Source organism: Helianthus annuus, chromosome 6 (assembly GCF_002127325.2).
Source record: "Helianthus annuus cultivar XRQ/B chromosome 6, HanXRQr2.0-SUNRISE, whole genome shotgun sequence".
Classification (NCBI taxonomy): domain Eukaryota; kingdom Viridiplantae; phylum Streptophyta; class Magnoliopsida; order Asterales; family Asteraceae; genus Helianthus; species Helianthus annuus.
In genome coordinates this window covers 59639257-59711345 of record NC_035438.2, presented here as the reverse complement: position 1 = coordinate 59711345, position 72089 = coordinate 59639257, and the positions used below count along the sequence as shown (strand labels likewise).

General features: G+C 38.9%; 2 protein-coding genes and 1 long non-coding RNA gene across 4 annotated transcripts; all 3 read left to right on the top strand.

Moving 5' to 3' along the window:
* Positions 1–41251: 41251 nt before the first annotated feature.
* LOC110894566 lies at positions 41252–44718 on the top strand. Of its 2 annotated transcripts, none has more exons than XR_004861405.1 (11): positions 41252–41421; positions 41503–41571; positions 41939–41988; positions 42088–42165; positions 42307–42404; positions 42517–42587; positions 42963–43072; positions 43296–43393; positions 43713–43978; positions 44147–44268; positions 44328–44718. It is a non-coding gene; the product is annotated as an uncharacterized LOC110894566 (long non-coding RNA). The 2 variants fall into 2 exon arrangements; XR_004861404.1 differs by having other exon boundaries at positions 41253–41421; positions 42310–42404.
* A 1029-nt stretch (positions 44719–45747) lies between these two features.
* LOC110896558 (beta-1,3-galactosyltransferase pvg3) lies at positions 45748–46837 on the top strand. Its single transcript, XM_022143831.2, has one exon. The coding sequence runs from the start codon at positions 45788–45790 to the stop codon at positions 46730–46732; it is 945 nt and encodes a 314-aa protein (XP_021999523.1). The 5' UTR covers positions 45748–45787; the 3' UTR covers positions 46733–46837.
* Positions 46838–57194: 10357 nt separating this feature from the next.
* LOC110896559 (protein YIPF6 homolog) lies at positions 57195–59586 on the top strand. The gene is made up of 3 exons (XM_022143832.2): positions 57195–57772; positions 59039–59113; positions 59206–59586. The coding sequence occupies exons 1-3, from the start codon at positions 57269–57271 to the stop codon at positions 59464–59466; spliced, it is 840 nt and encodes a 279-aa protein (XP_021999524.1). The 5' UTR covers positions 57195–57268; the 3' UTR covers positions 59467–59586.
* Positions 59587–72089: the final 12503 nt, after the last annotated feature.

Sequence of the window (72089 nt, the reverse complement as noted above, 5' to 3'; positions counted from 1 at the left end):
CTTATTTTTCACCCCATAATAATAATAAAGCTCTGCTCCGTTTTAAGTGTTGTAACCCCTGATCACTGAGTCAAAACCCTGTCCGATTGATTTAGGACCCACCAACGCATGTCAAGGCTCTGCCCGACTAAGTTCGTTGGGGTTCTGTCTCGTGACGTAGGGATAAAGTTAAATTGAGTTACTATACGTAATACAAATACACTATATATTTTATTAAATAGTCCAGGAATTTTACCCAAGATATAACAACTCTCCTAAAATATTTCTGACACACCTAAATTATTTAGAATGTCCCTATACGCCTCAAAATACACCCCGTATACGAAAAATAGGCCCTAAATACTTTATTTTTACAAAAATAAAATAAAAACAAATTTCAAGAGGCGCTCGCAGGCCGCGTAGCCTTCTTCCCATTTTGTCGCGGGCCGCGACAGCTCAAGATCAAGGCACACCCGGTGCCGCCACGTGTCAGGCCACGTGTCAAACCTATCGGTGACTCACCCACCCTATTGCCGCCTTTCTGGACCTCGCGGGGCGCGAAAGCCCCTTTGTTCTCTTTCGCGGGGCGCGACAAAAGGTCGATCAGACCCTATAAATGGATGCCATCGGCATTCAGTCCAAACCGCTCACAATTCTGTTTTCTCTCTCAAATTCTGAAGAAGTGAAAGTAATTCTCGGGCATTATACCCCCTTAATTAGCGAAGCTCTGCCTCGTTGTAAGTATTTTAACCCCCGGTTACGTATTAGATATGCTGCCCGATTGATCTAGTGCTCCGTAACAGCTGTCGAGGTTCTGCCCGACGTAGTCGTTGGAGTTCTGTCTCGGGGAGGGTACAACTAATGTAAATTGGGTTATTATACTAACACGTGTGCATTGTTTAATTAATAGATTATAACCAGGAAGTCACAAAGAAAAACCTAAAATAGTAATGTGAGTAATCTCCTTTTTGCAAATTGTTTTTACAAAACCTCACTTAATTAAGGATATATTAAACAGTTATTCAGTATTTGTATTCTACAATTATCGTCGGTATGTTGGGGTTTTATATACAAAATTTGTTACTACCTTGCGAGGAGTAACATGATCACAAGTCGGGTTGACAGTACCGTGGGTGGTAATTGAATAGATGGAAACAAATGTAATTGCGCGATCGCCCTCAATACTGTACAATATTTTTTACTAAACTTGATTAAACTGGGATTCGCTCACCAGTATTTCTTGCTGATAAAATGTTTTAAACACGTGTTTCAGGTAACTTAGTGTAAGCCAATAAAAGTCAGCTGGAAAGCACTGAAGGCTTAGAAAAGTGGCAATAAAAGTTACCTAATTAAAAAGGAGAATTGTTTTCAATAATTGGGGTTATTCCCTATAACTGTATCAAAATGAAAAATCGGGTTTGTCCCACTTATAAATGTATTATCAGAGAAACTTGGGTTTTATCCCATTTCTTTATTTTAAATATTTTTGGTGTTTAACTCTGATAAAATATTTTCTAACTACGGTCCTGATAAAACTTTCTGCTGCCAAATTGATAAACACCGATACCACTGAAACTGACCGCGGCCGCCCGTTCCTGGGTTGTTAGGGGACGGGGGTCGTGACAGTTCAACCTACCAAAAACAAACCCTCAAACCGGCTGAACCAGGCCATAAACACCCCTCGGTTTGAGATGTTCTTCTTTAAGCTAAATACCTTGATATGACTCACTTAAGATAAAAACACAACCCAAGTCCAACCATTCACACTTTATTTGATATGACTCACTTAGGGTGTACGGTGTGGTGATCGGTAAAGGGTGGCAAACCCCTTTACCGAGTGGTAAACACCACCGCCAACATGTGTTTAATCACCAAAGTTTGCCAAATCGGTGTTGGCATGCCGAATCGGTAAGGGGAGGAAGGAAAGAGAGAGGGGGTGTGTGGGTGGGGTCCATTCCATCTCTCAACCAATCACACTTTTTCCTTTTTTTTTAAAAAAAAGTTTACCACTTTATCAAATGTCTAAACCATTGCCAACACTTTTCACCAAAGTTTAAACACTTTTCACTGATTGACATGACGCGCTCTGATTGGTCGGTTTTTTAGTTTACCACTCCAAAGTGTTTAACCACTCCTTACACCCTTAAGATAAAAACACACCCCAAGTCCAACCATTCACACAACCCTAGAAGTTGATTACGATAAAAGTAATCTTAAGAAAAGTTCAAAAAAGAAAAGTTTAAAAAGATAAGTTTATAACTTTACCTTGTTGGATCTTAAACATGTTTCTTGTCCAATTTTAAAGTAATAGTACTTCATTTGAAATTTGAATGACCGCTAAGATAGCTTTGCTATATTTTCTTACTAAAAGGGGATTATTGTATCGAAGTCTTTAAACTTGTGATATTACATACTATAATTCACTACTAGAAAATTAGGTAATTGTCACTAAAATTTGTTAAAAAAAATGGTAGCAAATTTTGCAACCCGCTTCCCCTAAAATTGAAATTAAGCGTACTTGTTATGATATGGTGGCTAAATGGTTGGAAATTTTGCCACCGTTTAATTTTGGTGATTAATCCGTAGGAAAAATACTAAACAAAATAAAACATCTAAAATTTTTTAATTGCCACCCTGTTAGCGGTGGCAAGATGAAAACTTAAGTTAAGCGGGTTAATTTTTAGAGGCCCGCTCTTAATCCCACATGGCTTCAATATAGTTAGGGTTTTGATCTAACTAGTAATAAGAACCGCGCGCCTTGCGGCACGGGTACTTCGTAAATATCAAACAGATTAGTCCAAGCGTTATGTGATGTGTTAACCATATGAAAAAGCACGTTTTGACGTATCTAATTGAACTCAATGTATCCTATAGTTGCATTGCCATTGGATCAAAAAGTAATGTAAATCGAATTTATATCGTACAATCATAACGTATTATGCGTGACGTGACTAACTCGAATTTATATCGTCAAGCCAAAAACTCTCGAGGGGGTCAAAGTGACATTTACAAAGTTCATAAAATGTCAAGTGGTTAAAAATTGCATTTCCTAAACTTAAGGGCTAAGAAAGGGTAAAGATAAAATTTGAGAAAGTTTTAGGGTAAGAAGGAAACTATAACAAAGTTGGGGCTGAAAAGAAAACTACGACAAAGTTAGGGTGTCAAAAGCAAACTATTTGTAAAATTGAGTAGTAGTTTAGGGACTAAATTTGTCATTTTAAGAAACTTTGAAGGTACCAAAGTCAAGGGCTAAAATTACAACATCGTAAAAGTATGGGGGAGGGGGAGGCAAAGACGGTGGGGTTTCCACTGACTTTGTCTTTTAAGTTATAGCTAATAATAAGACCTGTGTGCGTTGCGGCGCGGGTATATCGCAAACGTCGAACGGATTAGTCCAAGCGGTATGTGATGTGTTAACCATATAAACACGCATGTTTCGACGTATCCGATTTAACTCAATGTGACCTATATAAACATTGCGATTGGATCAAAACGTAAAGTAAATCAAATTTATACCATACAATCGTAACGTATTATATGTGACCCAACTAACTCGAATTTATACCGTCAAGTCAAAGCGAATTATACGCGACCCGATTCATACCTAGGAAACGCACAAAAGAAAGCACGAAAGCGTGCACCAAATTTACATCGAAAGGTAGCCAAATGATGTGCGTGAAGTGTGTTATAATTTAGATGTATATTTTAAGCCCTTTTTACACTTTTAGCCAAGTTTTAAATTTATAAAACACGATATTTACTAACACTAAACACACATATGGGCAAGTGCACCCATCGTGGACGTAGTATAGTGTTGGTAAGATATCGAGGTCGTCCAAGGACACAAGAGCTTTTAGTACCGGTTTATCCTCAACGTCTAATCAAATCAAAATGTTAGAAAATGATTTTAAACTAAGAAAATAAAACTAACTAAAATGCTGAAAATAAAAATAAAAACAGATAGACAAGATAAATCACTTGGATCCGACTCGTGTGTTAGTGTAACCTTTGATTATTTTCGCACTTTTACACTTGTTTAAGAGATTATCTTAGTTATTGTAGTAGGCCCCTCTTTTGAAGGCGACGTCACCTTCAACCCAGTAGTTTGAGTCAGCAAGGATACAATCCTAAAGGGTCGGATTATTGAAAGATAATTAATTAAGTTATTAATGCATAATGTGGTAGCCCCCTCTTTTGAAGGCGACGTTACCCTCAGCTAAGTAGTCTGAGTCAGCAAGGATACAGTCCTAAGTAGCTGGGTTAAAGTTTTAATAGTAGTTTAACTTATGAGGGGATCAAAGAGTTTAGACCCCCGCTATCCAATACCTTAGGGTATTGAAGGAGGTCCTACTAAATTTGACCCAGGTCCCTTGCAGGATCTCTAAACGCTGAACAACGGCAAGACTCTTACCAAACCGTTCCCTTAACCCCTGACCAGGTAGCCAACATACCTCCATATAGAGCGTGGAGATATGAATGGTGAAAATCTTTTATTTTATATAGACAGTAAAATAATGCCAAGACACCACGGACAAACGATAAGGAAGAATCACCTTCAACATAAGAAACTAGTAATTAAAGTCATTAATACAAAACCAATTAAAAAGTGCAAAAGATTAAAAATAAAAAGTATTACACTAAACACTTGTCTTCACCAAGTGATGTAAGAGACTTAGGCAAACATGGCCTTTGATTGTCAAGAACTCTTACGATCAATCTTGGATCCCGAGACGAGTCACACACTCTATGCTGGACAATGGATGATGGTGGTGGATGATAGTGTTATGGTGGTGGTGGGTGGTGGGTGAAGTGTAAGAGAGGTGGTGTGCCAAGGGATGAGTTGAAATGTCTCCAAGCACTCCTATTTATAGGCTGAACAGAAGCTCGGGCACAGCCCCGTGTCCATCCTTGTCTCTCTCCTCATTAATTGTAATCGGCAATTACAATAAATGCGCCTACAGGAGTCTAACCACGCCCCCGTGTCCACTGGGCATGGCCTCGTGGTGGGCAATAGAAGCTTCTAAAGGTTTGTCTTTTCTGCTGCTTCTTGGGCACGGCCCCGTGCTCGCTGAGCACGGGGCGTCTTCAGTCTTCTGTTTCTTTGGTTTTGCTTGGGAAGATGTTGTTGAGGGGTCGGGCATTCCACTTTTGTTCCTTTTCTTATATTTATGTTAGATTTTGCTGTCTTTTTGCTTCTTTTGTTAATTTGAGCTCATTTAATCCTGAAAATAAAAAGGAAGACAAAAACACACTTTTTCCAACATTAGTACTAAAAAATGGTTAGTTTTATGCTACATTTGATATAATTTATATGTTGCATTTTGCGCATATCAAATACCCCCACACTTGAATCTTTGCTTGTCCTCAAGCAAAACTCTTTATAATGTGGCTTTATTCACTCCCAAATGGAATGGGTAGAAGAGAAGGTTTTTGGGCTTGTCAGAGAGTGTCGGGATTTCCAAGATTCTTTATTGAGGTTTTTATATTTATTTATTTACAATCCTATTCGGCATGATTTATTAAGAACATTCTTTAAGATAAATTACTTATTTAGGCATAACATACCTTTTTTTTTTAAATCTCATATATATACAAGTTCACATACCTCACGGGAGATCACTCAACACTCGGCCGAAGGTGTATTTTTTTTAGTGAATCACTCGAGAGCGGCATGGAACTTACTTTTACCATAAGCTTGCCAAGCAATCAATCCTCCTCCTTTTTAACTATATACCTTTGTAAATATCAAGAGGACTTTATGGGTTTTTTGGCTTGGGCTAAAGGTGGGTGGTTGGGTTAGTGGTTAGTAAAAAGGGCGAAAGGGGTAACAAACGTCGGTTTAAAAGACTTTTTATTTTTCATATTTTTATTTTATTTCGATGGATTGTTCAAACAAAGATATTTGATAAACTTTGTTTGTTTGTTTAGCTTCATCGATTTTTTTTTAAGGAAGTAATAAGAGAACCGAACGTTGATACTAAAAAAAATAAATAAAAAGGTTTAGGTGGGTAAAAAGGGTTGTTTTGGGTTAAGAAATGAAAAGGTTTAGGCTCAAAGGGGTTAACTAGGGGGATTTTGGGTAGGTGGTAAAAAAAAAAGAAAAATAATGGAGTAGAATGAAAAAGGTTAGTCCTAATGCCTCCATCATTTACTTACTTGGGATTAAGTTGGTAAGGACCGGGAATGTATTGTTGTGGCAAGTTCTAGAGTCGTATGAACCAAGCGGCTATTCACACAAGAAACGAAATATGAGCATTTAGTGTAAAGATATATATATATATATATATATATATATTTGTATGCTCGTTAAAGGCTCAAAACTCACTTTTGTGGGAAAAAGGGTTTTTTATGTGATCAAGTATATATAATCGAATTTTAACTAAGTTTGTTATGCCTTTTCATAATTTTCTTATGTTGGTTCTTTTTATCACGACGCTATCGGTTGTAAATTTGTAAAAATATAACCTTATTAAGACTTGAATTCCCAACTTAAACTTAGACAAGTAAAAAAAATGAAAAAAAAAAATTTCTGGAAAAAATTTGGGGTGATTAGCAGTTCCAATAGAGTTTTGTGTAAGGCTTGTTATTAGGACTTGCAAAATTCAAGGTTTTAGCATCCCCCCCCCCACACTTAAATTACACATTGTCCTCAATGTGTCCCAAAAATAAGTTTTTAGGTTGATTGAATGTATAAAATGGTGTTAAAAGCAAAATTTTATGTTACTGGCAGTCTGGACACGGCCCCGTGGGGACCGGGCACGACCCCGTGTTCAGGTGCCAGTGACAAAAATTTAAGAAAAGAAACAGAAGCCTGGGCACGGGGCCGTGTTGGGTGGACACGGCCTGTGCTGAGCCTACTGTAATGTGAGATCGTTGTCGGATTGTTCTGTTTTAATGCATGGGGCTATGTTTCTCGTTTCCCTTGTTATCCCTCACCATCGAGAGTGTGTTTGTTTCCTGCAAATTAAAATTAAACTAAAAGATTAAACTAAACTAAGGATAGTTCCGCGGAATGCCTCCGTAGTGCGCCACGTTTATAAGGGTCCTTGGCTAAACCCAAGGTGAGGTTATATGTTTTCCGAGCGGGATGTTTTGCATCCCATGTTGCACCGTCGGAGAGCATCATCCAAACTCGAATCAATAACCTTCATGTAATTGACCAGGTCATCGTCCTCTATTCTCTTCCCAACCCCGAACTTCACTTCCTTATCACCATATTTTAAAGTGAGCGTTCCGTCATTCATGTCTACCACTGCTTGTGCGGTGGCTAGAAATGGTCTCCCTAGTATGAGGGGGACTTCGGTGTCTTCTTCCGTATCAAGTATGACAAAGTCGGCCGGGTAGACGAAATTATCAACTTTGACTAGCAGATTTTCAGTGACACCTTACGGGAATTTGACGGATCGATCAGCAAGCTGTATACTCATCTTTGTAGGACTCGTTTTGCCTAAGCCGAGTCTTTTGAACATTGATGCTGGCATGAGGTTGATGCTAGCCCCAAGGTCGGCTAGCGCATTTCGAATGAGGGAGTCCCCAATTGAGCAAGGAATCGTGAAGCTTCCGGGATCAATCTTCTTTTGGGGAAGTTTATTGAGCACGAGTGCAGAGCATTCTTCGCCTAAGTTAACTAATTTCAATGATTCAATTTTCCTTTTATGAGTGAGGAAGTCCCTCATGAATTTTGAATATTTTGGCATTTGGGTTAGGACGTCAATGAAAGGAATGTTGACATGCAATTGTTTTAGTAGACCTTCGAATTTTGCGAATTGCTCATTGGTCTTCTGACGGATTAACCTACCGTGGTACGGAACCCGATGAGCCTTGGTGGGCTCTTGTGAGGGAGAAGAACCCTTCTCTTGTTGGGGCGGTGTTGCGATCTCCTCAGTAGGCGGCGGGCCTTCCGCGGGACCCACGGTACGGTTCCGTAGTGTTATGAGATGAACTTGTGCCTTTGGGTTTGTTTCGGTATTACTTGGTAACACGCCTTGTGGTCTCTCAGAAAAATTTTGGGCTAGTTGATTTATTTGTTTTTCGATGTTTTGTATACTAGCTTGTTGATTTCTAAAATTTGATTCTAATTGTAGAAACCTATCCGAGTTTTTCTTTTCAGTGTCGGAGATGAGGCGAGATATAGTATCTTCAAGCCTTTCTCGTCCACCTTGTTGTTGAGAAAAATTTTGTGACTCATTCCTCGGTTGTTGAAAGATTGTTCGTTGATTTAGGTTTTGTTGGTTACTACTATTGCCGGGTTCTCTCCAACCAAGGTTAGGGTGGTTACGCCATCCTTGGTTGTAGGTGCCCGTTGGGGGACCCGACGACCTAGGTCTATTATCAATGTAGTTTACCGACTCTGTTTGATCATCTGTTTCTTTCATACAACTCCAATTTTCATGTGGCCCACCACACCCTTCACAAGCCATAACCGAGACTGTTTTTTGTCATTTCTAGCTTTTTAATTTTTGAAGAAAGGGCCTCGATTTGGGCTTGTAAAGAAGTGCTTTCATCAACCTTAGGGGCGCCCGGGGCAATAGATTTATTGCCTCGGGGAGTGTGCCATTGAAAATTGGTTTGAGCAATTTCCTCAATTTGATTATATATTTCTTGCAGGCGGCGATTACCTAAAAGTCCCCCGGAGCTAGAGTCAAGTGTTTGTCTAGTATGTGGCAACAATCCATTATAGAAAGTGGATACTTGTTGCCAAACCGCAAGACCGTGATGGGGACACTTTCGTAATAGCTCCTTGAACCTTTCCCAAGTTTCATATAAGGATTCCCCCTCGTCTTGCGAGTATGTATTAATTTCAGTCATTAATTTAGCCGTTTTAGTGGGAGGGAAATACTTATATAGAAATTTTTGGGCTAGTTCATCCCAGGTGTTTACCGAACCAACTGGGAGGGTGTTAAGCCAAGCTTTTGCTCGGTCTTTTAGTGAAAATGGAAACATTCGAAGGCGAATGGCGTCATTTGATGCTCCATTGATCCGAAAGGTGTCACATATTTCTAAGAAATTAGTGATATGTAGATGGGGATCCTCGTCCGCAAGCCCATGAAAGGTTGCAGAGTTTTGAAGCATCTGTATCAAATGTGGCCGAAGTTCGAAGTTGTTGGCTTCGACATTCGGTGCATTGATAGCGGCGCCAAGGTTACCTACGGTGGGTCGTAGGTAATCCATGAGGGTACGCTGGTCCGCCATTGGAAGTGGGTCCCCGAAACCTTCTCTTGGTTTTTAGCTTTTAGTCTTTTTCTGAGAAAGCGTTCGGGTTCTTCTAGAGGTTCTTTTATGTCTTTATTAGAACTGGAGCTCATACACTACGTAGAGGTGGCGTCTAGTTCCAAGTCCTGCAACAAAAACAAAAAAGAATGTTGGTCAGAAAGTTCACCACGGCCCCGTGCTCAGTGAGCACGGCCCGTGGTCGGAGTTACAGTGATTGTTTTCCGGATCCCTGTTACTGGAAAGTTGGACACGGCCCCATGTTGCACCGACATGGCCCCGTGCTCAGCCTTCTGTAACTCGGAAAGTAAAAACTGCCAATACCAATGCTGTGCACGGCCCGTGTCCAACCAGGCACGGCCCGTGCTGAGCTCTGCAGAAGCTGAAAAATTTAAGAAAATCTAAAAAAAAATAAAAAGAAAATAAAAAAAAATAAAAAAATGATTAGGACGTTGATTCCTAACTTTCTTAAAATCCTTGTATCCCCGGAAACGGCGCCAAAAAACTTGATGTGCGTGAAGTGTGTTATAATTTAGATGTATATTTTAAGTCCTTTGTACACTTTTAGCCAAGTTTTAAATTTATAAAACACGATATTTACTAACACTAAACACATATATGGGCAAGTGCACCCATCGTGGACGTAGTATAGTGTTGGTAAGATACCTGTTGGTGCACTACGTCTATTGACTTCGTCTTGTATCATGTAATAGGATAGGATAGGTTAGAATAACCAGTGCACGAGGTTCGAGAAACGAGAACTGGTGAATTATCATGTTGGACCGCTTATATGAACAATGGTCATAAAAGCGATCCAAGCTATCTTGTCTGGACCGCTTTTGTGGCATGTTCGTATAAGCGGTTCAAGATCTCTATAAATAGGTGCATGGTTGATTCATTTGTAACGGCTCGGAACTTGTAACGAAGTGCTGCCGAATTGCTTCCAGGTTGTAAACATTATCAGAATCAATAAAGTGAAGCATTATATTTAGTTTGAGCATCTAATTCACTGATTCCGCCTTTGAATTGGAATACGACTCTTCTGATCGACTCATTCAGGGTCAACGACGATCCAACAAGTGGTATCAGAGCTCAGGAAGAAGAGTTCAGCTCAAATTTGATCCGTTTTCTGTCTTCTACACCTTCTTTTTCGATTTAGACAAGTTTCCACGGTTAAAATCGGACGAATTTTTCACAGGACGTGTATTATTGGACAATAACAAACCCTAGAAAGTTTTAGATTGAAATTCGGATTAAAAATGGGTAAAACAGGCTAAAAACTTAGGATCGTGTGTTCGGACATTCAGGACCGCTCGAAAGGATTTGTTTGAACCGCTCGAAATTCATGATTGGATTACCTGGATCGCTCGATCGATCATCGCCTGGACCGCTCATTCGTACAGTATTGAGTCTGGACCGCTCCAAAAATTAGTCTAGACCGCTCCAAAACTGCCTTGGACCGCTTGAACGAACGATATCTGAACCGCTCATAAGACAATCGTGAACCGCTCGAGTGACAATTTCTGAACCGCTCGAGTGTCAATTTCTGAATCGCTCATATAACATTTCCTGGTCCGCTCGAGTGACACTTTTTGGACCGCTTGTGTAACAAGTCCTGGTTCGCTTATTTGGTCCAATCCAGATTCGCTTATTCGGTCAATTGTTTTGGTCCGCTCATCCGACTTGATCCGCTTATTTGTCCAACCAGTTCCGCTTATTTGTTCAAATTGGTTTTTGCTTATACGATCAATCTGATTTCGTCCAAGTGTCAAGATTATTTCACGACAACTGAGTGTTAGTGTATTTCAATTTACTTGATATTGTTTGAACTGATTAAGTTTGTTTGTTTGCTTCCAGTCATTGAATTTCAGGTAATTCACGAATATAAGAACATGGCAAAAGAAGAGCATGATGCCTGGTGGAGAAGAGACAGTGCAAGATGGGAGATTGGCAAGCTGTATGAACCATTTCAAGAAGCACAGAGAGCCAAGAGATGGAATGAAGAGTTGGAGTGTTACTTGGATCCACAGGGGAATCCAGTGGTAGATCCGTCAAAAGTTGATTTTGATGCAGTAACTAATGTGTTTCTAAGTGAGCGTGTTTTCAACACAAAAAGGCTTTCTGATAGCAGCTATCTGCCAGAGTTGATGAACAAGTTGAGAGAAGTCTTTGAAACAAGTCTACCGAAGGTGGTAGAGATGAAGAAGAGAAAAGAAGAAGAGTTGAAGAAGATGATTGAAGAGGTAAAGACTGTTGCAAAGCTTGCTGGTGAAGAGAATCAAAAAGCTGAGGAAGAACTAAACCCGAAAGAGATAGAAGAAAAAGTTGAGAAGATACAGGAGACAAAGACAGCTGAGAACGCCGAGGTGTCAATCACTGAGGTAATTAAATCTTCTAAACTATCAAGTGTTGAATTGGTTGTTGAAAAAGAAAACAAGTGCAGGAATTGCATTGAAAAGTGCAAAGCCTGTATTGAAAAAGAAGAAATAATCAAAACAAAAGATAATGAAATGAACAAACTTGAAAATGCATTAAAACTGAAATGTAAAGAAAGGATTGACACAGAGCAAAGCTTAAAATTAAAAGTTGAGAAATTGACACAGAAATGTCATGATTTTGAAAAAGAAAATAAGGTTTTAAAAGAAAAATGTGATACAAAATGTGTTGATTGTATTGAAAAAGAATCTAAGTTTCTAGAGTTACAAAAACAGTATGATTCTTTAAAATGGTCAAGTCAGAAAGTACAAGAAGCTTATGATACTTTGAAGAGCCAAGTAAAAAGTTTTGATCAGAGATTGTCTGAAACTTTAACAACCAAAGAATTGTATGAAAGACAGTTTAAAGAAAAGCAAATTGAATTGAACAAACGTGTTGATGAAATTGCTAATCTTAAACAAGTCTTGGCTGAAAAAGAAAAGATTGTTACAAAACTTCAAAGTTATCATAACTCTTAGTACATTCTCGAACGTATTTTCAATATCACGCCAGATGACAAAGATACTAATAATTGTAAAAAGGGTATTGGTTCAGAGTTTCATCAGGTACCACCACCATTGAGAGACAATTATACTTTTTATGATGAGGAAAAGGTGGCAAAGGGTTTGAACATAGCTGACCAATTACCTGACAGTATCGATGTGACTTACACTAAATCTGATGATGCTGATGATTCAGAGGTGGTATGTAAGGTGGGTGATAGTGTTTTGAAAGGTAAGTCTGAATCACAGGATGAAGATGAAGGAAATCTTTATGATGGATATCTGAAAGATACAAAATCCGAGAAGAATTTGAATGATGATTCAAAAGGATTGGTTTATACCATAATTGGATCGGACAAACTATTCTTAGATGTGGTTTTCCCGATTCAGAATGTGATTTCAGAGAAAATTGACAAAGTTTTCAAGATGGTTGAAATTGAAAAGTCTGAAATGTCGAAGTTTGCTGGTAAAGGTTTCAAAGGGTCTTCTAACAAACCTGGTTCTATGAAGAAACACATGAAGTCTGGTTTGGGGTATAAGAAGAAACATAATCAAAACAGAACTGAAAGGTCCAATTTTCAGACAAAAATGAATTTTGTTCAAGGAAAAAGTTTCACAGAAGAAGAAAAACTCAAAATTGGAAAACAATCTAATGCAGAGTTTGAGGCTATGAAAAAGAAACAACAACAGGCAAAAGATGTGTCAAAGAAAGTGTGTTTTAAATGTGATCAAATTGGACATGTTGCACGAAAGTGTCCAAATCCAAAGTCTGTTGATGTTAAGACACAGAAATCTGAAAGTATGAAACCGAGGTCAACCAGATTTGATTCGAGACAAACTTGGAGGTATACAACAAACAAGTTTGCCTCAAATAAAAATTGGAAATCAAATCCGAACAGGTTTAATTCTAGACAGACCTGGAATTCTCACACATCCAGAATGAGAACGTCATGGAGTCGGAAAACATCGGTTGGTGTGACAAAACCTCAAAAGATTTGGAAACCTAAAAATGTTGTTCAAACTCAAAAGGTTCAGAAAGAAACAAATTTTTACAAAAGAGGTACTCCGAAAGGTCAAGTGTGGTCTGTTAAGAAAAGTGTTGAGTTGATAAAAGATGAGAAACAGAAACAAATTTGGAAACCAAAAACTGAATCAATAAGTTCAACTTCTGAGATGAAAATGTCTGAGGTTTCAGATGCGGTTGCCTATGATGCAAATGTTCCACCGCTTAAGGCTGAAAACTTTAAAATTCAGGTTGCTAGAATCAAAGTTACACCTAAGGCTCCTGAGGCCTGGGTGGACACCATGTTTGATTAAGTGGTTGAAATTGCCGGAGCTTCCTCGCGAAGCATGAATCGGCATCTATCTTTATTGTTTGAAATTTTTATGACAAATTGTTTGTGTATTTGATAAAGTTTGAATGTGCAGGTGCTAAATGCTGATGAAGATTGTGAGAGTGTTGCACGGGAAGAAGTTGAAGATCCCTGGTTTTGGTCAGACAGGGAGTTTGTTGGTTGTTTTGTATAAGTTTGTGTTGTGTTTGATGATTGCTGTTTGTTTGTTGGTTGTTTGTTTGTTTGGATTGATGTTTGTGATGTTTGATGTTAGTTTACATTGAATAAGTGGTGATGGACTATGCCGAAACCCTCACGGCGGAACAAACATGATTACTCACAAGTTGAAGAACGGTTTTCTAACAGTCGAAATCAATGGGTTGTAAATCATGGGGGTACCTTATATTTTCTGCGAAACAGAGCATGAGATGCAGAAAATGGATGGCGAGACAAAGCTATCAGTATCGGTTTGTCAAATTTCTTTAATGGTTTTGCATTTTAGGGGGAGAAATTGTGTTAGAAAATACAAAAACATTAGAAAATTTGAAAAAGCCAAAAACATGATAAAATCAAAAATTTGAGTTTTGCGTAAAAAGAGGAAATGATAGTACATCAGTAGACAGTTACAGTATGCTAAAGAAATGTAATGATTAAATAGCATTAAGCAGTCTCACAAATGATATGTCGATAGGTTTTTATACATTTAGTAAGCTTTTTCGGGATATGAACCTAAATTCAAACTTGCTTATTTCGTGGGGAACACTACTTGGATATATAGGTAACCCCTGAAATCTCGTTTGAAAGGTCTCGTATTCTGATATACTAGGTGTTTATACTCTATGATGTCTGGGGTATTATTCCGGGACTTCTGCTGAACGGTGGTTCTGACCTAGTCGTTGGCTAATACTTTATCCAAAATGCTTGAAATATAGCATAAAGCCCTCAGCTGATTAGACAATAAAATTGATGATCATCTGTTGTAGCTGAAAAGATCCTCTAAAGGGGACACACTGCTAAGTCGAAGCTGATATCTCTCTGCTGAACGGAAGTTCTGACCTGAGATCCCTCAGTTCTCGCATTTAACCCCTAATTTATGTACAGACATCATTGTAGTATTCTTACCTGTAAGACTGAATATTGGGATTCTGGATACGGGAGTATATTCAAGAGGTGGGACACATGAATGAGTTTAAGTCTTAAAACATCTAAATCGTATCCTGAATCAGTTGAAATTTGTATGAAAATTTAAATGGATCAGTATATCGACAATCTAAGTGAATTGTTTAATTCTGAATATGATTTAAAGCTTAACGGTACTTGTGACTAGTCAAAAACTGATATGATCCTCTGGTGCATTCTCAAACAAAAATATTGTTTGTAAATATGTTTGTATATATTTGTTTACAGCTTTATATTTTTAGAAAATACAAAAAGATTTTGATTTCTACTTTATTTTCGATAAACCGATGTCTGAGTTGCTGAGTTTCAAAATCTAAGTATGCTGATTGTGTTTCTGAAAACAAAACGAGTTCATTAATTTGAAACATGAAATTTCTCGAAAAACTTCAAAAACAGTTTGTGAATATCTTCAAGGTCATTAATTTGAACTTGAATGATAATCTGTGGGGGAGTTGGTTTCTTTAACACTGTCAAATTTCAGAAATATTGTTGATAGGGGGAGTGTTTTAGTAAGTTGTATAGTGCCAGTTTATGGTTACTGGTTGATGATTTTAAAATGTTGTTACTTATCATTTGTATGAGTGATTACAGGAAAGAACCAGATTACGATCCCAAAGAGCCGAGTCTAAGGGGGAGTCTGAAGATAAGTTGTAAGTGAGAAAGAGCTTGTAGTTGAAAAACAAGGTGATGATCTCTAAAAGCATGGAAGCTTGACGAGAGGGGGAGCCTTCTGATGATGAAGTTGTAAAGATAATCAAAGTGAAAGATTAAAGGATTCTTATATGGTTGCAATCTGAACAAGTTGGCAAAGATGATCAAGACTGAAGAGGTGACATAACAGAGAATGTTCACTGAAGACTTCGTCAATATCCGAGGGGGAGTCTGTTGGTGCACTACGTCTATTGACTTCGTCTTGTGTCATGTAATAGGATAGGATAGGTTAGAATAACCAGTGCACGAGGTTTGAGAAACGAGAACTGGTGAATTATCATGTTGGACCGCTTATATGAACAATGGTCATAAAAGCGATCCAATCTATCTTGTCTGGACCGCTTTTGTGGCATGTTCGTATAAGCGGTTCAAGATCTCTATAAATAGGTGCATGGTTGATTCATTTGTAACGGCTCGGAACTTGTAACGAAGTGCTGCCGAATTGCTTCCAGGTTGTAAACATTATCAGAATCAATAAAGTGAAGCATTATATTTAGTTTGAGCATCTAATTCACTGATTCCGCCTTTGAATTGGAATACGACTCTTCTGATCGACTCATTCAGGGTCAACGACGATCCAACAAGATACCGAGGTCGTCCAAGGACACAAGAGCTTTTAGTACCGGTTTATCCTCAACGTCTAATCAAATCAAAATGTTAGAAAAAGATTTTAAACTAAGAAAATAAAACTAACTAAAATGCTGAAAATAAAAATAAAAACAGATAGACAAGATGAATCACTTGGATCCGACTCGTGTTTAAGTGTAACCTTTGATTATTTTCGCACTTTTGCACTTGTTTAAGAGATTATCTTAGTTATTATAGTAGGCCCCTCTTTTGAAGGCGACGTTACCCTCAACCCAGTAGTTTGAGTCAGCAAGGATACAATCCTAAAGGGTCGGATTTTTGAAAGATAATTAATTAAGTTATTAATGCATAATGTGGTAGGCCCCTCTTTTGAAGGCGAGGTTACCCTCAGCTAAGTAGTCTGAGTCAGCAAGGATACAGTCCTAAGTAGTTGGGTTAAAGTTTTAATAGTAGTTTAACTTATGAGGGGATCAAAGAGTTTGGACCCCCGCCATCCAATACCTTTGGGTATTGAAGGAGGTCCTACTAAATTTGACCCAGGTCCCTTGCAGGATCTCTAAACGCTGAATAACGACAAGACTCTTACCAAACCGTTCCCTTAACCCCCGACCAGGTAGCCAACATACCTCCATATAGACCGTGGAGAGATGAATGGTGAAAATCTTTTATTTTATATAGACACTAAAATAATGCCAAGACACCACGGACAAACGATAAGGAAGAATCACCTTCAACATAAGAAACTAGTAATTAAAGTCATTAATGCAAAACCAATTAAAAAGTGCAAAAGATCAAAAATAAAAAGTATTACACTAAACACTTGTCTTCACCAAGTGATGTAAGAGACTTAGGCAAACATGGCCTTTGATTGTCAAGAACTCTTACGATGAATCTTGGATCCCGAGACGACTCACACACTCTATGATGGACAATGGATGATGGTGGTGGATGATGGTGTTATAGTGGTGGTGGGTGGTGGGTGAAGTGTGAGAGAGGTGGTGTGCCAAGGGATGAGTTGAAATGTCTCCAAGCACTCCTATTTATAGGCTAAACAGAAGCTCGGGCACGGCCCCGTGCCCGCTGGGCACGGCCCCGTGTCCATCCTTTTCTCTCTCCTCATTAATTGTAATTCGCAATTACAATAAATGCGCCTGCAGGAGTCTGACCACGCCCCCGTGTCCACTGGGCACGGCCCCGTGGTGGGCAATAGAAGCTTCTAAAGGTTTCTTTTTTCTGCTGCTTCTTGGGCACGGCCTCGTGCTCGCTGAGCACGGGGCGTGTTCAGTCTTCTGTTTCCTTAATTTGAGCTCATTTAACCCTGAAAATACAAAAGGAAGACAAAAACCCACTTTTTCCAAAATTAGTACTAAAAAGGGTTAGTTTTATGCTACATTTGATATAATTTATATGTTGCATTTTGCGCATATCAACAAACTCGAATTTTTTTATTGGGATAACACCTATGCGTTGTGGCGGGTGTGAACCCAATCTATTTCGATGCATAGCATCAACTTCAGCGGGTTATGCTAATATGCTTGAAGATGACAAGAAAGCCTATGACTTAGAGAAAAAGGCTTTTGCTATTCTTACACAAGCGCTTCACAATAAAATCTATTATCAATTCGTATATTGTAAGACCACGAAAAGCTTATGGGATGCATTGGTAGCGAGAGGAGAAGGAAATGCAGCTACTAGAAAGATACGCCATGATTTGTTGAAGAAAGAGTTTGAATCATTTCAATTCTTGGAAAATGAAACCCTAAATGATATGACTTCTCGTTTTTATCATTTGATTAGTGAAATGAGTTCTTATAATGTTAATGCAACTCATTAGGAAATGATTGCACGGTTTGCTGATGCTCTACCTCCTAAGTGGAGTCCATTCACTGAGCTTCTAAAACATATGGGCGTTCTGGATGCAGCCAATGTCAGTCTCTATGAATTCATTCAGAAGTTGGAGCACAAGAACGAAGAGGAAATTCGGAAGGCTAAAAGAATTGCAACTGCACCTCCTCAAAACACAGAAATGTATTTGCCTGGTTTTGGTCCTTCAGCTAGTTCTAGTTCCGTTCAGCAACCGAAGCTTCAAACGGCGTTTGTATCCAATACAAGCTCTTCTCCGTTTCCACAGTTCAATCAAGCCCAACCACAGTGGGATCAAAGTGCTTATCTTTCACAATCCATACCTCCACCTCAAGTTATCACTACTCAACCACAGTTCGATCAAAGTGCTTATCTTTCACAATCCATACCCAAACCACAAGCCCAACCACAACAACAGCAAACTCATTATACCAATAATCCTCCACCCCTTAACCCTAACACGGTCAGAGTCGATACTTCAAACCTCTCACAAGTTAGCATTGAAGTAGCAAAGGAGCATATGGAACTCATTAATACAATGGTCAGTGCTTACTGCAGTTTGGTTGCAGGTCAAATTGGAAACATCAATATGACCAATGAAGATTATCAACAGATCGACCGTGATGAAATGGAGTTAATGGATATCAAATGGGCATTTGCAAGTGCGGTTAGAAGGGCAAAGGATTTCATGGCTCGAACCGGAAGAACAAGCTTGGAAGGTAAAAAGGATACGAAGTACGGGTTTGATATAAATGCAGTTACATGTTTCAATTGTGGCGAAAAGGGACACTTCAAACGTGAGTGCACCTGACCAAGCAAACAAGGCAATCAGAACCCATTCAGAAATCAGACGAGTACTTCCAATGTCAATGCCCATCAAGAGAATCGCGAAAGGAGGATGGTAGCAGTGAACAACAATCAGAACCAGTCTGGACCATCAAACCCCAATCGAGCATTGACCGTTCAAGCTGACGAAGGGTGTGATTGGTCTGTACAATTTGGGGAAGGTGATCAAGGATGAGGAACAGCGTGTTATGCAAAGATCATCAATCACATCAAGCACGTTCACAAGGAATAATTTTCTGAAAGTGATGACAGTTCGGGTTATACCGGGAGTTCTGATGAAGAAAGTTCTATTTCGGGCGATTATCATTCTGAAGCTGATGTGAAGGAAGAAGCAAGTTCTGATGTTGATGACTTATTAAATGAAGCAGAGGAGTTGAAATGTCAGAAATCAGTTCTGATCAAGAAGGCTGCTGTAGCATCTAAAGAAATGGAGAAGTTCTTTTCTGAAGATGGATCTTTTTCTTTTCAAACTGCCTTTATGGCAAATGTCTCAGCCTCTACGAGTCAGGTAAATTCTGAAACTCCTGCTCCTAGTGTTTGTATGTCTTGTGCAGATTTGAAGCTTGAATCCGAAAAGCTTCATAGTCATAATCAAAGTTTGGTTATTGAACTGTCTAAGTGCAAAGAGGCAAATATGGCTTTAGTTCGAAACGAAAAGGAATTTAAATCTGTAATTGAAACCTTAAAGAAAAGTGTTTCTGAAGTGAACAAGGTTGTTTATCATAAATAAGTTAGCATTAACGATTACATTAACATCATTGAGGAAACCAAAAAGGATCTAGCCATTGCCAAATGCGAGCATGATGCTATCAAGCAAAAATTGGAGAGTTATTCTAATTCCCGATTTGTGCTTGATCACATCATTGACGTTCAACAACTGAAAGGAAACAAGAAAGGCGTAGGGTATGAGAAGTGTCCGCCCCCTTTAAGACATAATTATACTCATATGCCTGATGAAGAGGATATGACTCGGTATGAACCCAGTGTGCCTCTTGATTATGAGGAATTTTCTACTAGCCTAGGGTTCAAACCGGACAGTTCTTCAAGTACATCATCTGAGCAACCAAAAACTTCAACATCTACGAAACAAAGTCCTCCAATCATTGAGGACTATGAGTCGTCTGATGATGAATCAGAATCAGATGTTAGTGATCAGGATAAATCACTTGACAAGATGAAAGGAGTGGAAATTCCACTTGAGAATCATATTCTTTGTGATCCTACTACTCCTGCTGTTCAACCAGTTATCAAACAAGTGATAGATCCTGTCAAGAATGACAAGAAATCTGTGTCTACCATTAAGAGTAATAATGTGTTGTACACTTTGGTTGGTGATTGTAAAATCTATTTAGATCACGATTTTCCAATTAAAAATGTCAATCCATCTTCGATTGATAAAGTTTTTGAAGATAATACAAACAAGTTTTTGGGAAAGACGATTCCAGGAGTCATTGTAACTCAATGTGATCCAATTCCAAAAGCTGAAATCAGGAAACAATTTGGAAATAAAAAACCACTAACAAAGCAACAACCTATTGCTTCTAAGGGTAAACAACCAGAAAGGCGAGCTCAAAAGCCTAACGTTTCTCATTCAAAATTTGAAACAAAAGGAGCTCGTTATCAGAGGAAAAACAGTAATGTCAAATTTGTAGCATCAAAGGGTACGGATAAAATTGAGACTTTTGAAAACAAATCAAACACCGATTTTGTACAACAAGTCAAGATTTTAAAACGTAACAGTCAAAACAATTACACTCAATTTACAAACGGGTGTGATGAGAAAGCAAGTACCTCAGGTTCTACGGGTTTGACATCAGTTGGTCGATCAGATTCTCCTAAGTTTGTGGAAAGGAGAACATGTTTTAAATGTGGGGAGTTTTGACATATCATTAAGAACTGCTCAAACACTCCAAAAGATAAATTTGTTGAGAAAGCAACACCTGAAAAGGTTCACCCTCAACGTCGTCCCGTTTCACCAAAACATTAAAAAGAACTGTTAAGGAACAAGAAACAAAACAACGACGTCAAAACATCAAAGCTGTTGAAAAGGCTTTAAAATCTGAAGTCAAAACGGTCAAAAGGGAACCAAGTTCTTCACAACCATTAAAACCAGAATCTTCAAAATCAGTTTACAAAACTCAATCTGGTAAACAAAAAGAAACTTGGAAACCTAAGACGAGTGATAGCTCAGGGGGAGCTGCTGTTTTTGAAAATCATCAAGAAATTGAGATCACTTTCCGTGATGCTCAGGGACGACCCAAGACCACTAAGGCTTGGGTCCTCATCCTCAACTGATCTTTGAATGATATGTGTAGCATGTTCCAGGAGGAACTATTAATAGTCATTGGATTGTTGATAGTGGAGCATCCAGGCACATGACAGGCGACTTACGGCTTCTATATGATGTGAGAAATATTAGAGGAGGCTATGTCGCATTTACTGGAGACAAAGGCGGATACATCACTGGAGAGGGAATGATCTCCAATGGTGTTGTATGTTTCGATAAGATCAATTATGTTCGACAAATTGATCATAATCTTCTCAGTGTGTCGCAAATCTGCGATAAAAAGTTCACCGTGCATTTCGATGATGCCGGTTGTTATGTGCTTAAAACTGGTTTCAAAATTCCTAAAGAATGGATTCTCTTATCGGCTCCAAGAGTTAATGATCTTTATATTCTTGATATGGCCAAGCGATTACAACATCTGCACAAGTCACTTGTTTCTCAAAAGCCACAGAGAAGGAGTCTGTATCTTGGCACAGAAGAATGGGGCACATTCACCTGAGGAAGATGAACCATTTGGTGAAAAACAATCTTGTGAATGGTGTGCCTGTGAGAAGTTTTCATCTACAAGATATCTGTGTTTCGTGCCAGAAAGAGAAGCAAACAAAGAAGTCTCACCCTTTGAAGAAAATCAACACTGTTAGCATGCCTCTCGAACGTCTTCATATGGACCTGTTTGGACCTATGAAACACAAGACAACATTCGAGGATGCTTACTGTCTGGTGGTTACTGATGATTATTCTAGATTTTCTTGGGTATCTTTTATGGCACACAAGAGTGATACTCCTGGCATCCTCAAGGATCTTCTTACAATGTTGGAAAATCTCTACACGTTGAAAGTTAAGAGGATCAGAAGCGACAATGGAACTGAGTTCAAGAACCGTGTGATGGATGAGTTCTTTACTTCTAAGGGCATTCTTCATGAATACAGTTCTCGCTACACTCCACAACAAAACGGTGTCGCGGAGAGGAAGAATCGGACGATAATTGAAACTGCAAGAACGATGTTGGTAGAGTCGGAACTCCCTGTTCAATTCTGGGGGGGAGGCTGTGTCGACTGCTTGCTACACATTAAACCGAGTTCTTACAGTTAAGAGGCATGGCAAAACTTGTTTCGAACTTCTACAGAAAAGGAAACCGGATCTTTCTTACTTAGAACCTTTTGGCGCTCCATGTACTATGATTGAGCCGGATGGAAAGTTTGGCGCGAAAGCTATCGATGGTTTCTTCCTTGGATATGCAACTCCAAATTTTCGTGTATGGAATCTGGCAACCAAAAAGATTGAACTATGGAGTGAAGTAAGGGTTCAAAGGTACACAAGTCCTGTTAGAGCTCCGGGTGATCCTTGGATGTTCGATTACGATGGGCTATTTGACTCCTTTAATCTGCCAACCTTTGATGAAGAATCTGCATCTGCTAGAATGTTATTCGATAGTGACAACGCTGCTGGTTCACCATTGGTTAGACCTGTTATCGTTAACCCCCAAGGTTCTAATTCGGTTAACAATATGGTACAAAATGAGGTATTTGAAGATGCTACTGATAACAATGAGTCATCGGAAGATGATGAATATCATGATGCAGCAGAAGGATCTTCAGCTCCAGTTGCTCCTGTTCAAGGTGCTTCTTTAGAAACTCCTCATGTGCAGAATGTAGATACTGCTGAAGGGAATGCATCCACTTCTACACATATTCCTGGTCTGGAGTTGGTTGTTGATCTTCAGCTCCAGTTGCTCCTGTTCAAGGTGCTTCTTTAGGAGATGTCCAACGCGGTGTGCAGACGCGTAATCAGCTGAGAAATAACCAAACTGCTGGTTTATATTCAGCCATTAGAGAATCTGGTCTTCAAAATGATTGGTCCTTCGCGTGTCACATTTCACAAGAAGAACCGAAATCTTGGAAGGAAGCCTTAAAGGATAATGCTTGGGTTGAAGCCATGCAGGACGAACTGCAACAATTTCAAAAGCTAGGTGTTTGGAAGCTTGTTGAAAAGCCGGAAAATTACAAGAAAATTGGCACACGCTGGGTTTTTTAATGCAAAGTCTACCAGATGGACGTCAAAAGTGCTTTTCTTCACGGTATAGTTCAAGAAGAGGTGTACGTCGAACAACCTCCAGGTTTTGAAGATCCTATTCACCCCGATCGGGTCTGGTTGCTCAACAAAGCTCTTTATGGTTTACATCAAGCACCTAGAGCTTGGTACGCAACCTTATCCAACTATCTTCTGGAGAATGGATTTCGACGAGGTCTTATTGATTGCACTCTTTTTATCAAGGAACAAGATGGAGATCTTCTGTTGGTACAGGTATACGTTGATGATATAATATTTGGTTCTACTAATGATTCTTTGTGAAGGCAATTCGAACGTATTATGCAAGAAAAGTTCTAGATGAGCGCTATGGGGGAGATGAATTTCTTTTTGGGCCTACAAGTTCAACAAACCGAGTCTGGGATATTCATCCATCAGACTAAATATGTTGGTGACATCTTGAGCCGGTTCCAGATGTCAGATGCAACGCCCATTGGTACCCAACTTCCGCAGAATCATGGGATTACTCCGGATTTGAAGGGTGAAAGCATCAACTCCTCATATTATCGTGCTATGATCGGATCTCTCATGTATCTCACTGCTTCGAGGCCTGACATCATGTATCCAACGTGCCTACTTGCAAGATATCAAGCCAGCCTCTCATTTGTCAGCTGTTAAAAGAATTTTTTGCTATTTGAAGGGATGCCCGGACACTGGTCTTTGGTACGCTAGGGATGATAGCTTTGACTTGACTGCATACAGTGATTCTGATTTCGGTGGTTGCAAAATTAATGGCAAATGAACAACAGCAGGATGTCAATTCTTAGGAAATCGCCTGGTTACATAGCAGTGCAAGAAGCAAACGTGTGTTGCTACATCAACTTGTGAAGCAGAATACATTGCTGCCTCTAGTTGTTGCTCCCAAGTCTTGTGGATACAACAACAAATGTGCGACTACGGTTTTGAATTCCTATCTACTCCTATTTTTGTTGATAACAATGCTGCCTTACAGATCACTAGAAATCCTGTGCAGCATTCCAAGACCAAACACATCGAAATTAAATATCACTTCATACGTGATTGTTTTGACCATGGTTGTAAAACAAGGTTTCCAAGGCCGAGTACTCTCCGAGTAGTCGCTACAAGGTAGGCTGCCGAGGCGACTTTCTTCGACTCCGCCTAATTACTCGGAGTCGGTCAAACGCGGTCAACCTCGGCCAGAATTGGATCTAGTAGGTCAACTCGGGCCTAGTTTGACTTAAATAATAATAAAACATAATTTCTATGCCCATCATATTAAAGAATGAATATCATCTTCATGTATTTTGTTATAAATATTTGTAAATTTATGCTGTTTGACATATATTTAACCTCCAAAAAGTAATTTCTTTATAATTTAACATATCCGAGTACTCCCTGAGTACTCTCCGCCTAGACCGAGTACTCTCAACTCCCTGCTCGACCGACTAGGGAGCGCCTAGCGACTTTTGCAACCATGGTTTTGACAAAAGATTAATCGATGTCGTTCATGTCCCCACTGATCACCAACGTGCCGACCTGTTTACAAAAGCTTTTGTTAAATCACGTTTTGATTATCTACTTTTGGTCAATGGCATTAAGGTGATACCCGAGTAAACTTCTTTGGCTAATCGTTTTTGAAAATTTTTTCTTTCAAAACTCTAAAAAATACAAAAAGATTTTCATTTTCGTAACCTTTTAGCATTTTAGGGGGAGAAAATTTCAAGAAAATACAAAAACATTTAAAAATTCCAAAAATCCAAAAAGATGTCTTTACTTTCTGTCTTTTCGTTTGAAAAATTCAAAAATTAAAAAAAAATTCAAAAATTCAAAAAAAAAATAGAAAACCAAAAATGTGTTTCTTGGAAAAAGGAAGATGATGATATTCACTGGTGTGGTCGGTCAACATGTTCAAAATGTAAAACAAAAATTGAGAAATGATAAGTATCTCTACTAACGATGTATCGGTAGGCTCACAATCAAACTAAAATGTGAAGGATGATACAAACCTAACAGACTTCAAGTCAGGTGGGAACCATTCATTGGCATATGGTCTTGGTACCGAAATTTCGTTTGAGAGATTGCCGAGGTTCTGAGATATTCGGTCTTTATGCTGCTTATCATCTGGGTATCATGGTTGTATCTTTTACCGAAAATAACAGAGACAAAGTCTAGATATTCCATGATACCATACATACATGTACATATTGCATACGACCTCAATAAGTGATCAACAATCACATGTCCAACAAATAAGTGATAATATATCACATTTATCCGGGAGTCAAGTTCGTCTCTCTGCTGTACGAAAGTACTGACCTGTTCACGGACTTGCTCCTGTGCCCTCATGCATCGAAAATCAAGTTCCTCATCAATAAGTGATTCTATCACATAGGGCTTGTTTTCAATCAAATAAGTGAGTTTCTCAAATTCTTTTATACGGTCAATCAGATGATAAACGGTATACTCATCGGTAAGATGAACTCTCGTGCATAACTTGATACGGGAATATGTCGTGAATGGATTCACATCGACTTGTAAGTATAATCCTTACCGTAAATCGTATCTCCTAATTGTGATTACGTTTGATCAGTTTGAGCTTAAGTGGATAACAATACCGATAATCGAGGTAGTATACTTATCCAGAGCTTTAAACAGAAATCAAAATCATGTTGACTAAGACCGTAAGCTGGTATGATTCCTTATCCTTGAAACTCGCAAAAGGTTTGCACTTGTACAGTTGTTTATTTCTTTCAATTACTTTTCGTTTAGTTTACCACGCTTTAAATTTGTTTTTAGTGTAGTTTGTAAGTTCGTTTTTGATTAAGCCGAAGTTGTTGCTTGGTGTTTTCTACCGGAAGCCTGAAACCTACTTCATAAAACTTCATAAAACGTCCTTGCATTTGAAAACTCAAAAATAATGGAAAAGTGGTTAATTAATCAAAATCTGTTGTTCAGTGTGCAAAACAATTTTCATGCCTTGTGTTTTTGAAAAATGATGTCGACGAAACAAAATGTAAGGTCGACGAAACAACTTCTATCGACGAAACAAAACTTGGTCAAAGTCAAATTTTCAACTTGGTCAAACCTGTTTGGTAATCGACGAAACAGCCCATTTCGTCGAGGTTACGACGAAACGAAATTGGCCCAATTTGTTTATTCGTGGGCTAAACATCAAGGCCCAAGTTCAGCCCAACTTGTCCGTTTCGTCGAAGCCCATAACCTGTTTCGTCGAGATGTTTGTTTCGCCGAAGTAAGTCGGTATATAAGGGACCCAGTGGTCAGACATGTCTTCATTTTTCATACCACTTGATTGTTCATCTTCTCCAAACCCTCCACCCCCATACCTTCCATACTCATTCACCATCCCTCAAAAACCCCTCATTTTCTTTCAAAGCGCACTAAAATCAAAGGTACACAAAGGTTCATAATCGTTTTTCTAACTTTTTGAACCGACGGTTTTTGTCGGAAACCCTCGGAGACCCGGTTTACTTGTTGTGATCATGTTTTAAACTCGTGTGTATGTGTTGCTCATCAAAAACAGTTAGATTAAGGGATTATGTATGTTTATATGCTTTGATTTGGGTTTGGGTTCGTGTAACAAAAACAGGGGTTTAATATTTGTTTGAATGGTTAACCGTTTTGGGTGGGTTCCGGCCAAAGCTCATGCCGGATTTACATCAGGGATTGTTTTTGGTTGATTTGGGTATAAACAAACTGTTGTATGTTGGTTAATTTTGAATTTGATCTTTGTTTAGACCCCATACGGCGAAACACCCAAACCTCTGAAACCTAACTGTTCAAAAACCCTGTTCTCGACGAAACAAGCAATCGGCGAATCGCCCAAATTGGTCAAAACTCTATCTGTTCACCTTCATGGCGAAACGAACAGTCGACGAAACGAAATGGTCCGTTTCATCGAGTAACTGGTCAACAAAATGAAATGGTCCATTTCGTCGAGGAACTGATCGACGAAAAGGAATGGTCAACGAAACGAACCCTGGTCAACAGTCAATTCTGTTTCGTCGCACATCATTCTGTTTCGTCGTCCATGCCTTAGAGAATTTTACAGTTTAGTGTTTGTTCACAGAAGATGTGTTTTTATAGGTTAACTGTCAATTGGATACATGAACTTGTATCCATACATGTCTAAATGCATATGTGATATGATTGTTGCTTATTATGGACACTTTCAATTTCAGATGGCACCGAAAGATAGAAAACGGAAACCCGCAATAAAGAAGGAGAACAAGACGGAAGAGGAGATTATGTCTGAGAAACGTCATAATCAAATCGCTTATCTGGATCCGGAAGAAAAGCTCGCTGAACTGAAAGATATCACTAAATGGATAAGGGAGTCGCAGATCAATTATGCTGTTACTTTCTCGACGATTGTTTACAAATCTCTTATCAAAGCTTTATGGGATTCCGCAAGTGTTGTGCAAGTGGATGCAAAGGATGTTATTCAGGGTCGTGTGAATAATTTGGATGTCATAGTCTCTCCGGATATCTTGAACGAGGTGTTACAGCTACAAAACCACCCGGATGCTCCAGATTCTATTCCTATCATGTATACACGGGGCTATTTGTTATGAATGAAGTGTACAAGAGACATCTTCAGCAATCAAATCAACAAGGGTGATCTGCCGTTACGCTACAAGTTTCTACTACATGTTCTCATTCAGTGTCTTAGCAATAGACGTGCCGGATACGATATGGCTGGCAATGATCTAGTTGGTTTCATGGTGGCGTTGGTGCTAAACAAACCGTTTAGCATCTCTAAGTACATCTTCGCCAGTATGAAGGAAAATATGACGAGGACTGGAGGTAGAATAACCGGGAACAAGTTCTGGATGTATCCGCGGTTTCTCCAAATGATCATGAATGCTCAACATCCTGATCTTCCTAAGCCGACAATGACATTCTGAAGATAGAAGCAATGAACTTCAATTCATTGAGGATAATCAAGAACCTTGCAGCCAAAAGATATAAAGAAAGTGATCCTCCAAGGAAGTTGATCGGTGCACTAGGAAATCCTGATTACATTGCTCCTGAAGATAATAAATGGCGTCACAATGACAGCCAATCAGATGACGAAGAGCCGGAGTTGAAAAGAAAAATGAGTGAAAAGTTTGGTCCAGATCCAGTTGATTCTGATATGTCGGAGAGTGGTAGTGATGATGAAGGTGATGATGGTGGCCAGGTGCCATTGGTGCATCTAGTGTTGGTACAGCTGGTGGTACATCAGCAGGTGGTACATCAGCAGGTGGTGCATCAGCAGGTGGTGCATCAGCAGGTAATACATCAGCAGGTGGCGATGACGAGGCTGATTCTGATTCGGATGATCATCTAATCGAGCGGGGATACGAAATGTATCTCGATGAACGTGGTGTGAAAAGATACAGGAAGATTAGACAGGAAGATGACCCAGAATACGTTCCTTCAGATTCTGAAGCAGAATGTTTAAATAAAAGGAAAGCTGAGAAAGCTGCTGAACATCAGAAGAAGAAGAAAGCTAGAAAATACTTGAGAACCTCTGCTCGGCAATCTGTTCCTCAAGAGCCAGTTCAAGAAACTCCTGTGGTATCTTCAGCTGCTGAAACTCCAACTCCTCAGGCTGTTCCTCAAAGATCAATGGCTGCTGCAATTAGAGCAACTACCTCTCAGCCTAGTGGTGAGCGTCAAAGGATATTCTCATAAATGTCTCAAGACGAGAAAAATAACTTTCTATTCTCTCAACTTGAAGCAGCGACAGATCATATTCAGAGGCAGACTGATTTCATTAGGATCACGAAAAATGATCAGATCAGTCATCAGGTGGAAATAGATCAGTTGAAGTCCACTATTGGTCAACAGCAAACTGTAATACAATGCCAACAAGCTGAGATTGATCAACTTAAAGCTGAAAACGTCCGTTTGAAAGCTGCAGATGAAGAGAGAGAGAGAGGAGCAGTTCTATTCTTCGAAAGTTGACTGAAGATCTTAAAGGAAGATGTGACTTCATGAAAAAATGGTACGAGTCACGAAATACAATTATAGCCGAGGGAGTTAAGAAGATAACTGTTGGCAATGAGTTTCTTTGAGGTCGGGTTGCTACTCTGTGGGATGATCGATGTAAGCAACAAGAAATTATGAAGAAAAGGGATGATCATCCTGAAGATCAAGGGAATCCTGATCCTTCTACTACATCACAACAGCCGACAACCGCTACATCTTCTGCAATCGTTGTTGTTCAGCCGCCAGCGATCGAATCTACTCAATGAACCTCTTCTGGAACAGTTGAAGAAATACTCCAGATTGAAGGTACATCTTCTGTTCCTAGCAGTGCTGATCTTGCATTGCAGGTTATTCATCCAATCACTGGGGAATTACTTGAAGAAGGTGAAATTGTCGAGGATCTCTCACATCAGTAATTGATTACTTTAAACGCAATGAGAGATATTGATGACGCTGAGATTGATAAGATGCCGAGTGAGCCTGAAACAACAAATGTTGACGAGATCGAAGAAATTGTATTTGAAGGAAATGAGAAGAAGTCTTCATATGTTCGACAAGACGGAACTGAATTCGCTCCTTTCGATGAAGAATGGCTAAAGGAGAATGTGGAAGTCATTGATGAGTATTTAAAGAACCGTGATACATCTGAAAATGCCACAGATGCGTTCTCCGCGTGGCGACAATAGTTCTTATCGAAGGTTTCCAAGCCGGTGCCAGAGGCTGCTCAAGTTGATTACTTACGGTTCGAGAAAGCGAAGCCGAGCGGGCGAATTCTCTGTTGGATGTTCGTCAAAGAAATACATTGCGTCGCCATCAAACGGGAATTTGGTATTCAATACTTTCGGTCGTTGCTGAGCATTCTATCTTTGCCTTTTTATGATGTGGCAGCAATGACGAAGATTGAGCTCATAAATCGCTCAAATTTTGCTGGTGCAACTTTATTCGAGTGACTGATAAAGATGAACAAGAAGTCTGGCTGGAAAGACAAGTCGTACAAACCTCAGTTCCCTATTTATCAACAAATCAAGTTTACTCATGATCCGGCAACCAACACTGGCAGATACAAGCTTGTTTATGAGCCAACGAAAGTGGTGGATAAGATACCCTTGATGCCGATGAAGCAAGACTTTCTTGGAGAAATGAGGTTATGGTGTTATGACTCCGATTCACACGAGGCAGTGATTGTTTTTAATGGCGATCGTGAAAATTTCAGGATGTTGGATCCGATGTGGATCGTTAACATGTCCGCGTCCGACATTAACAAGTTATATCGGCATGACATTTTCTACGAAGACAAGGACGCGCATCAAGCGTTGAAATTTCAGCGCGTCGCTTGTTTCTGCTACTACCGGGGAATTCATGCGGGCAGTTCGTGGTCCAAACAACACTGAAGAAAGAAGATTCGAATACCGAAGACGAGTAACAGACAAGGGGGAGTTTGTTGATGCACTTTTGTGTCTGTAACTAGTCTTGTATTTACGATGTATTTTGTACGGTCTTTTGTCGTTTATCGAGTCTGTATTTGCCGTCGACCAAGTCGGATATCCTCCTATCCGCTTGTGTCCGACTTATTTTGTCTCCTTTTGGTATGTAATGATATATGAACAATGCATGTTGCATATAAGGGTATTTCGGTCATTATGTTTGTGTTTGTTAGTGGTTTGCTGCAACTGTCTGTTTGCAGCAAACATTTCACCATTTGCAACCTTCGACGAAACACTTTGTGTTTCGTGTGTTTCGTCGAACACATAACGACGAAACAGATCCATGTTCATTCCATCTTGTTTTGTCGTGGTCTACGACGAAACAGACTTGTTTCGTCGGCCTTTGGGCTTCTTCAGGCCCAATGTCTGGCCCAATGTTGTTTCGTCGAGGCCTCTTTGTGTTTCGTCGATGTCTGGCCCAGGGCTGCTATATAAACACATTTTGTTTCACTTAGAAGGCAGAGATGAGAGCATACCCTTAAAAGTCATTCTGTCAAAACTGTGTTTGTATCAGTTGTAATTCTCATCCAGTTTAATCAATCGATTGCGTTTCATTGGTTAAACCTTGTTGTTACTTACTTATATGTTTGATTTGGCATAGTTACGTGGATTCCGCACACGTGACTTTGTTTGCTATAAACAAGGTTTGGTTTTGTCATCGATCCTCCGATTTCGGGACCTACAGTAACTAACAATTAGATTTTGTTCTTCTACAACCAATTTGACCCGTTATCAGTTTTCTTTAATTCTGACTTTTTGATTTTATTCATTGATTGTTTTGTAGATTAAAAAGTTGAACTTGGTTATCAAGAAGCTTATGAAGGAAAAAGATGAAAAAAATAAAGGTTAGAAGAAATTATTGCGGAGTTGTTAGCTGAAAAAGAAAAAGATAAGAATTAAGGATAAAGATGTCATGCTCAACATGATGCCACAAATTGAAGCTATGTTAAGAGCTACGGTTCGAAGATAGGTTGTTTTGAATGTTTTGGTGTTTACCATATTATGATAATTTCGGTTATTTGATGTTTTAGTTGATACTTGTATTAGATTGTTTTATGTGCTTCTGAAACATGAAAATTGTTTAACTGAAAATTTTAGGATTTTAGTTTTATTAAAATGTAATTTTGATGAAAAACGCAGGAAAAAATTGAAACTAAGGGGTTGTTTGGCAACATCTAAATGGTTAAGTGCTGAAACAGCAAGATGCCTGAAATATTAAGTGTTGAACCAGTAAGAGGTCTGAACCATTAAGAGCCTTTATAATGCTTAACCATTCAGAGGCAAATGTCTGACCAATTCATATTAGAGGTCTTAACCATTCAAACTCTGTATAAATCTAACCATTCAGAGGCAAATGTCTTAACCATTAAGACATCTGCTCGTGAAACAAACAATCTGAATTATTAAGTGTTGAACCAGTAAGAGGTCTGAACCGTTAAAAAACTCATTAAGAGGTAAACAAACAGCCCCTAAATAGTAGCAAATATTCAATTCAAGCGGTAGCTAAATGGTGTCAAATTTTCAATGAAAATTTAATGAGGTCACTGAATGATAGCAAATATAGGTTGCAAATTTTCAATAAAAAATCAATGAGGTTACTAAATGGTAGCAGATGTTCAATTCAAGTGGTGGCTAAATCGTAGCAAATGTTTACGATAGCTAAATGGTGACAAATTTTGAATGAAAGTGGTGGCTAAATTGTGGCAATATTGGTGGCTAAATGGTACCAAATGGTTCGCAAATAACTTTGACCATTTTTGTGGTGGCAAAAATCTAGTAGCAAAATATAAAAGTGGTCGCCTATTTGGTGGCATTAGGGCAATTGACACAAGTATTTTGCCACCGCATTTTCGATAGCAAAATTGTGACATGGCAATTGCTAGCGTTTTACATCCGAAAATGTGGGTGTAAAAACCCTATTTTCTAGTAGTGTAACTACACACTCAAATAGATTTGAACATTAAAACTAAATTTTGCAAAAAAAATAACAATTAAAACAAACAATTAATTGATAAATAAAAATAAATAGACACATAGAATAAGAGATGTAAATAAGGTAGATTAAAGTTTTGAAAGGGATTGAGAGAAAACATGAGAGTAATTAAGGAACATAACTAATTCATCGGTTTATTTGGAAGAAGTGCATTTGGCCTGGACAGCAAATATTATGATTTCCTTAACAAAAGCCATGTGTCTTCAAACATTTTGTTATATTATATAGTAGTACATATGCATATAATTTTTTTTAATACAATAGTGTGTGATGACACAAGTGAAAATTGAACTTGAATCTCCATTGGAAAACGAAGCCTAACTGAGGGGATTTAATCTTCCCCGAGATATCTTCTTAACCTAATAAAAGCTATACCTAGGGGACACATGGCATCCATCTAGGGCTCCATTTTAGTGTTTTCCCGCTCAAATGCTATTTTTCCCTTTGGTGATGGGTTATGCGGACCCGGTTAGATGATATGGGTTATAATCTGTTGACCGTATAAATTGAATCTTACCCGACTTCGCTTCACTTTTCCTTCACACAACTAGGGTTTTAGCGTCTTCATCACACTTCGCATATCCTTCTCAAACGATGACTGACAGGAAGTAATTCTTTTTATCCCTCTTTCCTTTCATGAAACAATCAGAACCTTCTCCTTACATTTGTGCAGATTTGATTTCATCTTAGGTACGATTGCTTCATCCATATCTTCATTTGAACATCGAATTAGGGTTTCTGTCTCTCGCTTTCTTCTCCGCCGACCCTGAAGATCTTCACATCACAAACCCTAAATCTTCCATTTTGAGATTACTCTGAACCACAATCCTCTGGCCTACAAGAACAATTGTATTTTTTTTTTACGATTCTGGATTATCTGTAGGAAAGGGCAATTCTAATGGATTCACAAAACCTAATCTCATACAGCCGTTTCTCTGGACGCCCTAATTCAGACGGTTCTCAGACATAAGCAGGGGATAATGAAGAATGAAGACGGCGGACCTATGGCATTGTCTTCTCAGTGCCGTCGATTGGTCTACGTCTCCCATTTTCTAAGACATGCCGGGATGAAGAAGAAAGAAATGAGAATGTTCCTTATCGGCGTGGTTGAGGTAAGTTTCTAAGACAGGTGGGTTTCACAATATTCGCTCTAGCGTTCTTCTTGTTAGTGCAAAATGTCTATCGCCTTCGTCAATCGGAACCGTAGCTGAAATAGAAGTAAAATAGGCTTTATATTGTAATTTGTTAGCAATAGGCAAGGTGGCATTATTGTAAATAAGGGGAAATCCCTTATAATCTTGTGCCTATAAATAGGAGCCTTAGGGTTTAGATTTAGAACTTTTGCCACATTAGAGCTTGGAGAGCTAGGTGCTTAGAGAGAGAAACTAGAGAGAGAAAGTGGCAAAACGTGATTCACGGAGCTTGTATTCATCACATCATAAATAGAATCACCGATTAGTGTACGTTATTGTGTGTTCGGTCACGCACGTTCACGGATCCCGCATGTCGAACGTTCGTTACGCAATCGAACGGTGTCAAAACCGATCCTACAAGTGGTATCAGAGCTAGGAGCTCGATTGCACGATCAAACGCATTGATTCGTACCAGATTTCAGCCGATTCAGATCTGATTTCATCTATTTCTTCATCTTCTACCTACTTTTCACATTTTTTACTGAAATTCGTCAAATTGAACAGGTTTTCACGGTCCGTTTCGTCTGAATTTTGGATATATTGTGAGAATATACCTGATCTACAACCCTACCAAGTTTCGATTCAAAACTCCTAGCCGTTTAGGAGAAATCGCAGTTTTTAGGTTCGAATTTGTGTCAAAATTCAGGTAGGTTCGCTTTTTCAAACTACACAGGTTCGCTTATTCGGTTATCAAACAGGTTCGCTTTTAGATAGAGGAGATTCGCTCATAGGATCTGTTTGTTTTTGTGATGGTTCGCTTATAGATCAACATAAAAGGTTCGCTCATAATAAATAGGTCCGCTCCAAGTGTTTTAAACAGGTTCGCTCATTGTGTTTTAATCAGTGGTCCGCTCATATTGTTCGATAGTGGTTCGCTTTTGTGTCATCATCTTCACGTGGTTCAGATCATTTATAGTTGTTGGCTGGTTAATTGTTTGACATATATTGCACCGCCCCACTTATATAAACGGCCCAATCATAATTTGGTGAAACAGATATTGTCGGCCAACAAGAACAAATCATTTGTTAAAGCAAAAGAATAAAGGCCCAATCACGTTTGAGATCAATAATAGTTGTCTGTTGTATGATTTGTTTGGTTCATATTGCACCGCCCCATTAATATAAGTGGCCCAATCACAGCCCAATCACATGTGAATACATTGATTTGAAATGGTCGGATAGTTGTTGTTGGTATAAGTGCAAGTGTTGTTCATTACAATCGGCCCACGTGTGAATTGATACAAGTGAATCTGAAAAGTGACACGAGGCAATTTACAAGGTAATTCACGAATATAAGGACATGGCTAATGATGATCATGATGCCTGGTGGCGAAGAGATAGTGCAAGATGGGAAATTAGAAAGTTGAATGAACCATTTCTAGAAGCACAAAGAGCCAAGAGATGGAATGAAGAGTTGGAGTGTTACATGGATCCACTGGGAAATCCAGTAGTTGATCCATCAAAAGTGGATTTTGATGTTGTAACCAATTTGTTTCCAAGTGAGGGAACTTTCAACACAAGAAGGTTATCTGATAAAGAGTATTTTCCGAATTTGGAGAAAAAGATAAGAGAAGTTTGTTTAGCAAGTCTACCGAAGATGGTAGAATTCAAGAAGAGAACAGATGAAAGGGTGAAAAAGATGGTTGAAGATTGGAAAAAGGAAGCCTTAGGAAAGGTTAAAGCTAATGCAGATAAAACTGATAAAGAGTGTGCTGATGATAGCAAAGAAATCGATGATGAACAGATTCTGGAGTTACGCTTGAACTGTGAAAAGCTAAAATCTGAGAATGATAAACTGTTAAACGATTTGAACAGTTTAACATCTGAAAACAAAATTTTGAAAGAAAAAGAAAAAGACTTTGAATGCAAAAGAAAATCTTCAGAAAATGAAGATTTCTGGATAAAAATGGAGAACAAGAATTTGAAAGAAAATGAAACAAGATTTCAAGAACAATTAAAAGTTTTGGAAAATGAAAAATCTGTGCTTGAAAATCTTAAAATTGAAAATGAAAAATCTATCAAGTCTCATCTTGAAAGAATATCTTAGCTTGAAAATGAAGCTGAGAATTCAAGAAACAAGATTGATGAACTTGAAAAGAAATTGAAGGGTTTTGTGACTTCATCAGATAGATTGAATTTTCCCTGTCCAAAACCAATCAATTCTGTTCCAATAAGTGACGATGTCACAAACTTTGACAATGTCAAAGTTGAAGATTGCGATGAGAAATCTGATGATGAAAAAGAAAAAGAAGAAAAAAGAAAAACATTTTTGAAATTAAATGAAATGTTTAAAAATACTGTTTTACATTCTACTGAGAAAGGTGAATGCTCAACGCAAAAACCTGTAAAGAAGAGTGTGGAACAGAAACAAAAAGATAACAAAATCGAAAAATTTTCAAAAAGAAAATAAAAGCTCATCAGATCAATCATCCAATCACAATAAAAAATCACCAAAATTTAAAAATCAAAACTCAAAAATAGTTGGTAATCAGTGGTGCAGGTTTGACCACAGTGCTACAAAGCCAAATCCAGCTTTTCGGAGGAGTGATGACTACCACAAAGCCAGACAATGCTATGATCTAAGTGTGTGGTATGAAAATGGTATACGATATGAAAGAGAGAAGAGGTATGATAACAGAGTGTGTTACTCTTGTGGCTATCAAGGACACATTGCTGTTAACTGCCAAAGTCAGAGATTTGAAACGAGAAGGTGTTATGAATGTCATATCAGAGGACATATTGCCAGAGATTGCCCGAGGAGATCGATGGGAAGATCAAGGGTTGAATCTCAAAGAATGACAAAGAAACCAGTCAACGTCAAGCCTAAAGAACAGAAGGTTCAAGAACCTAAAGTTCAAGAAATAAAAGTAAAGCTTTCTCAGGGGCAAAAAGACAGACTGCAAAAGAAGAGGAAGAAGGCCAGAGAATATCTGGAGAGGATTTTGTCCTCGGGTTCACCGAACAGATCGAATAAGAGTTCTGATGAATCAACTCCCTCGACTGCAAAGTCAAGCAAGCCGAATTCGTCAGATGCAAATCTGAGGACAAAAGAGGAGATAAAGAAGAAGGTAAAATTTGGTGGCAATGACTCTGTTTCTTCGGAAACAAAGGAGCCACATGTCGGCGATGAATCCGACTCATCAAAGTCAGACAAGCCACATTCAGGCAATGATTCTGGTTCGTCAAAACCAGAAGAGCCAAGTTTTGAGGTAAAATTGTTAAAAACACCCAAGGCCGGTCAGGCTTGGGTGAATCTGTTTAAATGAAAAAACCTGACTTGCCGGAGTTCCCAGGTTGGTAAGCGTGGAACATGAATCGGCATATTTCTTGAGAAATTTCACTCTGGTGATTTTTTGTCTTACATGTGGTAAATCAGGGACATTAATTTGTACTTGATTTTCTACAAGTGATATTTGAGATTTAAAACTGAAATTGTTAAATTTGAGAAGTGATTAAAGGAAAACAATGTGATGAAAGAACCCCGAATTTGTGAAATAACACATAAAACTAATTTTCCGGAATGAATGGCGAATTGAAGTGATTCGATATCAGTTTGTCATTTTATTTGTACAGTTTTCAAATTTTCCTTGAAAATCAAAATTGAAACATATTTTGGTTTTAGGGGGAGAAAAATTTTAAAAAAAATTAGAAAATTTGAAAATGCCAAAAACATTGAAAAAGCAAAAATGAGTTTTGTTGATAAAAGAGGAAATGATAGTACATCAGTGGACTATCACAGCACGCTAAAGAAATGAAATGTCAAATGTGATAAACGGTCTCACTGATGATGTGTCGATAGGTTTTCGTACATTTAGTAGATTTATTCGGGATATAAACCTAAAATTTCAAACTTGCGAAATTCGTGGGGAACACTACTTGGATATATAGGTAACCCCTGAAATCTCGTTTGAAAGGTCTCGTATTCTGATATACTAGGTTTTTATACTCAATGATGTCTGGGGTATTATTCTGGGACTTCTGCTGAACGGTAGTTCTGACCTAGTCCTTGGATAATGCTTTCACCAAATGCTTGAAACACAGCATAAACCCTTAGCATGCAGATGAAACAATAAAATTGATAGTCGCTGTTGTTGTAACAAAAAGATCCTCTAAAGGGGACATACTGAAAAGTCGAAGCTGATATCTCTCTGCGCATACGGAAGTATCGACCTGAGATCCCTCGGCCCTCGCACACCTAATTTATGTACAGATATCATTGTAGTATACTCACCTGTAAGACTGAATATTGGGATTCTGGATACGGGAGTATATTCAAGAGGTGGGATACATGAATGAGTTAAGTTCCTAAAACATCTAAATCGTATCCTGAATAGATTGAAAATTGTGTGAAAATTTAAGAGGACAACTATATCGTCAATCTACGTGAATCGTTTAGAACTTAAAATGATTAAAGCTTAACGGTGCTAGTGATTTGTCTCATGAACTGATATGATCCTCTTACACAAACTCACAAAAATATTATCTGTATATATTCGTTTACTGCATTTCATTCAAAAACAAAAATCCAAAAAGATTTTCGGAGTGTTTTAACATAAAATTTTTGAAAAGTCAAAAAGATTTTCGACAGCTGATGTTGAAGAGCTGATATTCAAAATTCAAGTGCTAAACATGATGAACAGGTTTGGGAGAATATGTTGAAAACTTTGAATGTCATATACAAATGTTTTGAAAGGTTGTGTGCTTAGTTAATCAAGGTCATTTATTTGAACTTGATGTAACTATACAGATTGATGAATTAATGATTTCTACCAGTAAGTTTCTTAAATCTAACTGTTATAAATTTGTGAAACTTATGTTGAGGTAGAGGATGTGCAGGTTAACCAGGTTTCAAATCCTGAGCAGATGCAGAACAAAGCCAGGAATTGATCCTGAACTTCTGAAACGGTGAAAGCCAGACTACGATCCCGAGAGCTGAGTCTAAGGGGGAGTCTGAAGACGAGCTCAACGCAAACGGAAGCGTGTAAGGAGCCAGGTATCGTTCCTGGAAGAGCTTGTATCTGGAAATCCAGGTGTCGATCCCAAAAGCACGGAAGCTTGACGAAAGGGGGAGCCTGAAGAAAAAGAGTCTAAGCGAGAGGGGGAGCAACGGAAGCTCGTAAACAGATCCACGGGGATTCTGTTTGAGAAAGAGGGAGTCTATGGTTGCTGAAACCGTCAAACCTTCAAGAAGACTCAGAGAGAGAGAGAAAGTCAAGTTGCTACGAGTTTGACTACAGACTGACTGCGGCAATATCCAAAGGGGAGTCTGTTAGTGCAGAATGTCTATCACCTTCGTCAATCGGAACCGTAGCTGAAATAGAAGTAAAGTAGGCTTTATATTGTAATTTGTTAGCAATAGGCAAGGTGGCATTATTGTAAATAAGGGGAAATCCCTTATAATCTTGTGCCTATAAATAGGAGCCTTAGGGTTTAGATTTAGAACTTTTGCCACATTAGAGCTTGGAGAGCTAGGTGCTTAGAGAGAGAAAGTGGCAAAACGTGATTCACGGAGCTTGTATTCGTCACATCATAAATAGAATCACCGATTAGTGTACGTTATTGTGTGTTCGGTCACGCACGTTCACGGATTCCGCACGTCGAACGTTCGTTACGCAATCGAACGGTGTCAAAACCGATCCTACACTTCTATGCCGACCATCATTCCTCTTCAAATTAATTCTCAAATCAAGGTTAGATCACGGATACTTTCAATTATACATCGAGTTTTTGTCATTATTTAACATTGAATCTTTGTTTTAGTAGTTTATTGATTTGATTTCGAGGTGCCGAGAGACAAAACAGAGGACATTCAACACAATAACTCAAATGTCTATTTTCTGTTTCTATTACGTGTGTATATACATATGATTGGTTGATGATTTGATGATTCTACATGCGTGTAATTTAAAGTTGAACCTTGATTTTAGGGTTATAATAGTGTTACGGCAGTGTTGTTTTGTTAATTTAGGATTTTATGGTTAAATAATGTTTAATTTAGGATTATAGGGTTAAAATATGTTTGATATACAATTTTAGGGTTACAGTGGTGTTTAATTTCGGATTTTAAGGTTCTAATAGTGTTTTGGTTGTGTTGTTTTGTTAATTTAGGATTTTAGGGTTAAAACATGTTTAATATACGATTTTAGGGTTAAAGTGGTGTTTAATTTAGGGATTTAGGGTTATAATAGTGTTTTGGATGTGTTGTTTTGTTTATTTAGGATTTTACGATTTTAATAGTGTTTTGGTTGTGTTTTTCTTTTTTTTTTTTTTGTTAATTTAGGATTTTAGGGTTATAATGATGTTTTGGCTATGTTGTTTTGTTAAATTAGGATTTAGAGGATATGAAGAAGAGATTGAAGAGGAGGCGGGAGCGCTTCGTGAAATGCAGGGGAAAGTTGAGAAGGAAATGGGCCCACTTCAAGGTATTAGTTTTAATTTTGATTACTTTATTTGGTTTTGGATGTATTTTATTTGTGTTATGGAAATAATAATGTGTTTAAATGTGAATAGCATTGACATAACGACTCAAAATGATAAGCAACTGAAGGGGAATCATATATTTTTACTAATTCTTTGGGTGAAATGTGAGTGGGAAAACTAATCTATTTTCAACTACATGATCTATATCCTGGTCTTTTTTCTTCCAATTACAGATAAAAGCTATGAAGGATCTGTATCTACTAGATTTGGAATCTGGTGATTGGAAGGCTCAATTGCCAGCAGATATATGACAAAAGATCGTGAACATGTTGTATCTACTTATTCTCTTTGATTTATTTTTTAGTGTTGAAAAGTTGAGGTCGTTAGTGAGCCAACCCGTTTATTAGAGTATCCACCTTCTTCGGACATTTTCATTCTTTGCCCACTATGTTTGCATTTGTGACTTATCAAATCCCATTATCCTTTGACCTTTATCACTAATATATATATGATTTTGTTGAGTTTAATCTGGGAATACAAGGATATTAAAAGCTGAAACAAACTGAAAGAATTAGAACAAAAGTATATGGCTATTGAACAAGCCGACTATTACAAGCCTTAAAGATAGAATCCAATGTAAAACAGAATGGTTCGATTGATGTTTGACCTCACGAAGAGGAACACTCGCCATTTATAAACGCAACCCTATCGCATCTTACGAGAGTACCAAGGGTCCCATATCAAAAGTTGTATAGTTTTATCAATCGGAAGCAGTTCGAAACTTGAAAGATCGTTGCTTGAAGCTCTCCCTCGGGATGTATTGGTATGTTTGAATTCCAATCTTTTACTTCCAGTTAATGATAATCCCAATTCTACACATAGTGATGGTGTTTGTGCGTGTTTTTACATAGTAAGGTTTAATGTGGTGTGGAACATGATGAACTTTTTTTCTTTGATTTTTTATCAGCAAAGTACAAAAGTGGCTACTTAGAAGACCCCGACAAAAGAAAAGTCTTTGGATATTCTATTTAATCTTATGATATTGTAACCAGCTGGCTATAGGCAACTCAGTTTCTATTCAGCCTTTAAAAGTCATTTGTACGTTCTTTGTAGTTACATTTCTAACAGAGGAAATGTATTTTCAGTTGAGAATAACTAAATATTTAATTTTGAGCTGATATGTTTTTTTGTTAAATTGTGCAGGACTTCCTACAAGCAAGCAAGTTGGATGCCAAATTCCATGGTAACCAAAATAGTTCAAAAACAGCTTAGCACATCATCTACGCGATTTAGAAGGTTTAGAAGTGGATGAGGTAACATTCTCACACATTATTTTGTTAATATAATGAACAAGAAATTAATAATTCCCTGATTCACATTCTGCCTCCATGAAGAAACCCTAGCCGCCTCCCTGTGGAGCAACCCTATGTATCTTCATCCCCAATTCCGATTGTAAGCAACATGTAAGTTTTTTTTTTCTGAATCTTTAATCCTCCAAACCTAACTTTCTTTGATTGAAGCTTCTTCTAATTTAAACCTCTAAATCTCTGTCGTATTCTACATTGGCGATTCCAAAGGTACGTTTTCACTATTCGATTTCATCTAATCTTCAACAATGATCTGATGACGTAATTTTTTATATCAAATTGGTTAGAATAACTGAATCGGTAGATTGATTTATGACCTAGGGTTTATGTAGCATGTATTTTTTTCATTTTTTAGATCAAAACAGTTGGATTAATTGGACTGGTATAGTGAATTATGACCTAGGGTTTATGAACTATCAACTATGATTTGTTTTTTTTTTTTTTTTTGTGGATGACGGAAAAGCTAGCAACGATTCTTTTTTGTTCAACCGATGGAGCTATGATGACGTTCAGGTTATCCTTATTAACCGATTCGTGTTAGTTTGGTTTTATTTTTATGTTTTTGCTTCTATTTTGCGATGATTTATGCTTGATTTTGGTGCTGTGTCACAGGTGTTAGTGGTGTTCTGGAGGCGAATCGAAGTTCACGTCGTCTGGTACTTTGGTAACAATTACATTTCGTCAATCACGGTATGCATGTAGTTGTTATAATATCTTACCACTTTTAATCTAGATTCATACCCTAAAACCGTTATCGTAGACTTTACGTGTTTTGTTGTTTAATTGAACTTTAAATTGAATTGAATTGTCTAATCGATTGATTTCATCAAGAAGTTTGCAACTTCTAGAAGCTCCAGTCCAAGAAACTTTGATAGAGGCTGAACCATTTTTCTCAAACAAGGTTCAGGGAGTACCAGAGATCACACAAGGTGGTGAATTATAATTCACAACATGTTTTGTATTTGTTTTTTTATTTGATTATGATAAAGCAACATATGTGTTTATTTACACCCTTTTTGTTTTTGGTTTTATGTTTGCCAGAAGAATGGAGAAGGGCTAATTATGCACCAAATTACACAGCCATGTCATCATTCATTAACCGCCATATGACAGTTGAGTTAAATTATAATATGCGTATTTGTTATATCTCTAAAAGTAGAAGGTATGAGTGAAGTGTCTTCTTGGTTCGACTCCGGTTGAATTGATTAACAAGGATGTTATGACAACAAGTTTGGGTGGTATTCGGGTAAATAATGAAGCTGTAGTCCTAAGTAGACAATAAATCAAATTACTTTGCATGTTTGATTGAGCAATTGGCTCCATTATGATAAATAGTCTGTTTATAGGGACTTATTAGTTAAAAATGACACAGAAGGGCTTGTGTGTCAACCATCAACACTACCTGGCCTCAATATTTTTTTACCTATTACCTATACTCTAGGGTGAACATTTACGAACATAACTTTGGTTCCTTTTGTTGCAAGCAGAATGGCATTTTAGGATACTTTCTGCCGAATGTATGCGTTGCCATCATAGACCAAAATTACTTCTACCAATGCCTGAAGATGGCAGTCACTGGTCTTCACTGCACAGCTAGGTGATGTGAACCTCCTCTTTCCTAGAATTCATGATTTTTTTTAGGCAACCTCTTTTTTGTCAACATATATATTATATAAAAAAAGTTCATTTTACTTTAATGCGAGAAATAAGACGGTATAAAAAAATAGAATATTAATTAAACCATATGTAAGCGAATAGAATCCAAATTATCTTGAAATTGTCTACCTGACCTGGTGCTCATTCATTTGATTCTATTACAGGATCTTTGATGATTCTCTCGGCAGTTTGCACATGAATGCAAGTACAGCCACTGAATGCCTTTAGGATATTTAGTGAGCGAGGTCCCGAAGTTTGCACTGTAATATCCTTTTCTGTATACATTTTTTCTTGAGTTTAAAAATATAAAATTATCATTATATTATTAATATACACTTTTTACGATATCAGACAACAGGCGTTTCCAAGTTAACGCGTACTATAGAGTTACAACTTTCATCGCGGGTGCATTTTGACATATTACTCGCCCTACCTGCCAATTTGCACCTCTTTTAAAACGCACAATAAAGATGCACATGTGTTTGCTCAACTGATTTGAGTTCTTATGACAATAATCTAGAATCCTTGAGCTTTTATGATTGTATTTTTGTACTCATAATCTGTTTCTTTTATGAATACAGAAGCAACATTGCTATTGTCGGCCATTGGAACTGTTAGTGAATGTGTGGGCTTACCATAGTGCTTGAACCATGGTTTACATTGATCCAAATTCTGGATCACTAGAAGAACAACACTGAATTTTATTCGTTAAATGATTGGATCGATATTCTAGGCGTCCCATTGCTTCAGTTTTGTTGATCATGGAAAACGGATTATCACTAATACCGTCAAAGGATGCATGAAAGGGTATATACGCGTTTGGCTGTATAAAGAGAGAAGTACACGGGTATGGCCACAAAATCTACAGTGAACACGTTCTTAGAGTCGAAATCATTTTTTTTTTTGTTATTTATGTGATGTATTATTTCTTTTATATTTTTGGGTGGCATGCAAATTTCATTATTGTGTAGGCATTAGCAAATAGAGGTATGATCCTGCCTTCATTATTGTGTAGGTTGTGTGAGCGATCGGTGGAGACCGCGGACCATGTCTGGAAAAAAATGGTGTGGACACAGGTGTATGCTTGGCTCAGAATTCCGTCGGGTGCCAGATTCGGTGGGAAGTAGACTGCAAAATGTAAGTAACTTGAGCTTAACATAAAAAAAAAACAGATGGTTCATATGATTTTTTTACAGACTTTATGGCGACTGTGGAAGAATAGAAATTGTAAACTATTTGATGATAGAAACTTTTTGGTGAGCAAACTGGCTAAAGAAATAAAAGAGGAGGCGTTCAAGTGGTGTCGATAGAGATTAAAGGTATCGGGTGTGTCTTGGTATGAATGGGGGCAATTTCATTTAGCAATTTAGAATCATGTTTAGTAACATGAGTAGTGCATTTGAGTTTTTAGTAGTATCTGATGTCTCTGTAATATGGGTCGCTTAGCGTCTTCCTATGTGGCCGGTTTGTGGGTAATAAAATGTTCCGTTTTGTCGTTAAAAACAGGTGAAAAAAAACTTTTGTGGTTATTTCATCATTTATTTATCTTTTTGTTTTGTTTATATCAGTAGTACGTTGGTTGTTTAATTTACTTCGTAAACATGAGAGTTCCATAATAATTTCCTTTGAAAAATTTCGTTATCATCATAAACGTATAATGTTATTTGTCAATACCTCAAAAACATATTATTTTATTCAACCACGAAGTTCGCGGGTATTATCACTAGTAAATATAAATATAGATCTTGATTAATCTCCCTCCGCCTTGTAGATATAGATATAGAATGGATTCATAAGCTTTTTACAATAAGAACAATGTTTAGGAGAACCACCTACTTGTATTTTTCGTTATTCTACCCCTCAAAAGTAAACCACATGTGCGATACGATGTCTTGAATTACAAAAACAAAGTATTTAAAAATAATCCATTGAAAAGAGCAATAACCTGTATTTGAAGCATCTCTTAACGTAATTTCAGCGGTCCACGCATGTTCATGCATGTATGCCAAACAAAACTGTTTTGACCATTGTGACTTTAGCCATTTTCCAAGCAAAATTGTTCATATATGGTGATGCACCAGAAATAACTATTTACCAAACATATCCTCAATCAAGGTATCAAAGCTGGTCAACTCAAGCATTATCTCTTTAAACTACAAGGGCAAAATTGTCTATTCACACACATAGCGTATGAATTAAGTTAGGTTCAGAATCACCATCACATGGTCAGCACGCACCCTTATTCTTTCTCAAGCCAATTTACCAAAAACATCCTCAACCAAATTCATCAGAATCTGGCTACTCCAAGGGTATATTTGTCTATTCACACCGTTAAAGTTTCATTCAAAACAAGACTACTTTAGACACTATTCAAGCAAAAACCCTCTATTACCAAGACCAACAAGTTTACAATTTAAGTTAGGCTTAGCACCACTACACTTTTATTATCGCTTGCAATTTACCAAAAACGCCCCAGAAGCTAGTCAACTCAGGCTGCATCTCCATCCATCCCATGGGGGCAATTTCGTCTATTCACATCTGGTTTTCCTTCAAACACTTCTCTTCAAGAATGCATAACTTTACATCAATTAGGCTTTATATCTAACAAAATTTCAACACATCTCATACCTCATTTCCTAGATCAACCTACTTCAATATGAAGAAAGCAGCAAAACTCGGAAATGGCAAGAAAATCATCATCATATCTTTCATCTTCATCGCGTTCTTGATCGCGTTGGCGTCCATCAACGAAATCCAGTTCAACAATCTATCAAACTTCAAAAAATGTACTGCCATCCATTCACCTTCTTCAGAAACCTCTTTACTGCCCATGAAATCATCCGAAAATGACATCAGAATCCTCATTGGGATTCTAACACTCGCGGACAACCACCAACGCCGCCACTTCCTGCGTCTCATTTATGGGACACAAACAGTGGCAGGCGCAAAGATCGATGTAAAGTTCGTCTTTTGCAACCTAACAAAAGAAGACCAGAGGATTCTAATAGCACTTGAGATAATGCTTTACAATGATATCATAATATTGAACTGTAAAGAAAACATGGATAAAGGAAAGACTTACACATACTTCTCGAGCCTGCCGGATATGCTGAAAGACGAGTCTAACCCGGCCAACCCGCCTTACCATTATGTCATCAAAGGCGATGATGACACGTATTTCAGGCTACCAAAATTGGTGGAATCTTTAATGCCATTACCAAGAGAAGATCTATACTATGGGTATGTTGTTCCATGTCCTAGTATGGATCCATTTGTGCATTACATGTCGGGAATGGGGTATCTGGTATCGTGGGATATCGTTGAGTGGTTAAAAGATTCGGATATACCGAAACGACATCTGGTTGGGCCTGAAGATAAGGTCTTTGGAGACTGGATTCGAGAGGGAAGACGTGCGAAAAACAGGTATAATGCTAAGTGGTCTATGTATGATTATCCTGAGCCAGCAACAAGATGTACACATGAGCTATGGCCGGATACAGTGGCGGTTCATCGGTTGAAGACTCAAGAAAAGTGGGTTCGGACATTGGAGTATTTCAATGTTACCCAGAATTTGAAACCTTCAAAAATGTACCATATATGATATACATTAGATTATGACAAGATTATACTACATTCTAACCAATTTTTGCTTGATATATTTTTTATTGCAAACAATAAAGATGATCATGGGTTATTAAGGTGTAAAGTTTGATTTATGACTTATGTCTCATTATCACAATATAACATACAATTGTAGGTAATTCCCCAATACATGAACATGAATGTTAGTTAACTTTCCCAAAGAAAAGTCGGCATCAATGTACCCTATAATTTTCCAAAATGATTACATATAGTCTTACCACTACCGGTACGTTATGCGGCTTTTAAACAAGATTTCAAATGGTAGAAACTAGAAAGTGGGCCTGTGGCTTTAGTCCACGGAATTTAATGTATTCGATGTCGGCCTTTTGTCCATCTTGCCATAGGTCACATCATCAACTTTCTTCATTGATCTACTTAAACTTAAGGGTATACGGTGTGGGCTCCGCAAAGGGCTCGGCAAAGGGCTTTGCCGCGCGGCAAACACCGCCGCTGACCCTTTGCCGAAGCGTTGACTTTGGTCAGGCGGTGAGACAATGCCGATGCGGGGAGATGATTGTAGGAGAGAGAGCGAGTGTATGAGAGAGAGAGAGGGTAGTGTGGGGTGGGGTCCATTCCATTTCAACCAATCACACATTTTTCCTTTTTTTTTAAATAGTTTACCACTTCACCAAGTGTCTAAACCATTGCCAACACTTTTGAGCATAATATACCACTTTGACATGGCACACTCTCATTGATTGATTTTTTAGTTTGCGACTCTCAAGTGTTTAACCACTCCTTACACCCTAATGAGTTAAAGTCTAATATTCTCCCTTCATCCTAATTTTGTCATACTTCTCTTGCTCTCTTCCCCATCATACCACACTGGTATTTGTTGTTCTTACTTTTTGCTCTTGCTTTCTTGCTTTCATATCTTGCTATCCTTCTCTTGCTTTAACCGGGATCATTTTTATTGCTAATCTTGTTGGTTTTCTTGTTGCTGCTAATCAACAACCAAGCCGTTTTTTGTTTTATTGCTTCATCTTTGTTACTAGCGGATGAATTATCCACTCTTAGTGGCAGCATCCACTCTTAGTGGCAGCACCTCATCCGTTTCACCGGTTATCTCCGATAGCAATCCTCAAAAACACAACGCTTGACATGCGTCTGAGATAGCCTCCATGAACTTCGCCTCGCAAGACGATAATGCAACAACACTTTGTTTTTTAGAACCCCATGTTATAGGTGCATCACCATAATAAAAGACTATTCTCGTTGTTCTTCGCCATCGTTCATATCCACCTAGTGACTACTATCACTAAATCCATGTAACGTCTTGGTTCCACTTTTTAAAAAGAAGATGTAACACCACAACTCGGATAGGGATGGCGTGTCACTAGAAACGGTGATAAAAAAACATAATACATAGTTCCATTAATATAAAAGTTAAGGTTACAAGCCATAAGATAGTTCATAGCCCTAAGGCCAAAATACAATGTTATTTTATAAAAGTAATAAACATCTTCGGTTAGCATCCTAGGGTTTATTCTTCACTCTTCACACTGCCCAAAGTAACCTGTGAACCTATGGTGAAATAGAATATACAAAATGGGCCAAATGCCCCGTACGGAATAATAATTTCAAATAACAACAATAGTTTCAAATAACAACAAATGTAACTATAACATTCAGTAAAAGTGATAACAGTAATAGTATATGATAATAGAAAAACAAGTCCATAAGAAAACTGCATCATATGGATGTACCCTTGAGTCGAACAATAACAGGTATGATGGGTGTGAGCACTCACAAACCATATACCTACAGTAATCCTAGGATCGATCCATACGCCTCCTAGTAGCTATGTACCACACTTGTACTTAGGGACACCGTGAACTAATTTCTCCGTCACGGAAGGAACACGCATTATCGGTGCCTAAATAGCGTGCCCGTGGGACACTCCACGAGAAGCGTAGAACTCAGGGTAACAGAGCACAATCTGTTAGAAATGGTAATCCATTTTAACAATAAACATGTTGGACCTACAAAAAATAGTTGATATCTAAAAGACAAGACATGATTCTTTGATCAAGAAATAAACAGTTAGTGAAGCAATTCTCTCCTCAAAGATAGTGAATCTTGAACACCTATTCAGAACATCTGTTCAAAGAGCATGACTAACATCTGATGAAGACTTGGAACCATTGTTCAAAAGTACCAGCAACTGTTAAAGGATAGCATCTGTTGAAGACCAAAGCTCTGATCAAGCCAAAGGTCTGATGAAGAAGACCAAACATCTGTTAGGCCAAATAGATTTTTGGACAACTGCAACAGAGCATAGCTTAGACAGTGATTTCTCAATGTAACAGTATTCATTTCATCAGTGTTTAGTATAGCCTAGATCAGATAATAAGATTTGGTCAGATGTTTCTGAGAATCTTTTCGGTTAGAAATATTAGATATCACTATCAATGTCACATCAACACATCACGAACAGAGCTTTAGTACTTATATAAATAGATCACACCTATTAGTGATCTATTTATCACTTCACACACATTCTTTTTTGTACGAATAGTTCTAGTGAGTGATCGGCTGCGGAGAGATTGTAAAATCATTGATGTAAAACTTTTTACTATTTGAATCAATAAAACAATATATGATAATGTCTCTCTATTTATGAATTGTATTGTGATAATTAACATTAGTTTGCAAATATTAAACTCAGATCCTAATAATTGGTATCAGAGCTTGATCATGTAGCATTTCTTTTAATTTGGCAAGTAAAAGGAAGTAGTGAAAACGACTAATAAGGAGTAAAGAGGGGTTTATTGGCATGGGAGGCAAGCACTCCCACTACCCACACATTCTTAGTTTTGATCAAGCAATTGTTACTTAGACACCAAGTTCTATAATACTTAATCAATTTAAGGAATATGGTATTAGTTCAACTCATCCAGCAAAAAGTCTATCACTTGTGAAAAGTCTTATCACAAGCCTCCTCGGTTTGGGTTTAGAGATTGAGCCTAGCCAATTTAAGAGAACCTCGTCAAATGCTTTAGAACCATTGATCAAAGAGGTTGGCGCCACCTTATTTGATAAGGTAGCCTGTAGAGTAGGCTAACCTTATTTGATAAGGTAGCCTGTAGAGTAGGTCAATCTCCAAGAATAAAGATTAAAGAAGAGACACTTTTTGGGGCAATTTTTCTGAATAATTCTCGATGCAAATGTTACAGGAATTAAATATGCAGGGACCCATGAAATATTCCTACCCATGTTTCCTTATTCTTAGGAATGCATGCAACCAGTACCTACACCACTTACGCAAATGCAACAGTTACTAAACAAAACATGCAGAATTTAAATAACACATGCATAAATTTATAAAGAAACAGTCATCCACTTCCAACTTTGCGTGATGGATCAGTCAAGCAGCTTAGCGGGCTTCTTTATGGTCCTCTTGGGCCTTTCAGTCAGCCCAGTAACGCTTTGGGCCCCATCAATTGCCCCCTCCTTAGCAACCAGGTCGTCCTCGAGCTGAAATAGAAATTCTGGAAATCTGATCAGTATCTCATCATACAACTCCCATGTGGCTTCAGCTGGATTAGCATCTTGCCATTCCACCGGTACCTTACGCTTGCCTTCCACCCACTTGTAATCCAACACGTGGCTCGGTTGAGGCGTCGCTTTAGCTGCTTCCACAAACTCGGGCAACGGAATTGGTTCGGGATTCCCTTTTGCTTCTCGAAATAGCGAAACAGTGAACACCGGATGTATCTTTGATTCCGGTGGTAACATGAAACAATAAGCAACTTTACCAATCCGTTCAGTGACTTCAAAAGGTCCGTAAAAACACTTGGAAAGTTTCCTGTTCGTCCTTAACTCCACTTACTGTTGTCTATAATCACATAAACGCAGGAACACCCAGTCATCAATTTTAAATTCCTTATCTAACATGTGCTCATTTGCCAACAACATCATCCTTTGTTAAGCTCATTTCAGATTTTGTTGTACCAAATAACGAAGGCGCTGGAACTTGACAACTGTTGCATCAATTGATGGAACTTCCGATGATCCCGGCTTGTACCGATTCACGTCTGGAATTTGCTGACCACACAAAGCCTGAAAAGGGCTCATGTTGATGGAAGTATGATATAATGTGTTGTACCAATACTCTGCCAGGTACAAGTACTTGCTTCAAGAATGAGGTTCATCGCCTGCAAAAGAACGTAAAAAAGATTGCAAACAACGGTTAACAACTTCCGTTTGGCCATCGGATTGGGGGTGGTACGCCATGGAGTATTTCAGTTTGGTGCCGACTTGTTTGAAAAGCTCTTGCCAAAACCTGCTTAAGAAAATAGGATCACGATCCGTCACTATACTCTTGGGAATTCCATGTAGACGATACACATTTTGTAAAAAAATTGAGGCCAATGACACTGCCCCATATTTTGGTGGTAACGCCATGAAGTGAGCAAATTTGGTGAACCTGTCAACGACAACCCATATTGTTGTGTTATCGTTAGACATGGGCAAATGGGTTATGAAATCCATAGACACATCCTGCCACGCTGACGACAGAATCAGAAGCGGTTGTAGTAAGTTGTAGGGTTTGTGGGTAGGATATTTAACTTGTTGGCATATGCGGCATTGGGTTACAAACTTGGTGACATCGGTTTTGAGTTTAGGCCAACTAAAAGAAGCAGCTAACCTTTTAATTGTTGGGCGAACTCCTGAATGACCACGAGCACTTGAAGAGTGAAATTCTTGTAACAATAAATGGCGAATGGAATCATTTTCGGGTATAAATATCTTGTTATCGTGATACAACAAGCCGTCTTTCCAAACGAAGAGGTCCCTATGCTGTGTTCCTTTCAACAGTTTGGACTTTTCGGGTATAAATATCTTGTTATGGTGATACAACAAGCCGTCGTTCCAAACGAAGAGGTCCCTATGCTGTGTTCCTTTCAACAGTTTGGACTTTAATTCTTGACCAGCTAGTGTATCATAAAACGTTCGCAATTCCTTAAACCATATGAGCTCGGTAATCGAAACAACCAAAATTTGTGAACTTTCTATGCGACTAAGGGCATCGGCAACCTTATTTTCTTTCCCCGGTTTGTAGTGAATTTCAAAATCAAACCCGAGTAATTTTGTGGCCCACTTATACTGCTCCGGGGTTTGAATGACTTGTGACAACAAGTGTTTCAAACTCTTTTGATCCGTGAAGATATTGAACTTCCTACCCAACAAATATTGCCGCCATTTCTTTACCGACTCCGTAATGGCAAAAAGCTCTCGGACATAAGCAGATGAGACCTACATTCGAGGGCCCATTTTCTTACTAAAAAAGGCTATGGGTCGATCATTTTGAGACAAAACGACACCTATAGAAACATTGGAAGCGTCCGTAGTAACATTAAAAGGTTTAGTAAAATTTGGTAGGGCAAGTGTTACTAATGAAATCATAGCATCTTTCAACTGTTGAAAAGCCTTGGAGCTAGCTTCAGACCATGAAAATGTTTGTTGTTTTAGCATATCCGTGAGTGGGTAGCCAATAAAGCATAGTTCCGAACGAAACGACGATAGTAACCCATAAGCCCCAAAAATCCACGTAAGGCGGTGATGTTTTTTCGGACCGGCCAATTTTGAATAGCCTTTAATTTCTCCAGGTCAGCTTGTACGCCACATGCAGAAATAATATGACCCAAATAGTCGATCGATGAAACTGCAAATATGCACTTAGAAGGTTTTGCAAAGAAGTTATTCTGTGACAAAGTTTCAAAAACGTGTTGTAGATGGCCGTAGTATTGATCAACTGTTTGCAGCTATACACTAAAATATCGTCGAAAAAAACGAGCACATACCGACGCAAGACGTCGTGAAACAGGTTATTCATTGTCGCCTAAATGTTGATGGTGCGTTCGCTAAGCCGAAAGGCATAACGAGAAATTCATAATGGCCATGAACCGTTCGGAATGCCGTCTTGTGAGTGTCGTCAGCTGCCAAACGAATATGGTGGTACCCGGCTGTTAAATCAATTTTTTGAGAAAATAGTTGCGCCATGTAATTCATCTAATAACTCATCTACTGTCAGAATAGGGAAACGGTCCTTGACGGTCACCAAATTTAAAGCTCTATAATCAACACAAAATCGCCAAGAGCCGTCTTTTTTTTGCACAAGAAGGACCGGTGATGAATATGGACTTTGACTGGGTTTGATAATGCCATCGCGAAGCATTTCGGAGATCAACTTTGTCATAATCTGTTTTTGAAGCTGTGGATATCGATAGGGCTTGACGTTTATGGGTTCGGTATTAGGTAAGAGTGGAATATGGTGATTAAGTGGGCGGTTTGGAGGTAACTGGGTTGGGATTTGGAAGATGTGGTTGAATTTTTGTAGCAAGGTGTTGATTTTCGGGTTAGTTTGAGAAGGTACGATGGGTTCTGGTGGGGAGTTAGGATTTGCGATTTGGAAGTATAGGGTATGGAGTGATGCAACAACATCTTTGTGTAGTAGGGTTTTAAGTGATGTAGGAGAAACTTGGTTTGATTGGGCTTCACCACTTGCATGTTGGCCCACATTAAAAGTCAATTGTGGAATAGAAAAATCTACTAATAATGGGCCTAAGGTGCGCAGCCTAGCCAACCCTTGGAGAGCCAAATTTAGAGCTGGACAAAAACCATTGCACTGCAGATTATCTCCATTACCAACCATAACTGAGAAGGGCGGAATGGATTGATGGGGTATTTTTAGAAACGATACGATTCAAGGCTGAATAATATTGTGTGTGCTCCCAGTGTCAACCAATATCTGTACCGGTTGGTTTTGGATGTACCCCATAATACGTAACGCTTGTGGTGAGGAAAGGCCGTAAGCGGCTGTGGACAATGAAAAAAAATTGATGGGATTGGTTGATGTCGAGACTTTCGGTGGCAATGGATAAAAGAGCATCGGTTTCATTGGTGTCGATGGGTTTATCATCCTCATAATCAGCGATTAAAAGGAACTGCGGAGGATTACATTTATGACCCGGAACGTACTTCTCCGGACAACGGAAACAAAGACCTTTGTTGCGTCTTTTCTGTAGAGCTTCGGGTGACAATTTGGTAAACGGCAAGGTGGGTTTGGTTGTGGATGGTTGAAGAAACACGTAACTAATCTTAGGGATAATTAGTTTGGTTTTATGTTTTTACCATAAGGGTTAATCTTCTTTGATTTCTTAAGCTCCTTAGTGACTGATAATCCTACAAAACAGAACACCGTTAGCTCGTTAAGAGGGGAATATGGGGGTTTCCCTTTTAACCAGGCTCCAGCGTGAGAATAAGTAACTATCTCGAGGAGATTAAAGTGAGTAATGAGTGAGAGTAGAGGGAATAGAATGAATTAACATGTGGATGAAGTGCTCTATTTATAGCCGGAGTGGTGTATAGGATGTGGGCTGATGGGCCTTGGGCCGGTAGGCAACAATAGAATGGATATGCCTTTTGTCTCACTAATGCCGACCGTTAGTGTCTTCTGGACGATTCTCGGTGCTGGCGCACCATGAGTGGAGTCACGTGTCACTGTTGCTGGACTCTGTCACCAGCCAGTTAGTGGAGATCGTGGTGCAGGTGTCTCTGCCCCGTGATTGGTGCCACGTAGGCGTCCTTGAGTACTTTTTGTCTCCTGCTCGTCAGATGATCGTGGTGCACGGTTAAGCAGAGCCTGGGGAATGCGGATTGGCTCTTTTCTTCTGACACTTGTACCCTTTGTACTTTAAGATGTCTTTACGCTGCATCCCTGCGCGGCTCTTGCTGCACATGGAACTGGCCTGCGCAAGGTATGGGCGCTTGGAGGCTCGATTTCAGGATGCTAAGTTGTTGATTTGTCTTGCTTAGGCCCCGCGCGGCGTTGGCGAGTGTTGCTCTACCCGCGCGAGGTTGAGGTAAAAAATGTAACTGATTAAGGAGTATGGTCCTTCGCGCAACTCGGAGGAAGTTTTGCGCGGGTTTTTGGGACCATACCCCTTCAATGGTGGTGTGCGTAACAAAGGTGGGGTACTTGCCTTGGATATGGGATTAGTAGAAGGCGAAGGCGAGGTTTGGTTATAAGGGACATAGGATTGAGGTTGGTAATATTTGGGCTTGGAAAGTGAGAATTTGTCTTCGACCCGTTTGGATAGGCCATAAGCTTGGTTCAAGGTCGTTGGTTTTAGGATGGCTAACTCGGACAGGATTTCCGGTTTCAACCCGGAGAGGTAACAATTGAGTAAAGCCTCATTAGGTAAGCCTACGATACAATTGCACAGCTTCTCAAATTCGGCTTGGTATGCGGTTGCGGTTGTTGTTTGTTTGAGTTTGAATAGTGTGGCTTGGTGGTTTTCATAGTCGGATGGGCCGAAACGGAGTTCTAAGGCTCGTGTGAACTCGTTCCATGTCCTGAGCAAATGGTTATTGGTGAGGTATTTGTACCAACTAAGTGCTTCACCCGTGAAGTGAAACACCAAAAGTTGTAACTTTTCGTTGTCGGGTATACAATAGTAGCTGAAATAATTTTCAGCTTGGAACACCCAATCCAAAGGATTGGAACCATCGAAATTGGGTAACATGATTTTGGGTGGTCTGGGGTAGGGCGGGTCATTTTGGTTCGTGTGTGAAGGGCCGGTGGTTGTTAACGGGTCGGTTTTGAGCTCTTCTTTGTCTTTGGTAAAAATAGCAAGAAGGCGGTTGGTGGTGTCGATGTGTTGTTCTAAGGTGGATTGCATGGATTCAAACTGGGCGTTGGTGCGGGCTTCGTTTTGGGCTGTGGTGGTGGCATTTTGAGTGATAAATTGAGAAATTTGGTCGCATAACTGTTGGATGGAATCATCGTTGGCTATGTTTTCTTTTCTGGGAGGCAGTGTGAGTGAAGATGAAAACACCAATTGATAAGGTAGCCTATAGAGTAGGCCAATCTCCAAGAACAAAGACTAAATAAGAGACACTTTTTGGGGCAATTTTTCTGAATAATTCTCGATGCAAACGTTACGGGAATTAAATATGCAGGGACCCATGGAATATTCCTACCCATGTTTCCTTATTCTTAGGAATGCATGCAACCACTACCTACACCACTAACGAAAATGCAACAGTTACTAAAAAACATGCAGAATTTAAATAACACATGCATAAATTAATAAAGAAACAATCGTCCACTTCCAACTTTGCGTGATGGATCAGTCAAGCAGCTTAGCGGGCTTCTTTATGGTCCTCTTGGGCCTTTGAGTCAGCCCAGTAACGCTCTGGGCCCCATCATTATTTGAGCCAAAACCAACAATAGTAAAAACCATCGATAATAAATGGTGACTTTATTACATTTTTCTTATTTTTTTAAGTTTCAGTTTCATCCCTTATATTATAAATTATATACATTTTTAATCCACAAAATTCTTATTAATATACTTTTTCTCTACTAACTTGTGTTTGTTAACCTTTCTAAACAATCTAAATACACCGGTGTGTTAAAAAAATCTTGGTGTTCCAACATAGATTTTGTTGAAAACGGAGGTGTTTTCAGAAAAGAATGTTTATTTGCTATCGTGATCTATAGCGAGTGCCAATAGCATAACGGTGCGTGGCGCACCGATTTTGACCGAACAACGTCAATACCGGTACCCATATTGTCGCAAGTACTTTCGATCGATAGAAAATGTGTCGACATTTTTTTAATTTGGGCATACCTTGAAATTTTCTTTAGAGATTTCTCTTTTGATTGATATACTAAGTTTCGGTACCGTACAGATACCGTAAGGAATTGAACTGATGCCTAACAACATCCATCGTAATGCACGAGTAATTCCAGTAGTTATAAATAATGTTCATTTATATACTATTAATTTGCATTAGGTTTTAGCATTAAGGTATTGTACTATGTGTTAATATGGTGTTTCATGCATTGTTTTATTGCAAGTTGTGTTGTTTTATTTGTAAATTATTATTATTTATAATAATCTAATTAATCTAGCCAAAATCTTGTATAAATATAATTTGTAACATAATTGATGCAATGGTTGTTGTAAATGTATGCAATATGGTTTATATAGTAGTAATGATATACATTATATATAGATTACGCTGAACCGGTCAAACGGGAAAAATAGACGCGAGTTCATCGTAATGCGCGAGTCCTAGATCAACTTAGTTATTTTATTCTATGTTTTACGTTTCGGTTTAATTTCTTCACATTAACACGCCACAACTTCAATGTCGGTGGTCGCTGGCAATAATTGACATTAGTATTCGCCCCCGCCACAACACGGGGTGCTTAATACTAGTTTACATTATTTTGATGTCTTAAGTTAGCATGTGATATGCAAGATTCATAACATTACATAATAACAAAATAAGTTTCACTTTTCACATAAAGTTGAAGGACTATTAAAAGCCAAAAAAACAAAAAACAAAAAAACAAAGTCGTTTCCTTTGCATCTAAGTTCGTTAATTGTTGCTGCCACCCCTCCCCACAATGATCTAAAAAATCGCCACCATATTGAAACTCAAATCAACCCCATCGCCACCACAACTTCCACCCAAAATGTCTCAAGAAGACAAAGCCACCGTGCCCCTCCCCCAAACCTCCCAATCCGACATCGACGAGATCGAAAACCTAATCACCGCGAGCGTCCAACTCGGTCCCTCCACGGTCCAACCAGCTCGCGCACCATCTCCTACCCGTGCCTCCATCCCCGTGTCCACCTCTCATTTCGTCCCATCAAACCCGCCCCCAACGCCTGCGAAACCGACTTATGTACCACCCGCACCACTCCCGCCTTCTAACGTTAACCATAATGCAAATGCAGGTCGGTCTCAGCCAAACATGAGTGGGTTTGGGCCACAACTCAACACGCTGACCGAACCGGTTTGGGAGACGGTGAAAAGAGATCTGTTGAGGATTTTTAGTAATCTGAAACTCGTTGTGTTTCCGAATCCGTTTCGTGAAGATCCTGGGAAGGCCTTGAGAGATTGGGATCTTTGGGGACCGTTTTTCTTTATCGTGTTTTTAGGACTCACATTGTCTTGGTCTGCCTCTATTGAGAAGGTGATTTGTTTTAGTTGATTATTTGTTATCACAGTCGGTCAGTGACGAAGCTTGAGATTTCCAACGGGGTGGAAAAAGTATATACCGAAAAATTTTTATAGAACCAGGGGTAAAAAAACGTATATACCAAAAAAGTTTTTAGTGGCCAAGTCTAAAATCCAGGTGTTTCATAAATATATATATATATATATATATATATATATATATATATATATATATATATATATATATATATATATATATATATATATATATATACACACTTGCATAGCATCTTAACACATGTGAATATGATCACACGTATTTTCTATACGCTTTTTTAAAAGCACAAAATCATACATACTAGAGTTGTAGTGGTCGATGGCCTCTAGGCTTAATGGTGTCATGTGGTTATCCATTCATCACCAACATGATGTCGGTTTAAGTCCACAAAGTGGCTAATAGGCGAATTTTAGGAGTAGATTTTCTATAGCGTATGTACTTGTAGTGTGTGTGTTCAAACAGAGTTAAAGTGAATTTTAATGTAAAGAAAACTCTTCTAGGTATTTATGTTCTCTTTGTCAAAACTTGGATGTTAAATGAGTTCAGGGCCGGTCCAAGGGTAAGCCAAATAAGGCTTGGGCCACCAAAACTATAGGGTCTCCACAATTTGATGAAACCACAATCCATTTATAAAAGATTTAGGGTGTGGGTTATCAATAGATTGATGGTTGGTAGTGTAGCGGTTTTGTGTATGAATGGATGTTGGTGAGACCTAAGTTCGAATCCTTGGTTCAGCATTTTTTTTTCTTGTTTATAAATTTTAACACAATCTTTCAAATAATTACACTTGGGCCCTTCAAGTTTAACTTTCAATTACATACATTTTTTTGTGAAAAAGGCCATAAGATTTTACTTAACCTTAGGCCACCAAAATGGTTGAGCCGGGCCCTGAATGAGTTCAAAACCTAAATCACCTATTCACATAGAATTTATGAAAACGAAAAAAAAAAAAACAAAAATAAATAGCAATTCCAACAGAAAGTATGAGAGATTAGGAGTTGAGGGAGTTATGATCAGAAAGGAAGAATCGAATATGCATAGAATGTAGACAACCCTTAAAAAACCTGGTCCCCTAAAATATATATGGGGCCTCAAGCTTCAAACTTTGTTGTACTGTAGTATTATAGTATTTAGGGTTTTAGTATCGAGCCTACATAACTACGATTTCCATCATTATCTTCATCTCCATTCTCTGAACTTATGATTGTGTTTGTTGTCATCCAGTCTCAAGTCTTTGCTGTTGCCTTTGCTCTACTCGCAACCGGGGCTATTATCCTCACACTCAACGTCTTACTGCTGGTAATCTTTCCTCTCACACACAAATTACTAGATTATGCATGCATATACATGTCATTTTGGATTAATGTGTGTATAATCATCATTTTATGTAGGGTGGGCGTATAATATTCTTCCAAAGTTTAAGTTTATTGGGTTACTGTCTATTTCCGCTTGATGTGGGAGCACTGATCTGCCTGTTGAAGGACAATGTGGTGATGAAGATGGTGGTAGTTTGTGTGACATTCGCATGGAGCTCCTGGGCAGCATATCCATTCATAAGTACAGCAGTGAACCCTAGAAGAAAAGCCCTTGCAATCTACCCCGTCCTACTCATGTATGTATCGGTCGGCTTCTTAATCATTGCTATTAATTAGTTTATGCTAAATCCTATTGAAATATGATCATCATTTGTTATACAAAATTGATTACTGGGTATAGAGAGGCAATTGTTTTCTTTAATTTGTTTTTTTTTTTCCTTTTTTGGTATATTGTTGGTTGGGTTATGCTTTTAGCATGGAGGTTGAAATGAGGTAAAGGCGCTTAAATGATAATGAAGTCAAAAGGATGTTCTTTAGTCATGTGAAATCATATTTATGCCCACATGTATATAGAGTATCATATTATAAAATTAAATAAATAAATAAATAAATGATTAAAAAACTTAATTAGTATGGGTCTAAAATGCTTCGTTGAATGATGTTGCATATATACTTAGGGGCTGCTTGTTTACTTCTTAATGAGTCTTTTAATGGTTCAGACCTCTTACTGGTTTAACACTTAATGGTTCAGACTGTTTGTTTCACGAGCAGATGTCTGAATAGTTCAGACATTTGCCTCTGAATGGTTAAGATTTATACAGAGTATGAATGGTTAAGACCTCTAATTTGAATTGGCCAGACATTTGTCTCTGAACGGTTAAGCATTATACAGGCTCTTAATGGTTCAGACCTCTTATCGGTTCAGCACTTAACGGTTCAGGCCTCTTATCGGTCAGCACTTAATGGTTCAGACCTCTTACCGGTTCAACACTTAATCATTCAGATGTTGCCAAACAGCCCCTTACACTTAGTGTTGTAGGCTTGTAGCAGTTGGATGTATCAATATAATTGGTTAGATGTGGTGTTGTAATGGAGGATGTTAATCGGGTAATCAGAACTCATTACAACATTTAATCAGAAATTGAATACACGTCACATTTTAATGTGTTAGACGTCACATTGTAACTATTGTTTTCGCTAATTCAACAATTCCAGATGTATGAAATCTCAAACCTTTGAATGACAAAGAAAGTAAATGATCAAGTAATGCTAGAATCACAGATTCCTCCAAAGATTACAAGACAAGCAAATAGTTTTGAGTCAATGGAACATAACCAAGTGTAAGATACTTAGTTGACAAGTCAAGTAAGAATTGCAAGTACAATTAGTTATGCAAGATCTAAAAGTAGTTCAACCAAGAGAACTACAAGTGAAAAGAGAAAACCCTCACAATATATTCATTTGATAAACATTTAGTTGCAAAAACCTCCTATTTTCAAAACAAATGTAGACTCCTAATAAGTACAAACCGGAGGATTTTAATCTTTATTATATTCTAAGACATTTGAAGTAAGCCTTCTAGAAATAGGTTATATCTAATATGAAAAATTCATCTCAATAACACAATTTCATTTATCCAATTAGGCTTGTATTATTTATTTTCTTCAAAGGGTTATTGATAAAGGCTTAAAGCTTCTTACATCTTATCTCACACCTCAACCGATGACGGAAACATCAGAGTACGAGTACTAAACATTCAGATTGCTCATTAGATTCCATAACACTATTGTTTCAATATAGATTAGTAGATTTCATGCGAAATTTGTCTAATCAAAACGTCAACACCAAAATGAACCACAAGTACCAAACAGAACATTGAGTATTAAACATTGTTTATAACTTAAATTAACTAGGTAAGTTTCTAAGCTTCATCCTAGCTTAATTCCATGTCATCAGCATCCTATCAGCCTGCAACATGTATTAGAATAGAGTCAGTATAAAAATGTATCGGCGAGTATACAAGTTTGAATAATAGCATAATAGATTAAAACAACTCATATCCACAATGTAGGTAATAAAAATAGTTTCAGCTGTGCTAGTGTCGCAGTCCACGCAGTGATAGCCCAAGTATCCAGATGCTTTAGTGTTTACCCAAGACTCAAGGTAAACTAGAATCCTCCTAACAATACCCCCTGAGAATAATGGGAGAGATGCACCTCCTATAGCGCTACTATTGTTAAGGCGGAACTACACACCCTGGATTAAACGTCACATAGCACAAATAGAATACTAGAATGCACAAGTTTCACATACATGTAGGATAGAGTTTAGTTTTGCAAAGTCTCAAGTTTCGTAGTTTATAGAATACATGTTACATCCCAAAGTTTAAAGCAAAAAGGGATCGAGTATACTCACAGTGATTGCCTAACAGTATAGACTGTTATTGGATCAAATGGAGCTCTGTTAGAATTAGCCTGATTAGATTGCAACAGATAAAAGTCGGGCATAGTAACGAAATTACACAAAGTGTCGGATCAGTTCACTGGATCGGATGGATGTTCGATCGGATGGCTATCCGATCGGATTGCCACTCGAGCGAGTGACTAAAGTGTGAGAGGGACGGGTGGCTGTCCGATCGGATGGCTATCCGATCGGGTTGCCACTCGATCCAAGTGTCAAGTTTCAAGTTTGCTGCCTAAGTGCCTTGGTTACCCTGATCGGGTGGCTGCTCGATCGGATGGCTATCCGATCTGGTTATCACTCAGTCGGGGTTTCCAAAGTTTTCAAGTTTCTGAAAAGTTTCTAAGTCTCGATTGTTTGAAATTGCTAGACAAATGTTACCCGATCGGGTGGTTGTTTGATCGGATGGTCATCCGATTGGATTGTCACTCGATCGAGTGATCCTTGTCCCGTTTGTAATTTTGTAAATTCTCTAAGTTTCTGAATTGACGACGACAACGCGGGATGTATTGAGACAACGGTAAACTCTTCATCTTACAGTCGTCCTGATCAGGTGGGAATCACCCCTGTCCAATCAGTCGTCTGTTTACAACAGTTTATGTCGAAATCCGTTCCATGGTCGTCTTCTCCGGCAACAATCCGTTTCCAAACCTACTCTAGACTACCCATCAAGTCTACGGTCCGTTTATACCCGGATTCCACCGATTAAAGTGGAAGATTGAAGAAAAGATGAAGAAAGCTCAAGTTTTATTATGAAAAATCCTAGATCTAGCTTAGGTTTGGTGCAAAACACCTGAAATTCCTTAGATCTGAGCTAGATCTTACCAAGAATGACATCATATAGTAGTTTGTACAAACCACCATGATGACATCATCCTCACGAGCTTAGATCCGAGAGATTTCATGGTGAAAAGTGTGATTTCAAAGGTGAATCACGTAGAGAATGAGGTGTAGATCAAGAAAGTACAAGAGTCTTGCCTAAAACGTACCGGAATCGCCAAGAAAATGAAAAAAAAAGTAGTGTGCGTGCGTTTGTTCGAGTGAGGCTGTCATATCAGGGGATTTGGTGATGTGACAGGCCTATTTATAGTGTGTGTGGGAGTTAAGGCGGTGTGGCACGGATCGGATGGCTGGCTGACCGAGTGGCCATCCGATCGGGTGGTCATCCGATCGGATGGCTATCCAATCGGATGGTCATCCGATCGGATTGCCACTTAGTCAACCCCATCCTTTCCGCGTTCCCGTCTTTGATTCGGTTTGCGAGTTAGATAAGCGTTGCGTATTATTTGGTAATAGTATAACTAGAATACATCATAAACACCAAAAGTTTTCCAAGATTCATAGATTCCGCCAGTGACAAGACTCTAGTCTCTCGTTCAACCAAGAATCAAGTTTCACGAGTCTCAAGAGTCAAGCACCAAATAAGTATCTAGAATTAGACATTCCCAGTATATATATAGATTAGACATTCCAAATGTAGATATAGGCATTCCAGACATATAGATTTAGGCATTCCAAACATAGATTTAGACATTCCAAACACATAGAATTAGGCATCCAAGACATAGATTTAGACATTCCGAGTTATCAAAGTATCACACATTATATAGTACAGGGACTAGTCTTGCCAATAGATAAAGTTCAGGGGCTAAATCTGACAAAAGCCTAAAGTTTGGGAACGCTGGGCATTACAGTCTCCCCTCCTTTAAGAGATTTCGTCCCCGAAATCTTAGAAGAAGACTGCTCGAAGAGCTGCGGATACTTGGCCTTCATATCACTTTTCAATTCCCAAGTGAATTCGGCGCCACGCTTTCCTTCCCGTCGAACCTTAACAATGGGAATTTTGCTGCGCCTCAGACGCTTGACAGCTTGATCCATGATTTCGACCGGTTTCTCCACAAATTGCACAACTTCATTTATTTGTAAGTCTTCGAGGGGAACCTGCAGTTCCTCATCGGCTAGGCATTTACGTAGATTAGATACGTGGGATAGTGGATGTACGTTGTTTAGTTCCTGTGGCAAGTCGAGTCGGTATGCTACCTTGCCAATCCTTTCGAGTATCGTGAAAGGACCCACATAGCGAGGAGCAAGCTTTCCCTTCTTACCAAAGCAAACTACCCCCTTCCAGGGAGATACCTTGAGAAGAACTCGGTCACCAACATCAAATTCCAGAGGCTTACGCCTAACATCAGCATAGCTCTTTTGTCTTCTTCTAGCCTTGATCAAGTTATCACGGATCTGAAGAATCTTATCCGTTGTCTCTTAACACATGAATTTGGTGAACTCAAGAATGTTTTTGCAGTGTACTCATTCTTTTTTACATCAAAGGATTTGAGATACACACATTCCTGAGTTTTGTGGTTTGATTTACCACAGATGGTGCAGCTTTCAGCAGGTACAATAACACTTGTTTTGTTGATATCATATGCTTTTAGATGAAAACAGTCTTTTGTTAGATGATTCTTCTTTTCACGGAAATCACAAAACAGGTTTTTAACTTTTTCTCTTCTTTTCTTCTTCTCAGACTCCTTAGCAACAGAGTTTTGAACCACTGTTGGGATGTCTTTGAGAGGAATGACCTTTGCTTTAGGAGCTTTTACACCAGTATTGGTTGTGAGGTCCATTGGTTTGAAGTTTTCAAGGATGTCACACTCATCAGACCATGTGGGTTTAAATTGGTATTTCTCAATTTCCTCAAAAGTTGAGGACCCCACAGATCTTTCCAGAGTGATCTTGTTACCAAGTTTGTCAGTGATTTTAACTTCTTGGCCATCCTTGTTTGTGGGAATGATTTCAACAGTGGATTGAACAGAATCTTTTAAAGCATTGTTTTCAATTTCATCATGTTTTCTAAAACCAACACCAAATTTCACATTGCTTTTGATCTGTTTTTCAAGCATGACCTCATAACCTTTGCAAGATTCCACCCATTTTTCACAAGTGATTTGGGTGGATTCCAACTCCTTTTTGCAAACTTGATATTTTTCTACCATTGTTTGGAATTGGTTCTTGGTTATGCTTTGCTTCTCTTTTAAACTGCAGATTTCTTTATCTTTTTTAGCCAATTTGTTTTTAAGTTCTTTTAAAGACTTCTCAAATTTGACTTCATCAGTTAACACTCTATCCCTAAGGTTTTCATTCACCTCTTTAATGTTAGCAAATGCTATGATGCATTTGTCTGAACACAGATTTTCAAGAACCTGAGATGATACCTTAGCTGCAGCCATCATGGCACAGTCACAAGTATGCTCGTTTTTCAGTCACCTTCTCTTCCTTCTCACCATGTTTCTTTTCTTCTTCTTCAGACCATGGGTCAAACAATGGTTCTATCAGGGTTTCTAAATTTTCTCCCAGCAGTATTTCACTAGCAACAGCAGTAACCACTGCTTCAGCAACTTCATCCACTGTTTCAGCACTTAGCTGTCCTTCTTCAGCATCCAGCTCTTCTGGTATTGACTCTAATGCCATAAGACAAAATTCATCATTAGAAGCATCATTAGTAGCATAGAGTGCAAAATTTTCATCACCTAGCTCATCAGGTAAGCTGCTCTAGTCAACAAAGCCTTGTGTGAAGAAGCTTTGCTGATCTGGTTGAACCACTGTTGGTGGTGCAGCTTGTTGTGGTGCGACTGGTTGCACTTGAACCTGAGGGACAGGAGCTTGGACATACTGAATTTGTGGGACAGTGGTTTGAACATAATGCACAGGAACAGGGTTTGCATAATGAGCAGTGTTTACATGGGCAGCAGGGGTATAATGGGAATAGTGCATAGTGCTTTGGTTTTGTGGTCTAGGGTTTGAGCTGGGATGAGTAACAATCGGACCTGTGGTTTGACTCCTACATTCCCTAGCAAAATGACCTAGCCTATTGCACTTATAGCACTTGATCTTTGACTTATCCAACCCCACTTTTAAATTCCCATGTAACCCTGGGAATTTTCTCCCTGTCCTTTTATAGAATTTACTTGTTCTTACACTAAGCAAAGCCAATTGATGCAAAATGTCCATTTCTTCAAGATCAGTTGGATCAAACTGTTGTAAATCATTGAGTTCAAAGCACAGATTATCTGAGTTCTGGCTTTCTCCATTTGCTGTGAAAGCAAAGTTGGATGAGTGAGGATCAGAGTTGAAATTACCACCAGCAGTTATGTCAATAAAATGATCATAACTCTGATCCTTACTACTGCCAGACTCTTCTTGACCCAGAAGAGTTGTGTTTCCAAATGAATAGTCATCTGCAACTTTGCCAGACTCTTGCAACTTTTTTTTCTAGTTTAACTCCCTTTCATAGGTCAGGAGACTACCATGAAGTTGAGTCAGTGTTAGATCTTTGAACTCAACAGAATTGCTGGTCACAAATGCAATTGTATCCCATTTTTCAGGTAGTGATCTAAGAAACCTGCTATTTTGTGTAGATTTAGCAAATTCAACTTTAGCAAGTCTTAGCTCACTAATGAGACAACTGAATCGCTCAAACTGTTGGGTTAATGATTCACCCTTAATGTGACAAAAAGGTTTCATACTGCTGATTCAGAATTTCCCTGTTGTTTTCAATTACTTCTTCAGTTCCCCCAAATTTTTCCTTAAGTGAATCCCATAATTCCTTGGAATTGTTACAGCGTAATAGCCCAACATAAATTTCATTGGGAAGAGCAGATGCAATGATGCTAAATGCTTTAGCATCAAGTTCAAATTTTTGAAAATCAGTTTCAGTATAGTTTTCAGGTTTCTTAGGTTCAAACTTCTTTGAATTCTCAGCACTCGGCACCATTGGAACATGTGGTCCAAAGACAACCGATCTCCAACATCCGGTATTCTGTTGAGCAAGGATGTGACCCATCCTTCTCTCCCAGATGTTGTATTCATTTCGTTTCAACATGGGTGGTTTGAAAAGTGAACCGATGTTATTTTTATCATCTTGTGATTGTGACGTCATCCTGGTTGTTTTACAGGCACTGATTAATCAACTTTGATCGTGATTAAACCTTACTCTGTTTTCAACAAAACGAACAACTATCAGTATCAACGATTGTGAGCTGAACTATTTATGTCAAAATGATTGTTAGATCAAATTTGACTATCCGAGCTCTGATACCAATTGTTAGGATCTGAGTTTCTTTTTTATTGTGTTTTTGTTTAGAAATCAATGAAGATGAACAAGTAATTACAGCGGAAATAAAATGGAATTAAGCTTTGCACACAATCAAACAAGAGAAATGCTTTCAACACACATGTTTAAACATTGAACCGAATGATTAAATTTATTCCGATCACCGATTACAACTTTGCATGCATGTACTACAAACTCCCCCTCAGCCTGAGCTCACAGTGAATTGTTCCTGCAGGAAGACAAGTGGTGAAAAGAGCTAATAGAATAGTACAGGGTACTGTTCTATTTATAGGCACGAGCAAACCACTAAAGCATCTTGGCTAACATCACCATGAAAGTGACATCTAACCTCCTAACAACCTGAAACTATTGATCTATTACAAGCACTGTTTCCTATCTACTGATTACATTCCAATACAAAGGAATAAACTATCTACTACTTCTCCTTCCACTGTTGTGACTCTAGCAGTACTTTGTATCTTCAGCAGTGCTTATGTAACACCCCGTGTTTCGAAAGTCAAAGTCAAAGTCAAGATTGAAGTCAAACAAAGAAAAGATTGCAAATTGCGATCTGTCACTCCTTGCTCAATTCCTGTTTTGACTTCTTTGACTCGTAGATAGTCTATTTTATTGTGTACGTTAGTTGTATTATGTGGAGTACCTGTTGATAATCGGAGTTTATTCGCTATTTATCGATGTTTATCGCTTATCGCAATTGCGCTGGCAAATCGAATTATGTGTCAAGGTTATGGTAATACGTGTGTGTGCCTTTTATGTATTACTTGTGCATGTTTATTTATGTTCATGTTGTGGTGATTAATCGAAACTCAATCGCAATCGAATCGAAAACGCTAAACGCAAGAAAGAATCATCCTATTTCACTGATGATTATATGTTAGATATAGTAGATGGGATTAAAAGTAATTTGACTAGGAAACTCTATCGCATCGCAACGCTCGAAATCGCAATCGAAATGGCTAAACTCATCGCACCGAACACTCGAACCAGGTAACTGATCGACCAGGCGACCAGCCGATCAATCGAGCTGCCGCTCGATCGGCCAGCTGCTCGAACGGGCTGCCACCCGATCGACCAGCCCCTTTCCACTTTGGGTAACCCTATAAATACCCCATATCACCATCAAACTTTCCACTTTTGCTCTCTGACGTCCGACCAACGCTCCAACCTTGCTTTTTCTCCGATTTCTCTCAATTCCGGTAAGATCTCAACCTAAATCTTGTACATCTTTGATCTGCACTCGATTCTACACCTTTCTATCTTTTGAATCTTAACTTTTAACCGAGAAATCACTAGATTTGAGGTGTTCTAAGATGATGTCATCATGGTGTTCTTTGGAACTTCATGTTTTGGTTTCAATCCTTCAAGAACAACTCGGATCTAACTGGTTTCCACATAAACAAACAAAGATCTTCCATAAGATCTAAACATATTCACGGTGAAAAGGATTGAGAGAAGGTTTTTCCAACTTCTTTCAACTCTTTTACACTCAAAGCACCAAAACCGATAGAGTCGGAGCTTGTACCTTCTTCCTACTCATTCATGTGGATGCGTTGGTCCAAGATCTGGATTCTATCCACGAGGTTTACCGATTTCGGGTTAAACATGGAACACCGTCTCGAACATTTATCTGATCGGATTTGGGTGGTTCCTGTCCGATCAGGAGTACCAAGTATTGACGAGATTTCTGTTGGTTATCACGTTATCACATCACCTCGATAAAACGACAAACTATCAGAACCACCAAGTGTAAGACGAATGGAACGACCAGGACGGAATGTCGTCCGATCGAACGGTAATCCGAACGGGCTGTCGCCCGAACCACTTGCACCTTGGCCCCACATTCAGTTTTCAAATTAAACTTCAAGGGTTTTGGAACACCGAACGGATAGCCGTCTGATTGAGTTACCACTCGATCGACCGACCATCCGACTATGTGATGTTTTGGATCTTCAATACTTAAATAAATTTCCAACCTTTTCAGTGCACATGTGTTGCCACCCGATCGAACTACAATCGGATCAAGTAACAATCTGCTGTGAACTTGTTCTCACTAAGTGTTCAACCTACCAGATTGTCGCCCGGTCGAACGTTTGTTCGATCGATCGACCTGAAGGTTAGAAACACTTCTGTGTTTCCAAAATGCTACAACAAAAACTTCAAAAGTCAAGCCATCATGCACAAACACATCCTTCTCAAAGGAAGAAACAATCCACTCGAAAGGTCGCCCGATCGGATGACCATCCGAGCGGACTATCACCCGAACGACCGGCTGTCGGATCGAACTACCATCCGATCGAACTGTTGTCCGATCCACTTGCACTTGTTTCGTTTTACGCGTTGCTTATCGTTATGCTATCATTCTTTTCAGGCTAACCCTACTCTCTAGCGCTCCCTTCAATCCACCAATCGCTGTGAGTATACTCGATCCCTTTTTGCTTTATGCACTTTTGGGTGTTACATACGTTACTTATTCTAAATCACATCGAACACACTACGTAATACTTTTAACGCTAACCGTTACCGCATGTTATACGTGACTTAATGAATGCTTGTTTGTTTTGTTTACACATGGAATGCTGTCTACCTGCCTTAGCAACGATAGTACTATAGTTTGGACTCAGCACCTGTTCACTCAGGGTTGTTAAGGATAATTAGTTACATGGCTCACAGTGGTGAGTGTGTATCGCGAACTGCCTTGGGCAGTCAACCCGTAGTCATTGGTATCGATAGGTTCATGTCGATAACTAACATGCCTCATTTCACACTGTGTACGTGCTGGTTATGCGTAATCGATTTTGAACTCTACTATATCTATTAAACTTGTATGCTCACCTTTACACTATGTGTATTGACTTTTAATTTAACGTCTGTGACAGGTGCGTAGGATGCTTATTTGCTTACTTTGCTGTGAAATCGAGGCTAGGAAAGACCTAGGTCAACAATAAACAATTGTCTGTAATAAAAATCTTAGTTGTCGGAATAGAACAATTTGAGTAGATCTTTCTGTAATAATTGTATTATCATTTATGACATGGTATGGGACGTGTTGCTTTAAATATTTGGTAAATATAGTTGTTATGGAAACTTCTGGATAATCTGTTTCGCTCAGCGTCGCGCCCCGATGATTCCACCATCGGTTGGGGTGTGACAAATTGGTATCAGAGCCATAACTATAGGGAATTTGGCCAGACTCGACCTAGTCCGGGTCGGTGTCTTAGAAACGACCTAGTCTATAGTTAGGGACCTATAGACCGACTTGTGCATGTCCTGTGGGGACTATGTACGAGCTTACTTGCTATATCTCGTTATTCTCGCCTGCACTACACCATCACTACACACTTATTCAAAACTAAACGAGTAATTTGATCGAGATTAGGTGTGAAAACCGCAAACTCTCGATTAAATTGCTTATTTGATCTGTATTTATCTATAAGACACGAGAATTCGCGTTGAACCAGGAGTGAAATCCATAATTTAACACGGATTTTCGTCGCTAATTCTATTCAAACAGGAACAAAGTTGTTAAGTTAGGGGTGAAACCCGAACCTTGACGACTTATTCCGCCTTATTTTGATTTTACAAAACTCTCACCAAAAGTCTCGACGGACTCCAACGACTCGAAGTCGCACTAACACTGGAAGGATGCGTGCCGATCGCCATGATTCGAGGCGAGAGCACAGTCTTGAAGGCCAAAATGTGAACTAAAGTCCTTGTGAATAGTCGAATCACTTTGGTTAGTCGACGTCTATATAGCCGCAGATAATCTATTCCTCATATTTTATGTGTTTCGATTCTGAGATCGCTACTGCCGACTCTGATATTTGTCGATTATATGTAGATTCTACGTGTTTTATATGACTTATCTGTTTATGTGTATTTGATTTTGGTAATTTATTCGCTTTCGCTATTGCTTTGATCAAAACACACGAACTACACTACCCGTCTACCTCGAATTGATGCTCGCTTATGCTATGTTATACGCTATGATACTGTATTCTGAGGCAGTCAGAAGTTTCTGTGTGCTAAGGCGTCTCTATATGCCTCTTGTGATTATATGTGTATGCGTTTTTGTGTTTCTGTGCCCTACGTGCTTATGTGCTTCTGTGCTTATGTGAATACGTGTTTATGTGTCTATGTGTTTATGCGTTACGTAAATGTGTTCCTGAGCTTTAGTAGTATTAGGATTATGAGGTGAGATTCGATTATGTTGTGTTGAGTCCTGTGGCGATGTCTGTTGCAGACAATGTCGTCATCTGGATCTCGCGCTACCCGAGATGCTCGCCGAAAGCAAGCAGACAAACACCTCGCTGCCATGATTACTAAGCAAATGGCAAAGGTCGTACCCCAAGTTGTCAGTGAACTGTATGAGAACATGAGCAAATCGTCTGAGGAATCTAGGACTGAAACCCCCAAAGCTGCTTTCAGCTTCAAGCAGTTTAAGGCATGCAGACCGAAAGAGTTCACTGGAGAAGAAGGCCCAACGGCTTTGTTTCAATGGTTCGACTCAATCGAAGTCACTTTGCGTCAGAGTGGATGTCCTGACAATCTCCGCACTCTGAATGCTACCGGTGTCTTCCAGTCACGCGCTCTAGACTGGTAGACGACCGAGAGGAACAAGGGCGGAAATGACGCAGCCTATGTCTGTCATGGGATGAGTTGAAGAACGTTATGCTCGAAGAGTTCTGCCCTCCCCATAAGCGCCAGAAGCTGGAGGATGAATTCTGGCACATCAAGCAAAAAGACGGTGACAACGTTGCCCTGACTGCACGCTTCAAGCAGCTCAGCATTATCTGTCCCGACCAGGTAAAGACTACCGACATGACGATCAAGAAGTACATCTGAGCCCTGCCCGACTGTGTTGCAGATTTTGTGCATGCTTCGAAGCCAGCAACGATCAAAGAAACTTACTTGCTTGCCGCTAAAATCAACGACAAGCGGGTAAAAGCTGGTTTTTGGGTTAAAGCTTCAAAGAATCTGCACCAAGCTACCACCGCCGCATCTGCTGAAATCGCTGCCGCTTCGCAATCGTCAAAGTCCTCTCATCGCAAGAGGAAGAGCAACAACAAAAGCTCCAGTAACAAGAGCTGTGCCATCACTACCGCTGCTCCTCTTCAAGCAGTTCCAGCCCCACAGCAACCGCAACACCAGCAACACCGATCAGCTCCTGCTCCCATCACCTATGCACCTCCTGCTAAACGTGCATACACCGGCCCTCATCCCGCCTGCCCAACATGCTCATACCATCACCCGGTGGGTATTGCCTGCAGATATTGCATTCACTGTAATATGTATGGCCACTTCACCGCCAACTGTCGAACTGGCCCCCGCAACACCACAGCTCCCGCTACTGCTCAACAAGCTCTTCTCA

Excerpts from the sequence above, each read along its gene's own strand:
- LOC110896558 (XM_022143831.2), top strand. The coding sequence starts at position 45,788 with ATGAAGAAAGCAGCAAAACTCGGAAATGGCAAGAAAATCATCATCATA.
- LOC110896559 (XM_022143832.2), top strand. The coding sequence starts at position 57,269 with ATGTCTCAAGAAGACAAAGCCACCGTGCCCCTCCCCCAAACCTCCCAA. Across the intron at positions 57,773-59,038 it reads GGTCTGCCTCTATTGAGAAG|TCTCAAGTCTTTGCTGTTGC; the intron begins GTGATTTGTTTT and ends GTTGTCATCCAG. Across the intron at positions 59,114-59,205 it reads CACTCAACGTCTTACTGCTG|GGTGGGCGTATAATATTCTT; the intron begins GTAATCTTTCCT and ends CATTTTATGTAG.